General features: G+C 43.0%; 2 protein-coding genes across 5 annotated transcripts in view; both read right to left on the reverse strand.

Annotated features, from left to right (window-relative positions):
- Positions 1–568: 568 nt before the first annotated feature.
- LOC125460065 (protein SSXT-like) lies at positions 569–36,598 on the reverse strand. The gene is made up of 9 exons (XM_048547156.2): positions 36,386–36,598; positions 32,738–32,814; positions 20,537–20,621; positions 17,689–17,806; positions 16,625–16,837; positions 11,747–11,848; positions 10,210–10,326; positions 7,657–7,784; positions 569–2,677 (listed from the first exon to the last, which is right to left on the reverse strand). Exons 1-9 carry the CDS (start codon positions 36,452–36,454, stop codon positions 2,651–2,653), a joined length of 936 nt encoding a protein of 311 aa, XP_048403113.1. The 5' UTR covers positions 36,455–36,598; the 3' UTR covers positions 569–2,650.
- Positions 36,599–52,608: 16,010 nt separating this feature from the next.
- The window catches only part of LOC125459805 (protein LSM14 homolog A-like), a 71,459-nt gene continuing 51,978 nt past the window's right edge, over positions 52,609–72,089 (reverse strand). For 2 of the 4 annotated variants that reach the window (XM_048546682.2, XM_048546679.2), the window contains 6 exons: positions 70,796–70,963; positions 65,661–65,741; positions 61,955–62,125; positions 56,301–56,478; positions 55,439–55,670; positions 52,609–54,011 (listed from right to left, as the gene is read on the reverse strand). In XM_048546682.2, the coding sequence (XP_048402639.1) occupies positions 53,988–54,011; positions 55,439–55,670; positions 56,301–56,478; positions 61,955–62,125; positions 65,661–65,741; positions 70,796–70,963 (854 nt within the window). In that variant the 3' untranslated portion in view covers positions 52,609–53,987. Of the gene's footprint in view, positions 54,012–55,438; positions 55,686–56,300; positions 56,479–61,954; positions 62,126–65,660; positions 65,742–70,795; positions 70,964–72,089 lie in introns of all 4 variants that reach the window. The other 2 variants (XM_048546681.2, XM_048546678.2) reach the window with 1 other exon arrangement.

Genomic DNA, 72,089 nt, shown 5'->3' on the forward strand with positions numbered 1-72,089 from the left:
ACCATATCATACAAGGAAAGGAGCAGGCCATTCAGTCATTCGAACCTGCTCCACCATTCAATAGGATCACAGCTGATCTGACATTCCTCACACTCACTCTCCTGCCCTATCCCCACAACCCTTGATTCCTTGACTGATCAAGAAACTAAGTTTTAAATATACACAAGGACTCTTTGTGGCAAGGAGCTCCAAAGAACCTCAATCCTCAGAAGAAATTCTTCCTCATCCTAATCCTAAATGGGTGTTCCTTAATTCTGAGACTATACACCCTCATCCTAGACCTCCAATTCTGCCAACTTATTTACTTCTGGTTTAAATGACTCCACCATGGTGATTGCGCCTTCAATGTGAAGCAAACTAAGCTCTAGCATTCCCTCCTTAAACATCTCCTGTTTTGAGACACTTCTAACTACTTATCACAGTGACTGAAACCAGTCAACTCTCCTTATTCAGCTCAATGCTGGTTTTCATCTCAGTGCAAACCTGATGCGCCTTTAACATTTTATTACACTGAAAGCACTCTACAAATGTGCAAGCTGTTGGTGCAAGTAGGATTTTCACATCCATGTACAAAAAAAAACTTTTAATTGTCAGGAAGTTGAACAGACGATTAACTAGTCACCCCTTCTGATTCCAAAAGGTTCCTACACATGTAAATTCAACTTCCAAAATGTTACCCAAATCCTGTCATATTGAAAGCCCCTCAAATACCCAAAAGGAATCCCTTTCCAAAATTAAAACTGGTGTGTTCAGGAAAAAGCAGCTAACTATTAGACTGCTAAGATGCTGGTCCCACTTACCAAAGCAACACGTTGCATCAGAGCCAACTCAACTCGTCCAATCACTGCTTTCCTAATCAGAAAGTGTCAATGGAACGATAGTTGATATGTCCTCACCCAGAAACCCCTCTGGGTGTTTACTATCCCAATGTCTTGGACACTGAGGTAAAAAGGATAGTGATGTGCCTAACTTGTTTATTAATATCTGTTGAGATGTTGTACATCCCAATCACACCTGTCTCCTTCTCTGTAATTCCCACCTCAGCACATTTACTGACACAGTGCCTGGAGAAGCTGGGGTTGCTCTACTTCAGGCAATAAGGTAAAGGGAGGATTTCACACAGGTGTTCAAAATTCAAAAGGGGAGAAGAATTTTTCTGAAAGAACACTGCAAGTTGTCGTAATCTGGAATGTGCCTCCTCAAAGGCTAGCCGAAGTAGATTCAAAAGAAAACTTCTTAAAGGGAATTGGATAATATTGGAAGGATGTTAACTGAATTTAATTTTGTTTTCTTTATTCATTCACGGGATATGGGCATCACTGGCCAGACAAGCATTTATTGCGCATCGGGCAGTTAAGAGTCAACCACACTGCTAACAGTCTGGAGTCACACTTTGGCCAGACCAGGCAAGGATGGCAGATATCCTTCCCTACAGCACATCAGTGAACCAGATGGGTTTTGCCCCGATAACTGGAAAAAGTTTCATGCTTATCATTGTACTCTTATTTCTAGATTATTGTTGAACACAAATTCTACCATCTGCTGTGGTAGGATTTGAACCCTGGTCCTAAGAACAACACTTGGATCTCTAGATTAATAGTCTACCAGCTACCGCAGTAGGATATAAACCTATGCTCCTGCGCTAGTCCACGATCACTCCACCGCCACCAACTGAGTAGTCCAGAAGCCGAGGTTAATACTCTGGGGATAGGGGTTTGAATCTAATTAATTAAAAGTCTACAAGTAAAAACAAGTCTAATGGTGACCCAGTAACCACTGTCACTGTTATAAAAACCTATCTAGTTCATTAATGTTCTTTACGGTAGGAAATCTGCCGTTCTTACCTGGTTTGGCCAATGTGACTCCAGAACCACAGCATTTCAGTGCCCTCTGAAATTGCTCAGCAAGCCCTTGCAATAAGAGATGGACAACAAATGCTTGCTTAACCTGTGACACCCACATCCTACAAAAGAATAATGAAAAATAAAACTGAAGGGGCAAATTTTGGGGGCAATAGGGAAAGGGCAGTACAGTGGGACTAAATGGCTTAATTCAATAATAAAGCCTGCATGGGCATAATGGGCAGAACCAGATGCTTCCATTCTGAAGGGTTGCTGATCCTCTGAGTGACAACAATTTGACAAATGGAACCAGCAGCTACAGCAGCATAGCAATGTCCAGTCACAAAGAGCAGCCACACAGGGCAAGTCACGGTTGGTGTCGGCAACAGTACTAAAAGATAAATCCAATCAAATACAAAGTGGAACTTCCCACCTAATCCTTAGGATGTACAGCAAGGAGGATGGGGATGGGGCTGGGGGTCGGTAATATACGGAATTAAATTCGACTAAAGGTCAGGGTCTTCAGGAGAGATTAGTAAAGGTTTGAGGGCAGTTCATAAGCTCCCAAACCATAACAGATTTGTACTGGTGCATGAAAGTTAGTGTTAATTGTTTGGCCTGGGTTTACTGTACCTTCCTGTGGATCACAGGTGATAGCATGTAGAAATATTTTCAAAACAATTCAGCAAAATCACAATATGAAATCTGTTTGCAAAAATAAGAAAGAAGTTAAACTTGTGAGTGCAGAATACAAGTGTCCACAATATGAAGCAGTCCATTGGCAGTTTCAATGTTCACATCTTGGACTGTTACTGAAAGCCCCCGTACTGAGCTCCCTGTAAAAGAACAAAAGAGACATGTTAAGCTTAAAAACAATTCAGTGGGGTTTAGCGTGGTGAATAACTAAGCTTCTGTTAGAATATTCCTCTCACTGGATAAACTTGCTACAGAAACCTTGACCAAATGGCCAAACTTGATGCTCAAGTCTAGACAGTGTGGGTCAATGTGTCATTCAAACACAAACAGCATTGCATCAAGCCTATTCTTTACACAAGTATACATGTGGATAGGGACATACTTACAATATCACTCCCCATATCTCAGTGTTGCCAGTGAAGTGGCCCGTTTGTTACTTATATGCCTCAGTTTGCTGGGATGGTTAGTATTACCTCAGTTTCTGTTTTTCAGTGGTTTGTACACAGGATCTAATTCAACATGTTTGTTGATGGAGTTCCAGTTAGAATACCAGGCCTCCAGGAATTCCCTAGCATGTCACTGTTTGGCTTGTGCGATTATGGATGTGTTGTCCCAGTCGAATTTGCGTCCCTCACTGTCTGTGAGTACTGAGGCCGATGAGAATTGGTTGTATCTCTTGGTGGCTAGTTTGTGTTCATGTATCCTCATTGTCAGTTTTCTTCCAGTTTGGCCTGTGTAATGTTTCTGATTAGATTCCCTACGGTGTGGAAACAGGCCCTTCGTCCCAACAAGTCCACACTGCCCCTTGAAGCATCCCACCCAGACCCATCCCCCTATAACCCACACACCCCTGAACACTACGGGCAATTTTGCATGGCCGATCCATCTAGCCTGCACATCTTTGGACTGTGGGAGGAAACCGGAGCACCTGGAGGAAACCCACGCAGACACAGGGAGAATGTGCAAACTCCACACAGGCAGTCACCCGAGGCTGGGATCGAACCCGGGTCCCTGGCACTGTGAGGCTGCAGTGCTGACCACTGAGACCTTGCATGGTATTTTGTTTATCACACCAGTTCAGTTGCTTTTGGGTATGGGATCCATTAAGTTTGTCAGTGGCTGTTGGTTTGTGGGCTACTCTGATACCTAGGGGCACGCACCCCCCCCCCCCTCCACCTTTATTTAATTCAGAGTCCCCTTCCCCTCCCCCATTTCTGAAGAAGGTTCCCAACCCAAAATGCCAGCTTTCCTGCCTGACCTGGTGTTCCTCCAGCTCCACACTGCGTTATCTCAGACTCCAGCATTGACATTTTTTACTATATCCATAATAGCACAAGCCAAACAGAGACATACAAGGGAATTCCTGGAGGCCTGGTATTCTAACTGGAACTCCACCAACAAACACGTTGAATTAGGCCCTGTGCACAAACCACTGAGAAACAGAACCCGAGGTAATACTAACCACCCCAGCAAACCAAGGCATATAAATAACAAGCAGGACGGAACATTGACACTTCACCAGAGGCGCACTGATGATGTTACCTAGCAGGTGATGAAATGTTTGCAACCAAATCCACCGCTTGGCGAGCACGTCTATAACCTTATTCACAACCTGAGCTACAAATCTTCTCGAAAACTCTGAAGGACAATACTGGCAGGTCAATGTTCCAGGTTTTCGATGAAAAAGGAATAGAAAAGGGAGGCAAGAGAAGGATCAGACCGGCTTTTTTGATTAAGGAAAACTTGGCAGGATATTTCTGAGGGATCACCCAGTGAAGCTATATGGGTAGAAGTGAGATACAAGAAAGGGATGATCACCTTGATGAAATTGAATTGTAGGCCCCCCAAAGGTCAGAGGGATATTGAGGAGCAATTATGCAGAAAACTCTTGGACATATGTAAGAATAATAGGATTGGAATAGCAGGGGATTTTAATTTTCTCAACTTTGACAGGACTGCCATCGTATTAAGGGCTTGGATGGTGAGTAATTTGTTAAATGTGTTCAAGATCATTTTTAAAAAATCAATATGTAAATGTACCCACTGGAGAAGGTGCAAAACATGACCTTCTCATGGGAAATAAGGCAGTGCAGGTGACACAAGTATTGATAGGAGAACACTTCAGAATCAGTAATCATAATTAATTTTAAAATAGCTATGATAAAAACAAAGGCCTTCCATAAAAGTAAAAGTTCTTAATTGGAGTAAGGCAAATCTTAATGGTACGTAACAAGAACTTCCAGAAGTTGATTAGAGTGCTTGCAGGTATGGGACAACTGACAAGTGGGAGGCTTTCAAAAGTGTGATAACAAGAGATCAGAAGCATTATGTTCCTGTTACAGTGAAAGGAAAGGTGGGTAAAAGTCAGCAACAATTAATGAATAAAGAAGTTGAGGTTCTGGTCAAGAATAAGGAAGACTTGTATACTAGATATAGACAATTGGGACCAAATGACTGCAGATACTAAAGTGACTTTTAAAGGGTGTCTTGACAAATACAAATAGGACAGGAATAGAGAGATACAGTCCCCAGAAGGGTAGGGGGTTTTAGTTGTGAAGGGCAGCATGTCAGTGCAGGCTTGCAGGACTGAAGGGCCTGTACCTGTACTGTAATTTTCTTTGTTCTTTGCCTTGAACAGTGTAAATGGTGTAGGGTTATTCTTAAGGGGGAAGTCAAGAGGACAATAAAGGTGATGAGACAGATGTGGCAGATAGGGTTAAGGATTATCCAAACAGATTCTACAAGTATATTAAGAGCAAAAGAGCAACTAGAGAGAGAATAGGGCCTCTTAAAGATCAATGTGGTCATCTATGCATTGAACCTTAGGAGATGGGAGATACATGAAATGACTGTTTAGCAACAGTTTTTTCTATGGAGAAAGAAATGGAGACTAGAGAATTCGGAGAAATAAACAGTCATATTTTTAAAACAGTTCATGTTACAGAAGAGGAGGTGCTAGAGGTCTTCGCAAACAAAGTTGGATATATCGCTGGGACTTGATCAAGTGTATCCCAGGACGTTGTAGGAAGTTTGGGAAGGAATTGAGGAGGCCCTAGCAGAGATATTTGCATCACCTATGACTAGGAGAGGTGCCAGGAGACTCAAGGATGGCTAATGCTGTGCCTTTACTTAAGGAAGACTGTAAGGTGAAGTCTGGAAACTATAGTCCGGAGTCTGGCATCAGTGGTGACTAATTTGTTGGAGGTGATTCTGAAAAAAAGGATTGGCATGCATTTGCAGAAGTAAGGACTCATAAGGGATAGTCAGCATAGCTTTTTGCAAGGGAAATCATGTCTCACCAACCTGATTGACTTTTTTGAGAAAGTAACGATTGATCAGGGCAGAGCTGTCAACATTGTTTACATGGACTTCAGTAAAGCCTTTCACAAGGCACCATGTGGTATACTAGTTAGTAAAATTAGATTACATGGGATTAGGACGAAATTGCCAAATGGATCCTAAATTGACTTAATAGTAAGATCCTAAATTGGCTTAATAGTCAACAGCGGTGTTCCACAAGGAACAGTATGGGTCCACTTTTGTTTGTCATTTATATAAACAATTTGGATGAGAATTTCAGGAGGCATGGTAAGTAAATCTGCAGGTGACACCAGAATTAGTGGTATAGTGGACAGCGAAGATGATTGTCCAAGATCACAAAGAGATCTTGATCAATTGGGTCCATGAGCTGAGGAGTGGCAGATGCCTCTGATGAAGGGTCTAGGCCCGAAACGTCAGCTTTTGTGCTCCTGAGATGCTGCTTGGCCTGCTGTGTTCATCCAGCCTCACATTTTATTATCTTGGAATTCTCCAGCATCTGCAGTTCCCATTATCTCTGAGTGGCAGATGCAGTTTAATTTGGATAAATGAGAGGTACTGCATTTCATTAAACAAACAAGGGCAGCACTTATACTATTAACAGTAGGGCCCAGAGAGACCTAGATGTTCAGGTACACAATTCATTGAATTTCATATCAGAGGGAGACAGTGTGGCTAAAACGACATGTAGCACACTTGTCTTCATTGTTCAGGTCTTTGAGTCTTGAAGTTGGGATGTTATGTTGAGGTTGTACAGGAGTTTGGCATACTGTGTCCTGCTTTAGGAAGGACATTATTAAATTGGAGATAGTTCAGAAGAGATTTACCAGGACGATGCTGGGAATGGAAGGTTCATGCGACACAGCATGGTGGGCTGAACGGTCTGTTCCTGTGTTATACCGTTCTATGTTCTATCTACTGTGAACAGCCACTGGAATCTACAAAGCATACAGCAGCACTAGAGACTGCAGAGGTTACACATACCAGGAAAAGATAGTCAGGGGTTCATTCCTCAAGAGAAAGGTAAGATTGAGGGGGAGACTTTGTTAAAAATTATTATACACATTTATTGTCCATCCCTAATTATCCTGGAGATGGCAGTGATGAGCCACCTTCCTGAACTAGTGCAATCCATGTGGTGTGGATACACCCCAAGTGCCATTTGGATGGGATTCTCTGAGCAGATTACAAAGACACTTGATAAGCTAGATAGAACAGATCTTTCCACTTGTGATAATAAATATAAATATATAAAGAAATATAAGATTGTCATTAATTCAAAGTTGACTCATTGTATGCTAGCAAGACAATGTGGGTCATTCACTTCTGGGATGATGATCATAGAATTCATATTATCCCTACATTGTAGAAAGCGGCCATCTGGTCAACCGAGTCTGCACTGACCTTCGAACAGCATCGAACCCTGACCGAGCCCCTTACCTGATCCATGTATTTATCATGGCGAACCCACCTAGCGTACTCATCCCTGGACACTTTGGGCAATTTAGCATATCCAATCCACCTAACCCACATGTCTTTGGTCTGTGGAAGGAAACCGGAGCACTTGGAGAAAACCCATACAGACGCGAGAAGGTGCAAACTCCACACAGTCACCTAAGGCTGGAATCAAACCTGGGTCACTGGCGCTGTTGGGTAGCAGTGCTAACCAGTGAGCCACCATGCCACCTACAGTAGGAGTCACAAGAGCAGGCAATAGGGTTTTGGTAAATGTACATTATCTCTTACTTCCAAATATAGCTGACAGAATTAGGATGAACTGCAGAATAGTTTCTTGCCATACCTGATTATACTGGAATGCTTGTTGCTGCGCTGGGTTGGGAGCAGGTTGCTGAGGTCTATAGGCAACGTACTGTTGCCCTGGATCCTGCTGGAAGTTTCTGAACTGTCCTTGAGAATTTTGTGCAGAATCTATTAATAAAAAGATAATTAATTGACAAAAAGATCCTGCTTAAGGACTGGGAAGGGACTGGGGATATAAAACTGCACAATTTTGCTGATGTTAATTCTGTTGTTGTTCAGACTGACTCAGTCTCTATCAATTCACACCATACTGGTACACTTCAACAAGCCACCAACAGCACTTCATAACAGTACATGTTTCAAATGAGACAATAAACTCCTTTCTCAGATGACTACTACATGAGGTCCCACAATCAAAGGACAGCAGGGAGTTCTCTGTGACATCTGCTTAACATTTATTCCTCAACCAACATCACAAACAGGAGCTCTCTCAACCGGCAGTTCAACTATCTCTGAGTGAGTTAAAACCCCACTGTGAAGCCTGAAGAAGGGTCTGACCTGAAGCATTAACTTTCCTGCTTCTCTGATGCTGCCTGGTCTGCTGTTTTCCAACAGCTCCACACTGTGATCTCTGGCTCCCAATCATTTTCACATTGCATTTTCTGCAAATTTTTGAGTGGAGATTAGCTGACACAATAAATGTATTACAAAACTGGCGCACTCAAAACATACACCATGGTCTGTCAAGTGTTTTAGGATGCCCGGAGATAGTGAAAGGCACTACAAAAATGAAAGCTTGTCTTCCCCACGAAGGAGGGGTGCAACAGCAAAACTGCAAGGCGTTCAGCAAGTGAATTACCAGAGCCAGTCCAGCCAATTGTCAAATGTTACAGTCCAGATGAAGGTTATTCAAACAATTAACTGAAACAAAAAATAACAGGAATTTTCTTGAAGAAAGTCAGAAGAGATCACTGAAGAGAAGGATATAACCCAGTAGGGCAGGTGAAGCGGAAGAACTGAGGATCGAGACAGGACGGAGGGGGCAAGAGTAGTAAAACAGTTGGAAGAGGTTCGGAAAGCTGAACCAAGTAGCAAGAAAATATGACGAGGCCACCAGGGAGTGAGATATGACAGGGATGGCAAATAAATTTAAAGGGAAATCTGGAGTCTTTCCACAGGCAAAGATTTAGCAGCAAAAACAGAAATTTTTAAAAGGGGTGTTCAATCCTCCGCCTGTGAATCACTGGATGTAAACATCATTAAACTGACTTGGTGAGGCTATAAAAACATATTCAAAGAAGCATACAGGTAGCAAGTTTCAGTGAGAAAATTAAAACAAAGTGCTTTGTTCCCTGTGATGCCTAAAATTCTGAATGCAGTTTTAGACTGGTGTACATGCAGGAAAATTGCTGCACTCTCGTTTCGGGGTAGACCAGAAGAGAACCAAGACAGGCCATAAACTGCGCCAGATCAACAACAAAAAGAAGTTCACAGATAATGTCTAAATGGATTATAACGCCAAGAGGAGGAGGTTCAGAGACTAGAACTGCATAGGTAAACAGTCTCTAACCTTGTTAACTCAGATTCTCCAGCATCTGCAATTGCTACTATCTCTGAAACAATTTTAACCCCACTTAAAGAGACTTCGCAGAATGCCTTCCCTGAAGAAGGAAAAACCTCCGTGGATCTCTCTCCTTTATCCATCTTCTATCCGCCTCCCCCTCTCTCCTTATTTATTTCAGAACCCCCTTCCCCTCCCCATTTCTGAAGAAGAGTCTAGGCCCAAAACGTCAGCTTTCCTGTTCCTCTGACGGTGCTTTGCCTCCTGTGTTCATCCAGCTCTACACCTTGTTACCTCAGATTCTCCAGCATCTGCAGTTCCTACGTCTCTCTATAGACATACTGCTGTGCCACAGGAGGGCTCCATGGGTCAAACAGTAACAGTTCCTGAGTTAAGTGGGAGCACAAAGCTCATTAGGTGTGCTGGATTTTATTCTTTGCCATTGCAAATTGCAAATACTTGTGGGCCCTTATGTTAGAGTGGTAGTGTCCCTACCTCTGGGCAAGGAGACCCAGGTTTAGTCCCACCTGCTCCAGAGGTGTGTCATCTCTGAACTAGTTGATTAAAAGTATCAACACCAAGATTTACTGAAAACTATTTTCTGTTCAATTACACTGCACTATTAAAAATCTCCAGTCCAAACTCTGGATGAATGATATGGGAAATGGAATTCAATTGATGAATTAAACAAGCTGCGCTCTTTAGCAACTGGTAGTGTCCCTTCCGCAGAAGGTCTGGGTTGAAGTCCCAGATGTATCATAGCAGGTTGATTTAAAAGATAGCATTGGGTTCTTCCTCAGTGAGGACTGGGGAAAAGGTTTAGAAGGGAAAGTTGGGAAGTTGCTTAAGCTAAGCTATGGATTACCAATAAGACCCTTGTAAATCTCCAAGTCTTTTGCCGCTTAATTCAATTTGGGATATCCATCTGTTAAACATCTTCCATTTTAATCACTGTCCCAGCACCCAAAGTATATCCTCTATATTATGGTAAGACACAAGGGTCTTTCTCCGATACAAACTTGCAGAACTCACTAAACTCCTGAGGCGTGCTGGTCAGCGGCTGCTGTGTGGGATATTGCTGGTAGAAGTTCTGCTGATGGGAAGTGGAGTTCTGTGGGAACTGCCCTTGCTGTGGTCCATACCAGGTACCTGTAACAAGACAATCAATCCTAATGTTAGCTCTCTGTTAACTCATCACATAAATTTATTTCAGTTTAACATGAGATTTAACTCCCATGGTCAGGGACACTGATTCTTACTGGAGTACAGGTCAAGGGTTGATGGCTACCCTCCTGGCCTCAGCCATTTTAGCATCCTGAGCACATGGTACGGTGTTAAATATTCCTCTGGTGTATGACACAGTGACCTGGAGTTCACCGCACCAGAACAGGTGGAGATTTGGATATGTCCTGTAAGAACTTCTCTCTCTGCGTCCATACCATCACCTGCAGAGCTTCTCACCCACAGCACCCCAACATCACCACCTTGATCACACTGATATTCAGCTTTTGGAGATGTCACCAGCACATACAGAGTCAATTTTTGCGGGAATAGCTCCAACGCTCCCTCAGTCCATTCTGCTATCACAAGGACAGGGGAACATTCCCTCCACCCAAACCCTGGTGAGGTGAAAGCCAACAGCATATTGTCCCTCTCAGCTGTCCTGCCCCTTGTCACTTCACCGGACAGTGTGGAAACTTGGGAATCTGACTAAGCCCTGTGCTTGACAACATAGCCTGCCGCTCCCTCACTCAGCCTACAGTTTCTTTAACCCACATCCTCACTCTTGTATTGAACTCTCCACTGTACCTGCCCTGATAGTGGTTGATGGGGACATCATAGGAAGAATTTTACTCTGCATCTAGCCCCATGTGGTACATGCCAAAGGAGTACTTGGTAGGGTCAGTGTAGAGAGAGCTTCACTTTCCATTTAAAACAAAAAGTGTAGAGGGAATTTTGCTCTAACTAGCACTGTGTTGTACGTGTTCTAAGAATGCCCAATATTGACATCAGAGACCTGAAACAGCAAGTGTTCCGCTCCCAAATGGACATTCTTCACCTCAATGAACACAATACAGCCAGAGAGAATCAGTTCAACTTTTGGGTGTCAGTTTCCCTGGTGATCCAGTGGCCCTGTCTGCTGGGGAATCAGCTTCTGCTGTATATATTACTCATTTTCCAGTGAAGGTGTAATATAAATTTATTATTAAAAGATGCTGCAATCTCTGACTTAGTCATTCCTTATGCAAAACAAGCCATGCTCTGTGCGAAGAAATTTGTCCAAACCCCTCACACAAATATCGATTTTAAATTAATAACCCCTCATTACATATTCCCCAGTTAGAGGAAATTGTCTTTCCTCAGTTACTCTGAAGAATATTTAGAGTTTTAAAAACCTCTAATAAATTTTCTCTTAACTCTTGGTGCTCCAGTGGAAACATTCCCAATACTGACTGCCCTCCTACAGTCCAAAACCATCTAAAACTCACAGCTGGCATGTTGAGCTAAGATTTTTCACTCCTTGCACTTCAGTCCCCAAACAAGCTTCTCTGAAACAGAAATTTAGTACCTTCTGAATAAAGTTGTAGGTTCATTCCCTCTGCTGGAGTCTGCGTCTGGTTAAACTGGTTGTTGAAATATTCCCCCTGAGATGCCTGTGGTTGTGTAGGAGCTGATTGGTAAGAGACAGACATACATCAGTGACAGGTTCATTCCTCACCATCGTGAGCAATAACACTGGAGAGTTCAGGACTATAATCGGAAAGCATTTGGCACACACACATGATGAAAATATCAAACTTTTTCCCTCAAAAAGGATGTTTGGGGTCAAGGCTTCAAGACCAAGATTGATAAAGACAGAGGTTGAGCAAGGAGAATAAGGGAGAGAGAGCAAATTGGGGTAAAATGGAATTATGATGCAAACCAGCCTCAATCTAGGAGAAAGGTAAGGCTTGAGGGACTGCCTGCTGCTTTCAAAGTTGTGAAGCAATTTGATGGCATGAGAAACTGCTTTCACTTTATGGCTGAATCCAGAATAAAGATGATCATTCTTATAAGAAAAACTCCAACAGATCAAATGCATCACACACAAAGCCGAGTAGAATGTAAAACTTTGCACTATTTGGAGTGGTTGAAGCAGACTGCATCACTGAACTTAAAGGGAGGCTGAATGTGTTTGATGAAGAAAGGGGTAGAGGGACAGATTGCAAGAGGCCAGTGGACTGGGCCACTTAACCCAAATGTCCAGTGGACACTGTGTAATAAACAGTCAATCCTGACTGAGGGTCATGTTAATAATGAGCACTTAGTGGAATGAAATACATCACTTGCCCGCATCCGCTCTTGGATGGAACGATCAGCTTGGTGAGATATTGAAAAATCTGTGCATCAGCAGTATAGGTCCATGATTTACAAATGTGTGGCTTATAAACACTCGACCTAACAAATGCGACCCCATTCATACTTTGCAGTTTTAAAGATCCAGCATATGGACAGTTTCAGTATGTATCAACAGCTGCTTTCCCTGGCCCTAAGTTGGCAACTCAATTTGTATGCAAGTCTGAACGCAATGGTCTCCATAACATAAAATGTTTGCAACCCAGGGACTGTCTGTACTCTAACAGTGTGGCTTAACTTACCCTCAACTTTATTTCCATAACTGCTATTTAAAAAGTTCAAATAAAGGTCATTATTTCCAGGTCTAACACACACCTGCAATACCACTCCCATTACTGCAGATAGTGGAGCGGAGCTGCTGCACAGCACGAGCAGGAATATCCTGAACTGCTAGCCTGATCAGGTAGCCATGACGTGAAGGTGCCAGTGACGGACAAGGTCACATGTCACCCAGTTATAGTCCAACAGGTTGAATTGAACACACGAGCTTTTGGATCGTTTTGGAAGAAGTATCAAGACACAGAATTTATAAGTAAAAGACTAAAGGATTATACAACTGATGAGAGTGTTCACGAGTTTTGAGAAGATTTGTAGCTCAGGTTGAGTTTCTGGATGTGAGATTGCTCGCTGAGCTGGAAGGTTCGTTTTCAGACATTTCGTCACCATTCTAGGTAACATCATCAGTGAGCCTCCGGTGAGCATCATCTACAAAATACCTTGCAAGAACTGTGACAAACACTACATTGGACAAACTGGCAGAAAGCTAGCCACCAGGATACATGAACATCAACTAGCCACAAAACGACATGATCCACTATCACTCGTATCCTTACATACAGATGAAGAAGGACACCACTTTGATTGGGACAACACATCCATCCTAGGACAAGCCAAACAGAGACACGCACGAGAATTCCTCAAAGCATGGCATTCCAACCGGAACTCCATCAACAAACACATTGATTTGGAGCCCATCTACTATCCCCTGAGAAAAAGAACAGGAAATGACATCACCAATGCAGGAAATGACATCACCAACCCAAGGAAGCCTAAACAGATAAATAGAAAGCGGGACATAACACCAGCGCTTCACCGGAGGCTCACTGATGATGTTACCTAGAATGGTGACAAAACTTCTGGAAACTAACCTTCCAGCTCAGCGAACAATCTCACATCCTGATGAGAGTGTATTTAATAATCCTAAATTGGCTGACAGGCAGCCTGATTCCCTCCTGTTAAATCCTTAAATCAGTTAGAAATGAGATGCAGGTTTCAATTGATTAATATCTAACTCTCCAAATTTCTTTCCTGTCAATGTCCTGAGATGACTAAAGATTTTATCAATGAATACAAGAGGTGACTTCTCAGGTCAGAGAACGCCTTTTGATGTGAGGCCTGTTTAAAAAGTGTCTGTGCTTTAATGTGGAGTCAGACTGGTTTTATTTCCAAAGCAGAAATTTAAAACTGCCTCACTGTGTCCACAAATTGTGTGCTTTTTGAATGCAATAGAGTGTATTGCGCACACGTGCACGCGCGAGAGAGAGAGAGACAGAGATGAATGGACACTGCACAACAATCGTCAGGCAGGCATGTTCCCTCCCAATGGAAGGGCATTAGGCTTCAGATCTTTGGGTAAACACCCTCCAAGGCAGACTTTGGAATACACAACAACACAGTCACTGAACAGAGGCCTCAACCGGGATCTTGGAGACAGGTCACGCTACAGGTGACCCCACAATACTACACACACACACACCCGTGGGGTGAATTTGTATTTGCATTTGCAGATAAACTCTACTTTGTTCAAAAAGCACACAATCTGTGGGCACAGTCAGACAGTGGGGCATTTTCTACATTTCTGCCTTGGAAATAAAACCAGTCTGACTCCACATTAAAGCACAGACAGTTTCTAAACAAGGCCTCACACCACAAGGCATTCTCTGACCTGAGACGTCACCTCTTGTATTCATTGATAAAACCTTTAGTCATCTCAGGACATTGACAGGAAAGAAATTTGGAGAGTTAGATATTAATCAATTGAAACCTGCATCTCATTTCTAGAGGATCTAACAGGAGGGAATCAGGCAACCTGTCGGCCAATTTAGGATTATTAAATACACTCGCATCAGTTGTATAATCCTTTGGTCTTTTACTTTTAAATTCGGAGTCTTGATACTTCCTCTAAAACGATCCAAAAGCTCGTGTGTTCAACTCAACCTGCTGGACTATAACTGGGTGTCATGATTTTTGACCTAAACTTGACCGTAGCTTTTAAACCCTGTTATTCCATCCCTACACTGAACAAATTTTTAAAACAGAAATTCCACACCTTGCCCCAACACTCACTGAGGCATATTTCCCAGACTATTGGAAAAGTCCTCATTTTTTATTGAGGGGGCGTGGAAGACAAAGGGGAGGAAGGAATAAGACAATACGAAATAGGGAGAGCAGTAGGCCCGTCAGCTCCTCGGGCCTTCTCGACCATTCAGTAGGATCATGGCTGATCCAACACTCTTTACATCCACGTTTCTGCCCTTTCTGATGCTCAGCTGTGTGAAGCCCTGTTCAGTTCCCTGCGCTGCACCTCAGAAAAGAATTACTGACCTTGCAGAGGGTGCAGTGCAGATTAACAAAACTACTGAGAATTATAAGATCTGATCAGATTGGCTTGTTGGCATTCTGTTGAATTTGGACCCTGACGTAAGTGAGGGCTTAAAATGTTCAAAGCTAAATGTAGAGAAACCATTTTCTTCGGTGGACAAATCCACAATAAGAGGGTGGAGATCTGCAAAACAACAATAAAACTGATTTCAATCCAGAACAGAAGTACAAAATCTGGAATTATGTCACTGAAAAGGGCTTCCCAAGGGTTCAAGATCAAGAAAGAGCTTTGTTGCTAAATGGTATCCAGGATAACTGGGGTTAAACTGCTCCTATCTCAGTCAAACACAGACTTGCTGCCCAAGCGCTCTGACAAACAGAGTAAACACCAATTGCAGTGCAGTGTTTCTGCACTTTCATTGACTGGAGCACAACCCTGCTACAGTAGCTGGAAAATATGAACTCCACATAACTTTAAAACTGAAAATAAAAATCTTTTCTGGATAAAAGTGTCTTTGAAGTTGTCGACTGTCATATAAACCCTACGAGTTCGCCAACACGCTTTAGGGAAGGCAATCCGCAGTCTTTACCTGGGCTGGGCTATAGGGGACTCCAGTCCAATACTGTCCCCAAGATACTCAATAGTAACATAATCTTCTCAAGTTCAATAATGCAAACACCAAGCTCAACACCATCCAGGACAAAACAGCCCACTTAATTGGCACCACATCCACAACCATGCAGACTCTCCCCACGCTAGTAATCAGTAGCAGCTGTGTACATTGTCTAATTCAAAGAAATTCAAAGATCCTTAAACAACATCTTCCAAACCTACGGCCAGTTCAATCTAGCAGGACAAGGGCAGCAGATACATGTGAACCCCACCACCTGCACATTCCCCTCAAAGCCACTCATCATCCTGGACTTGAAAATATATCGCTGTTCCTTCACTGTCACTGCGTCAAATTCCTGGAATTGACTCCCTAAGGGCACTGTGGATCTGCCTACAGCACACAGACTATAGCAGTTCAAGAAGGCAGCTCAGCACCACCTTCTCAAGAGGGTAACTAGGAACTGACAATCAATGTGGTGCCCAGCCAGTGATGTCCACACACCATGAATAAAATAAACAGGCAATAAATGCCAGCCCTACCAAGGACACCCATACCCAGAGAATGAATAAATAGATAAAATAAACTGCACCTCTACAATAAAAGCTAGATTGGACAGGGAAGGGACAATCCATGCAAGAACAGATGGCATGGAAAATGATGGTGGAGTTTGGGGTGCAGGTTGTAGAGAAGAGAGACAGATACAGAGATAGAGAGAGAGCAAGACAGTGAGAGAGAATGGATGCTGACAGTCTTACGTCACGTTAAGGGAGAAGGAACACTGAACAAGCTGCACCTTGCTGAGACAGACAGATTGTGAGACCTATGGTATACTATACCTGGGTTCTGCTGGCCCACAGGCTGCAAGTGAGTGCCCAGAGGCTGCCCAAGACTCATTCCCATCTGCTCCTGGGCCGGCAAATTCTGTGGTGGAGCCATCGATTGGTTGAAATTGCCCACGTTGCTGTGACTGCTGACAGGTAAGCCTATCGAGGGGTTTGATGTCACAGGCTGGCAATGAGGCTGCCCCTGGGGAAACGAGGCTCCGACACCTGTTATTGGAGAGACAGAACAGTTGAGAAGAGACAAACAAATAAGTGCTTTTCCATCACGGTGCAATGACTGCTGCTCCCCACGGGACTGGTGATTTCATCTGGCACCTCCCGAACTCTCAACTCATCAAGCACATCACAACATACAGCAGCAAGATTAAAATCTTCCATCCAGCTTTCGGTTTCAAGGCTCTGCGGCTGGAGGAAGTGCCGAAGGCAATGAATAAAGGGACAGACAGATACATGTACCTGGCACCACAATGAAAAGGAGACAGCTGAGCTACCCACCTCACCCCAACTTTAACCCACCAAGACAGATGGCTTGGTCAACAGTATTGGCGCAGGCATGATATGGCCCTGTTCCTGGATTAGCAAATCAGACACCAGGGTTGAGAGCTGAACACTTCGAGCGTTTGAAATAAGTTAGAAGAAAAATCTGGAAAGCTGGTCTCATCAAATGGTTTACAAGTTTCATTGGAGACAATATCTGCATTTCTCTAGTACCTGTCACAATCTCAGAATATCCCAAAGTGTTTTGCAGTCAATGAGATACTTTAGAAATTTAGTTACTGTTGTAACGAAAAATTTGTGGCTGCCGATTAGGGGAAAAAAAAATCTATACTTATCCAGCCTTGCCTGTACATGACTCCAGACTCAGACTAACACAGTAAATATCCAAAGAGCAGCCAGAGAATGGCAACCTTATTAGTATCGCAAGAACTAACAGGGACAGACATGAGCAGCACAGAATAAGGGTCCTTCACACCACACCCAACTCTCATCTATTACCAAAACTCACTATGTTCAAACAGTGATGCAATAATCAGAGAACGAAGCCACTTGTCCTTTACCTGCTATTTGATTAGTGTTTCCTGTTCCGGGCGGAGGGGTTCCATTCCCCAAGGAGTCTGCAGTTCTCCCGACAGGCTCCATTCCCCCTGGCCCCATTGCCATTGGCTGATTGAGTGCCTCAAGGAGAGAAAGCAATTGGATAGTTAAAAATACAAAACCAGAACAGTGGCTTCAATCACAGCATCCTAACAATTACCCAGAAAGGAAGTTAGGCAGGAGACATTGTTGTTCTGATGGTGGACTGCAGATTCTTCGAATTAGATGGGTCAAATGGCCTCCTGGTCCTACAGATTTCACTGTAACCACTGAACGTCACACCCAAACAGAATCAACATAAAAACTCACTGACAGAGAAAAGTCAGGCATTGGACATGAGAAATTGTGGACACTCCTTCAAAACATTTTGCCACATTTTTAAGAGATAATGGGAACTGCAGATGCTGGAGAATCCAAGATAACAAAGTGTGAAGCTGGATGGTCACAGGAGGCCAAGCAGCATTTCAGGAGCACAAAAGCTGACGTTTCGGGCCTAGACGCGCTCTCTCTCTCTCTCTGATAAAGAGTCTAGGCCCGAAACGTCAGCTTTTGTGCTCCTGAGATGCTGCTTGGCCTGCTGTGTTCATCCAGTTTCACACTTTGCCACATTTTTAAGTTGTTTTGAAGATAAAAATTCTATTCAAAAGTAGCAACATCCTCCACTCTGTAACAAGTGAGGGAGGAAGGAAAGCAAATCATCAGCAAGGTTCCCCTGCCACATAATGAACTCTCCAACTGATGTTCCCACAGTCATGAAAGTGACCGAGATCCAGTCAGCAGCCTCTGGAAGAATCCTAATAGACAAAACAACAGCACCAGCATAGCAACATTACAAGGAATTCTGGAGAAAGAAAGATACTTGTCTCTTGAACAGGTGATGGAATAACATGGTTTTGTGAATTCAGGTTCCCATCCAGATCAAAAAATTATTTTCTGACTGATTTGCTGCAAGTCACTAGCTAAATGACTAGTAGGAGAACTTTCTTTCTGCAGCAAACTGTTGTGATCTGGAACGCATTGACAGAAACTGCAATAAACAAGGAATTGACTAAATACCTTGGAGAGGAGGAATTTTCTGGTCCACAGGAATAGACTGGGGGCACGGGAATTAGCAAATAGCTCTGTCAAAGAGCAGACACAGCCATCAGCTCTGGGATTCTGCCTCCAACATCCTTTGCTGATACTTGCCTTGTTGATGTTCTGCCAGTAGATGCTGCTGGTGAACAACTGCACCTTTCCCCAACACCCTTTCACACCCAACAACAGTCGAGCAGCCTTTCACACTGCCTCAATGGCGTTGATATGTCATGTGTTGAACAAGCAACCATTCTCAGCAAAACTCCAGTTAACGCCATCAGGTTCAAACAGGGCATGGAATTCAGGTAAAGGGAAATCGCTGACACATTCCGAATACACACTGCGGATCATCAATACCAAGCCCGGATATATGCCTGATCTGACAGCATCAAGAAAAGAATAAGGAAAAGGTTTTACATTCAATCCAGGAAGACTGAACTTCTGAGTCTGTGCACAGCCAACCTGGTCACAAATCTCTACCCATACATTATTCCCCTTCCTCGGTCTAAGTGCTCTCTGCTCACCACTGAATCTGATCCACAGTTTCTATGCACTCCATTCTACCATGGACTGTACCCCATGCTGACTGTGGCTGCAATTAATGCAAATGGGGCTGCCCAATGTTATTTCCAGAGTACAATCACCAAGGCTGAGTAGCAGAGAGCAGAAGATGGGTAAATATTCCCAACTCATTGCTTTTTGGACTAAGTCAGTTTTAATGCAAAACACATAGGAGGAGGAACATAGAACAGTATAGCACAGTACAGGCCCTTCAGCCCACAATGTTGTGCCAAAGTTCTACCCTAATCCTAAGGTCTATCTTACCTTCACCCCTACCTTATACTAACATCCATATGCCTACATAGCCACTTAAATGCCCCTAATGAGGCTGACTCCACTACCCTCTCCGGCAATGCATTCCACACCCCAACCGCTCTCCGAGTAAAGAACCTACCTCTGACGACTCCCTTATATCTACCTCCACTCACTTTAAAACTATGCCCCCTCATAATAGCTACCTCCGCACTAGCATAAAGTCTCTGGCTGTCCATTCTATCTATACTTCTGATCATTTTGTACACCTCTATCAAGTCACCTCTCATCCTTCGTCGTTCTAAAGAGAAAAGCCCCAGGTCTCTCAACTTTTCCTGGTAAGACCTTCCCTCCGTTCCAGGCAACATCCTGGTAAATCTCCTCTGCACCGTTTCCAATAATTCCACATCTTTCTTGCAATGAGGTGACCAGAACTGGACAGTACTCCAGATGTGGCTGAACCAGGCTTTCGTACAGCTGGAGCATAACTTCACAGCTCTTGAACTCAATCCCTCTATTAATGAAAACTAACACAACATGCGCCTTCTTAACAACTCTATCCACCTGGGTGACAGCTTTCAGGGAAGCTTTCAAGATCCCTCTGCTCCTCCACACTGCCAAGAATCTTTCCATTAACCCTGTACTCTACTTTCAAGCTTGTCCTTCCAAAATGAATCCCCTCACACTTTTTAGGGTTAAATTCCATCTGTCACTTGTCAGCCCAGCTCGCACCCTATCAAGGAGTCAGATCAAGACCTCATGGTCAGGGAGCACGCAGTGATACATGGTACAGCACACAGTTCTGGCCAGGGAATAGGTGGGACAGCACACAGATTAGAGTAGGGATGCCGACACCCATTTCCCAGGACTGCAGTAAACATCACAATTCTCTCTGTTACTGAGATGTGCAGTGTCACTTACCATAGGTTGGGCACTGGGCACATTCTGGCTGGAGTCTGCTATCGTGGCCAGATAGATGAGATTTCTGTGCAAGATCTGCTGATATCTGAGTAACACACAACGAGAAAACATTATTGATTTGTTATCTCCCATGTTCCCCTCAAGGCACTAACTCATTTAAAGGTTCTGTCCTATAAGGATTGGCAAACCAAGTGTCACCTCCTCCCACCCACCTTCCTGCAAAAAATTCCTTCACCTCCGCTGCATCTGCTCCCAGGATGAGGCATTCCACTCCCGTACATCCCAGATGTCCGCGTCTTCAAGGGCCGCAACTTCATTCCCCCCACCCCGCAGTGGTCGAGAATGTCCTCAACTCTGTCTCCCACATTTCCCACAACACATCCCTCACACCCCAACACCGCAATAACTGCCAAAAGAGAATTGCCCTACTCCTCACATACCACCCCACCAACCTCCGGATACAACGCATCATCCTCAGACACTTGCGCCATCTACAATCCGACCCCACCACGAAAGACAATTTTCCACACTCCCCTCCAACCCCACCACACCTGGCACTTTCCCCTGCATCTGTTGGAAGTGCTACACTTGCCCCCATGCCACCTCCCTCGCCCACATCCCAGGGCCCAAGAAGACTTTCGACATCAAGCAGATGTTCACCTGCACATCTGCCAATGTGGTATACTGCATCCGCTGTACCCAGGGTGGCCTCCTCTACACTGGGGAAACCAAGCGGAGGCTTGGGGATCGCTTTGCAGAACACCTGCGCCCGGATCGCAGTAAACAACTGCACCTCCCAGTCGCGAACCATTTTAACACCCCCTCCCATTCCTTGGACGACAGGTCCATCCTGGGCCTCCTGCAGTGCCGTAATGATGCCACCCGTAGGTTGCAGGAACAGCACCTCATATTCCGCTTGGGAACCTTGCAGCCCAATGGTATCAATGTGGATTTCACCAGCTTCAAAATCTCCCCTCCCCCCACCGCATCCCAAAACCAGCCCAGCTCGTCTCCGCCTCCGTAACCTGTTCTTGCTCTCACCTATCCTCTCCTTCCAGCTCAAACCGCACCTCCACTTCCTACTTACTAACCTCATCCCGCCCCCTTGACCTGTCCGTCCTCCCCGGACTGACCTATCCCCTCCTTACCTCCCCACCTATACTCTCCTCTCCACCTAACTTGTCCTCTATCCATCTTCAGTCCACCTCCCCCTCTCTCCTTATTTATTTTAGAATCCTCTCTTCATCCCCCTTTTCTGATGAAGGGTCTAGGACCGAAACATCAGCTTTTATGCTCCTAAGATGCTGCTTGGCCTGCTGTGTTCATCCAGCTCCACACTTTGTTACCTTGGATTCTCCAGCGTCTGCAGTTCCCATTATCTCTGAAGCCAAGCGTCTATGCCTTCGACAATCTACTTAGCAGGGATAGGGTCACTACTTCTCAGCTACCGTCAACTTGCCTTCATATCCCAGGATAGGTTAAAGCTACTAATGCTCCAGGAATTCATGATTAATCCCCCAGGCATTACTGACAGTAAAATCCTGGGAGACAAACACTGGGATGTTAAAGAAATGTTCATTCCATTCACTATTATTATTTGCCTTGGGGACTGGCATTTTGGTGAAGACACACTTCACAAAACTGCACTCATCATGTTAAGATTCAAAAGGAACAACAATCTGTATTCACTGAATTTATGAATTTAACAATGTGTGTGACTGAATTCAGTATTAACACCATCCAATCTTCCCAAATACGTGATGTTGCCATGGGATTCCATTTAGCATTCAAACAAGTTTGGCAGTTTCAGAAATGCATTCTCAATAGAATCACCCTCAATCTCCTACCCCTTGCATATTTTAAATGTGCAGAAGATACATTTGACATATTGCAATTAATCTGATGTGTTCTAATGTTACTCATTTTGGATTTTGAATTTAAACTAGTGTCACCAGTGTGCATCTGAAGGGGTTTAATGATAAACTTGGAAGCACTATTTTTAAAAAACAACATTAAAACAGGAGTAGGCCATTAACCCCAAGAACCTGTTCCACCATTCATAGAACAGAACATCACAGCACAGTACAGGCCCTTCGGCCCTCGATGTTGTGCCGACCTGTCATACCAATCTCAAGCCCATCTAACCTACACTATTCCATGTACGTCCATATGCTTGTCCAATGACGACTTAAATGTACCTAAAGTTGGCTAATCTACTACCGTTGCAGGCAAAGCATTCCATTCCCTTACTACTCTCTAAGTAAAGAAACTACCTCTGACATCTGTCCTATATCTTTCACCCCTCAATTTAAAGCTATGCCACCCCCCCATGCTCGCCGTCACCATCCTAGGAAAAAGGCTCTCCCTATCCACCCTATCTAACCCTCTGATTATTTTATATGTTTCAATTAAGTCATCTCTCAACCTTCTTCTCTCTAATGAAAACAGCCTCAAGTCCCTCAGCCTTTCCTCGTAAGACCTTCCCTCCATACCAAGCAACATCCTAGTAAATCTCCTCTGTACCCTTTCCAAAACTTCCACATCCTTCTTATAATGCGGTGACCAGAACTGTACGCAATACTCCAAGTGCGGCTGCACCAGAGTTTTGTACAGCTTCACCATAACCTCTTGGTTCCAGAACTCGATCACTCTATTAATAAAAGCTAAAACACTGTATGCTTTCTTAACAGCCCTGTCAACCTGGGTGGCAACTTTCAAGGATCTGTGTACATGGACACCGAGATCTCTCTGCTCATCTACACTACCAAGATTCTTACCATTAGCCCAGTACTTTGCCTTCCGGTTACTCCTACCAAAGTGCATCACCTCACACTTGTCTGCATTAAACTCCATTTGCCACCTCTCAGCCCAGCTCTGCAGCTTATCTATGTCTCTCTGCAACCTACAGCATCCTTCGTCACAATCCACAACGCCACCGACTTTAGTGTCGTCTGCAAATTTACTAACCCATCCTTCTACGCCCTCATCCAGGTCATTTATAAAAATGACAAACAGCAGTGGACCCAACACCGACCCTTGCGGTACACGACTTGTAACTGGTCTCCAGGGTGAACATTTCCCATCAACTACCACCCTCTGTCTTCTTTCAGCAAGCCAATTTCCGATCCAAACTGCTATATCTCCCACATTTCCATTCCTCCGCATTTTGTACAATAGCCTACTGTGGGGAATCTTATCGAACGCCTTGCTGAAATCCATATACACCACATCAACCGGTTTACTCTCATCCACCTGTTTGGTCACCTTCTCAAAGAACTCAATAAGTTTTGAGAGGCACGACCTTCCCTTCACAAAACCGTGCTGACTATCCCTAATCAATTTATTCTTTTCTAGATGAATATAAATCCTATCCCTTATAGTCTTTTCCAACACTTTACCAACAACTGAGGTAAGGCTCACTGGTCTATAATTACCAGGGTTGTCTCTACTCCCCTTCTTGAACAGGGGAACCACATTTGCTATCCTCAAGTCATCTGGCACTATTCCTGTAGACAATGACGAGTTAAAGATCAATGCCAAAGGCTCGGCAATCTCCTCCCTGGCTTCCCAGAGGATCCTAGGATAAATCCCATCCAGCCCAGGGGACTTATCTACCTTCACCCTCTGTAGGATTTCTAATATCTAGTCTAGTCGCCTGTATCCCAGCATTCTCCTCAACAACATTATTGTTTTCTGGAATGAATACTGTTGAAAAATATTCATTTAGCGCTTCCCCTATCTCATCTGACTCCACACACAATCTACCACTACTATCCTTGATTGGGTCTAATCTTACTTTCGTCATTCTTTTATTCCTTAAATGCCTATAGAAAGCCTTAGGGTTTACCCTGATCCTATCTGCCAACTTTTCATGTCTCCTCCTGGCTCTTCTGAGCTCTCTCTTTAGGTCTTTCCTGGCTACCTTGTAGCCGTCAAGCGCCCTAACTGAGCCTTCACATCTCATCCTAACATAAGCCTTCTTCTTCCTCTTGACTAGAGATTCTACCTCCTTCGTAAACCACGGTTCCTGTGCTCTACAGCTTCCTCCCTGCCTGACAGGTACATACTTATGTAGGACACACAGGGGCTTTTCCTTGAATAAGCTCCACATTTCTAACGTGCCCATCCCCTGCAATTTCCTTCCCCATCCTATGGTCCCTAAATCTTGCCTAATCTCATCGTAATTGCCTTTCCCCCAGCTATAACTCTTGCCCAGTGGTATACATCTATCCCTTTCCATCACTAAAGTAAACATAACAGAATTGTGATCGCTATCACCAAAGTGCTCACCTACTTCCAAATCCAACACCTGGCCGGGCTCATTACCCAGTACCAAATCGAATGTGGCTTCACCACTTGTTGGCCTATCTACATACTGTGTCAGGAAGCCCTCTTGCACACACTGGACAAAAACTGACCCATCTATAGTACTCGAACTATCGTGTTCCCAGTCAATATTTGGAAATTCATCATTCAATGAGATCATGGCTGATCGGAGACTTAGCTCCACACACCTGCCTTTGGCACACACCCTTTAAAACTCCTGCAGCCATGGTGATTTATTTTAAAATCAAGACTTTCTGGAGAGGAATGGGTTTTATTTACCTTGGGAGAATTTATCCACGAAACAAAGTAAACAGTGTACTATGGAGAGAGATAATGAGAACTGCAGATGCTGGAGAATCCGAGATAACAAAGCGTGGAGCTGGATGAACACAGCAGGCCAAGCAGCCTCTCAGGAGCACAAAAGCTGACGTTTCAGGCCTAGACCCTTCATCAGGAAAGGGGAGGAGGGAGCGAGGGGGAGACAGATCGAAGATGGATAGAGGAGAAGATAGGTGGAGAGGAGACAGGCAAGTTAAAGGGGCGGGGATGGAGCCAGTAGAGGTGAGTGTAGGTGGGGAGGTAGGGAGGGGATAGGTCAGTCCGGGGAGGATGGACAGGTCAAGGGGGCGGGATGAGATTAGCAGGTAGGAAATGGAGATGCGGCTTGAGGTGGGAGGAGGGGGATAGGAGAGAGGAAGAACAGGTTAGGGAGGCGGGGAGTGAGCTGGGCTGGTTTTGGCATGCAGTGGGGGGAGGGGAGATTTTGAAGCTTGCAAAATCCACATGGGAACCCTGCAGCCCAGTGGTACCAAAGTGGAATATGAGTTGCTGTTCCCATAAACTTCGGGAGGGGGGCCAGGATGGACATGTCGTCTAAGAAATGGGAGGGGGAATTGAAATGGTTCGTGACCGGGAGGTGCAGTTGTTCATTGTGAACCGAGCATAGGTATTCTGCAAAGCGATCCCCAAGCCTCTGCTTGGTTTCCCCAGTGTAGAGGGAGCCACAATGGGTACAGCGGATGCATTTTACCACATTGGCACATGTGCAGGTGAACATCTGCTTGATGTGGAAAGTCTTCTTGGGGCTTGGGTTGGGGGTGAGGGAGGTGGTGTGGGGGCAGGTGTAGCACTTCCTGCGGTTGCAGGGGCAAGTGCCGGGTATGGTGGGGTTGGAGGGGAGTGTGGAGCGGACAAGGGAGTCACGGAGAGAGTGGTCCCACTGGAAAGCAGGCAAGGGTGGGGAGGAAAAAACGTTTTTGGTGGTGGGGTTGGATTGCAGATGACGGAAGTGTCGGAGGATGATGCGTTGGATCTGGAGGTTGGTGGGGTGGTCTGTGAGGATGAGGGGAATTCTCTTTTGGCAGTTATTGCGGGGACAAGGTGAGGGGGATGAGTGGCGGGAAACACGGTTGAGGACGTTCTCGACAACTGCGGGGGGAGGGGGTTGTGGTCCTTGAGGAACGAGGACATCTGGGATGCACGGGAGTAGAAAGCCTCATCCTGGAAGCAGATGCGGCAGAGGCGAAGAAATTGGGAATAGGGGATGGCATTTTTGCAAGGTGTGTGGGAGGTGTCTTCTAGGTAGCTGTGGGAGTCGGTGGGCTTGAAATGGATATCGGTTTCTAGGTCGTTGCCCGAGATGGAGACAGAGGGGTCCAGGAAGGTGAGGGATGTGTTGGAGATGGTCCAGGTGAACTTGAGGTTGGGGTGGAAGGTGTTGGTCAAGTGGATGAACTGTTCGAGCTCCTCTTCGGAGCACAAGGTGGCACCGTTACAGTCATCAACGTAACGGAGGAAGAGGTGGGGTTTAGGGCCAGTGTAGGTGTCGAAGACGGATTGTTCCACGTAACCTACAAAGAGGCAGGCACAGCTTGGGCCCACGTGGGTACCCATGGCCACCCCCTTTGTCTGTAGCAAGTAGGAGAAATCGAAAGAGAAGTTGTTGAGGGTGAGGATGAGTTCAACTAAGTGGATGAGGGTATCGGTGGAGGGGGACAGGTCGGTCCTGCGGGACAGGAAGGAGGAGGGCTTGTCGGCTATCCGCATAGGGAATGCGGTATATAGGGACTGGACTAAACAGTGTACTATGTAAAGATTTCAGGTACAAGTTTTGCAGATTGCTTTTTGGGCTTGGGGGAAAACACGTCGTTTCAATTATCTCTGAAAATAAGCTTTTGGGTTTCAGTTAGGCAATTCTGACTGGTCCTTAGCTGAAGCTGAATGCATTGCTCCCAAGAAAAGGATAAAGCATTTTTGAAATATTAACAAAATAAAGGATATCTCAGCACAATGAGTTTTGCTTAGAAATTTCTGACCTGAAAATTCTTTGGTAATAACCCTGAACAGGTTGTGCACAGCTGAGAAAGTCTAATCTCAGTTATATGACAAATCAAGTAAGAGGCTATGAGATTCTCATGACCAGGAACTGACACCATAGTTCAATCAAATCCTATGTGGGATAGAGAATGGTATTCGAGTATTGGAATGGGATGCCATTGGGATTAACGGGATTGTGCTATTACTGTGGTTTTCATAATATTTAAATCTCCTACCTTGTGGGCCTATGTTTCATTGAGAGACACCCTCATTTAAAAAAATACAAGGAAACAAAATATGATCTACTAAGCTAGATTTCAGCCTGGGATCTGACTTGTCCAGTAATAACATCAACTGGGATTGTAATATTTGAACTTGCAGTCACTGAAACGGAGATGAGGTGAGCTCAACTTGGGAATAACTGCTCAAAATGGGAATAACCACTCAACAATATTACTCAATTTTCAAATGTTTGTCCTGCTGTTTAAATCTCTTCAAAGCTTTGCTTTCTTGAATCCTGTAATCCTCAAGGTCTATCTTCCAATTCTGGTATCTAGTGCATCCATGATTTTAATTAGTTAAACATTGGTAGCTTTGCCGTCAATTCCTTAAGCTCTAAGCTCTGGCATTCTATTGCAAAACCTCTCTGTCTCACTCTCCTCCTTCAGGACCTCCCTTGGAACCAAACAAGTTTCCCTAATACCTCCTAGGTTCAACCTAAAATATTGTTTGATGGTACACCTATGAAGTCCCCCTAAGGAGTGTAGCTATGTTACTAAGGCAGAATAACAAATTGGTTTTGGACAGTATCATATTCTCAATCAAATAATGACAAACGGTGCCTTTGCGGTCTGGGACTAGACCATGGCCTCAGGGCTTGGATCCGAGGTCAACTGCAAACAGCAGCAAACATGTCATGGAAGCAGGCTGGGGGCAGGGCAGGAAGACAGGCTCAGTGATCACTCTCTCACCTCCACTTTTAGCATGACGCCGACAAAATATTAGTGACCATGGGTGAGGCAGATAGGAGGGAAACACAACACTTTGAAACCCAGGTTCCAACCGCACAGAGACAAAAGCTTTTGGAGGAAATTTATTTCATAAACTCACCAGACAAGAATGAAGAGTGAAACTTGCTGTGCAGCAAACACAGGCAATGATATCACTTGTGTGTGCTGGCATCGTGTTACTGTCAAGTCCAGACACATCCAGAACAAAGCTTGTATTGCCCATGAGACATCAACTTTTTCTGATAAAGGGTCTAGGCCCAAAACGTCTGCCGTGTTCATCCAGCTCTACACCTTGTTATCGCTAGCATCACAAAGCAAGTTCCTCAACGATCACTCCCCAGGCCAGGCACAGCGTGGATTAGATACAGAGTAAAGCTGTATGTTCGTGCAAACCCATAACTACCAATGACATTAACAAAGAGCAGTCAAGTTGACACTATTGGGATCCCCTCTGGACAATAGTATTAGACAGAAAAAGAAGCCACTGCTGTAAATACTCTGTTCCATTCTGACCTGTATTCACAGTCCACATTAAACTGACTCTGCCTGAGCACAGACAGCAGCTGCACGAAGGTAAAGGAAATACAATACATCAAATCCGCAGTGACAGAAGATAGAAGGCGTAGGATCAAAAGTAGGCCATTCAGTCCACGGAGTCTGCTCCACCATTTGATGAGATCAGGGCTGATCTGATTATCCTCAACACCCCTTTTCCACCTTCCTGCCTTTTCCCCATTATTCCTACCTTTGGCCAGAGTGGTCTAGGGAAGGTGGTGGTAAGATAGTAATGTCACTGGACTGGTAATCCGAAACTTCAGTCTAAAATTTAGGAACATCGTCCTGAATCTCACCATGGCAGATGGTGAGATTTGATTTCAGTAACAATCTGGAATCAAAATGCCATGCTAAATTGCCCAGAGTGTCTAAGGTTGTTCAGGCGAGGTAGGTCAGCCATGGGCAATGCAGGGTTACAGGGCGGGTCTGATGCGATGTTCTTTGGAGGTTTGCTGTGGATTCAATGTGCCAAATGGCCTGCTTCCACACTGTAGGGATTGCATAAAAAGCTAACGTGGGACAGAGCTGGAATTCTGTCAAGGAACCCATCTTCTGCCCCAATCGCCAATGCATTTCCACACAAGGCACAACTCAGGATTGAGGGGGAATATGACCCCTTTGCCTGAATGGGTGCAGGTCCAACAACACAAGAAGCTTGGCACCATCTGGGGCATCTGACACTAAGTATCCTACATGACTGACACCCAATCGACCACCTTCAACTCACTGCCTCCACCACAGTGTAATGCCATCGACAAGATGCACTGCAGTAACTCACCAAGGGTCCATTAAAAATACCCTCCAAACCCATGACCTCTACCACTGAATGGGCAAACTGCAGCAAGTGTAGGGAACACTGTCACCCGAAAGCTTCCCTTAAGTACCCATCATCCTGGCCTGGAACTATATTACCATTCCTTCACAGCTGTTGGACCAAATGTCCTGGAGTTAGCTCCCTAGCAGCACTAACGGTAAGCCTGCCCAAGATTCAGAGAGACAGCTCACCACCATCTTCTCCAGGACAATTAGGGATAGGTAAGAAGAACTGTTCTGGATGCTCATTGCCTGGGCGAATTTTTAAATGAATACTGAGAAACAGAGTTAAGTGTCTGAAAGAGGTGTGTTTGCCTTGCTGACTGTGGATTGGAAAATAAGGAACAAAGTGAACCAAAGAGAGCAACTGGAGATTGGCAGGTGAAGTAGGGCAGGCTTTCAAATGGAAAGAAATGGGAAGTACAAGGTCAGGAGGAATACAACTGAAGACGGAAATGTTTCTCATTGAAAGAGTACATTCTACCACAACAAGAGAAGCTGGAAATTAATGGGGACTTACAGGGACAGTGGGAGGTGAGGGACAGTAAAGATGACAAGAGTAGTGTCTGAGTGGTTCCAAGGGTTATACTTTCTGCTCCAAGTTAGAAGGTCACTCATCCAAGCCCTACTCTAGAGACCTGAATCCATAATTTTGGCCAATACTCTAGAGCAGCACTGGTGTCTAATATTGTCAGACAAGCTGTCGAGCTGTTGAGTGGAGACCTGGCTGTCCCCGCAGATACACATTAAAAAAAGTTCCACTGTCAGTATTTCAAAGAGCTGCTATGGGATTCTGCTGAGTGTCCTGAGCAATATTTATTTCTCAACCAACATTGCTAAAACAGAATATCTGTAATTATCACATTGCTATTTGAGGGAATTTGCTGAGTACAAATCAGCTGGTGCATTTCCAACATTATAACAGAGGCTATTTTAGGAGCACTTTACTGGTCGCAAAGCATGGCACTTTGTAACTGCTGTCTTAAAGCCAGTGTTCACTTAGTGTTGCAAGTGTGGGTGGACAATTAATATAAATTGATGAATTAGAGGTACTTCCATTCTGGAACCCAGAAATTTGCCTCGGGAAAGCAACCAACACAACCAAAGGCCCTTCCTATCCCAGTTATACTCCTTTCCAACCATCCAAATTCAGGCAGAATTTGAATACACATACAAACAGATTCAAGAACAGCTTCTTCCCAACGTTTTTAAGACTTGAATAGACCTCTTAAATGTTAATTCTGATCTCTCTCTCGCTCTGCATCTTCTCTGTGGCTCTAACACTATATTCTGCACTCTGTTCTGCAACCCTGACGTACTATGTCTGGTACAATACAATCTGCCCATATAGAATCCAAAACAATACTTTTCACTGCATCTCAGTATATGTGACAACAATAAATCTGGGCTAACCTTCTAACTAATTCTCCCAGTAATGCCCCTCCACCCATCTCTAATAAACTGCCATTGTGCGGCCTTTTGATTGCCAGTTTAGTGAAACCTGTTGGATCTCTTGTATTCAGATAAGCCACATTAATTATATGTCAATCCTCAAGGAAGGAACATGGATCAGCTTGGTTTAAAGGGCATTCTAATTTTGAGTCACAGAGGTATAAGTGCAATTTGACCTTCAGTGTTTGCTGAATGATCAGTGGATCTGAGGCAAAGACTTGTAAAATATCCAAATGTATCTACATTTTGAAGAAATCGTGATTTGGGCTTGAATTCCACTAATGAAAGATCAGAATCCATCTTTTGGAGTCAAAGCTTTGAGGACGTAGAAGAGATTTATTAGAAGAATGGTGCCAGTGACGAGAAACATTAACTGTATGGAGGATTTGCAGCAAGTAGGATTGCTCTTCTCACAATAATGAAGGTTAAGTGGAGATTTAAGAAGAGATATTCATACTCAAACTGTATTGATAGCTTGACTTTAGTGATCTGACTGTTAGTAATCCGAGATTTAAGGTAAATGGCAGAAAAAAGGATGTTAGTTTTTGTTTGAAAAGCACAAGGTTTTGATCTAGAATTCACTAAAGGATGGAAAAGCAGATGTAATTGTAACTTTCAAGGTGTAAAGACATATTTCTTTATGTGTCTATATTTTGATTGTGGACTGAAATTAGAAAAAGACAAGGGAAGGAGTTGCTGTACTTTTAAAAAGCAAGTTACTGAACCTCGCTGCAAATTGTACTTACACCACTGCTCTGTTCAAGCAACAGTGGGGGAGCACTATTTGTAGCTGGGCCAACACTGGAAGCGATATGTATACATTGAGGTTCTGTCCACAACATATTGTTGATTGGATTTTGGAGTTGTGACCAGCTGTGGATGACAAAACCCATCAACCTGATAACAATAAACTGATTGGAGCATCAGCAGCTGAACAGCTTGTGGGTGGGTACAATACTTCAGACTGTTGCAAGGCCAGATGGTGTGGCTTTCTCCCCAGCTAAATGCCTAATGACAGTTTATTGTGCCTCAATAATGGCTGTAAGCCATGGCCTTCAGCCACTAAGATACTTTGCAGTTAATCAATCATCTGTGCCTCCTTGCAAAGTGAGAAAAACCTGATGAAGACCGAAGATCAGAATATCCTGGCAAATGATCATCTCAGAGAACCCTGTGCAATGGCATCACTGAACTGCTTCCCCAGTTCTTTATTAGCCTTCCACCCATAACACCACTTTTGTTTTTAAAATCTGTGTGTGCATGGCAGGGTTTTAGAAGGGTGTTCAGAGTTTCAGCAGTTCATAGTTATTTACCTGTGGTTAAAATTGCGTGCCAAGAGCCACACCTCAATAGAAATCATCTGAAGTTGGTAACTTCATAATCCAAAAAAGTAAATAATGAAATTTAAAACAGGGTATGAAAGTTTCCTTCATAGACCCTGACCAAGGGATGTCCCACAATTAAACAAAACTAAACATCACAAACTATCGGAGAACCCACAGCAATTTTAATATTCCATCCCCAAAACATTTCCTCCACTTGCACATTACTATTTGAACAATCCGTCTTACTACTTCTTTACAACAACTTATGCTTTCTACTTATTGCAAATAAATATTTCAGTGACTTATCTCGTTAAATTTTCACCTGGCCCAATAAGCTTTCTTTCAAAAGAAAACTCAATTTCTTCTCTCTTCCTTGCTATTAAATCAGAAAATAAATGACTTACTGAGTGCACTCCGCAGCCTTTCCATTGTTCTGATACTCCACAATGCACTGAATTAACTGGTTGTTTTCATCAAGTAACTGAAACCAGACAACAGGACCAGTTAGTGATATATTCAAAGTTTAAAGGCTACGTCTTTTTGTTTTTCTGCATCTTTAATTGGAGACTGAAATGAGAAAAAAGTGTTAAAACCATGGATGGCTGGTGAACTGTTCCATGCTGGCTACTCAGTGCAAGCATAGTTTACACAGCTGCTTGTCCAAGTGTGGTTGCAGATTAACCGAAGGCTGTGTACAAACAGAGCTTTGGCTGGTACAGGTACCCAATTGGTTTGTGGAATAGTGATCAGTCTTCAATGATAACGGCCTTCTGTTTGCCAACAACTGTGTGACTGGTTTTCTGAGAGCTGAACAGTTTGGGACTGTGAACAAGATACAGAGAAGGTATCAGATTGGTACCTGCTCAAGAAGTCTCTTTGTTCCCTGCACATATAACCACTTTAAGCCTTAAGAAAATCAGTTTAGACATTTTCAGTCAGAGCAGGTAGGACTTGAAAACAGGCCTTCTGGCCTGGAGGTACAGGTACTACCATTGTGCCTACCAAAACCACTTTCTTCCCTACAGCAGTTACTGTCAGCTGTGACTTCTAACTGATAAGTCAGAGACTTCTCCAAAGTAAACCACACCTTGTGCCTTTTACAAACCAGAGGAAGCATCTGAAGGTTAACCAAGGACCAGCACAAAAATCATAAAATAATCTCCAGAACTATTGAACTGCCTTCTCAGTCTCTCTCTCCATCCATGACACGTGTGTGTGTGTGTGTGTGTGTGTGTGTGTGTGTGTAAGGGTGGCTGGTGGAGATGTGATATGGGGACATGAGTTTTAATTAGGAGACCCTGATATTTCACAATTGTTTACCTATGGCTAAAGCCTAATAACAGAACAATTTTTCTTAAGCACAGAAACACAGTTCACACTTTGTCAAGCTGGATCTAAAGAAGGTAACTTGGGGAATTTGGCACATTTTAAAAAAAATCTTTAACTTCTATGAGACTCCAGGAATAGCAAGTCTCGATTTCCAGCACAACTCCACTGAGGGGTAACAAAAGTTATCCAATTCTGATAAGGCAAAGAGCACAAATGGTGCAATCTCAATCCACTGCTAACAACTAATCAGGTCAGCTTCAACCAGAAATTCTCCAGACTGGGTGAGCCACTGTCAGACATGAAGAACAATAAAACATATTATAAGAATCCTCTGCATCCCTGAGCTAAGGAAGAGACAAATCAGGCATCCCTTTCCATGCTGCAGTACAGGAAGCTGTGAGTTAAGATCTATCACACAATTGGATCAGCTCCTTTTAATTAGTATTGCTTTTATGAATGTAAAACCTTACAATGAATTTCTTTTCAGTTGTAGCCACTATTCCTTTGGAAGGAAACATGGCAGCCATTTTGGACACAGTAAGACCCCACAAACTGAGATGGGAATGATCAGATCATGTGGGTTTTGGCAAAACTCCAGAGGAATGATTTTGTTTAAACAGTCTTAATTGGCCCTGAATCACCTGTTGCTATGTTGCAGTAGAAACTAGAATTGAACCCCTGTGCTTCTAACTAGTGGCTGAGAGATCTTTTACATTCAAAAACCCTTGAAAAGGAAACAGGTCAAACAGTCAGTTTGAATAAGTGTATAGGGTCAACAGGCCTCTTTCTGTGCTACACATTTTGAGTACAACTAATTTGTCTGTGTGTGCAGTAACTGTTCTTACTTGTAAGATCTCAGATAAGACCCTCTTCCCCCATTCTGCTGTATTTTTACAGAGCCCCTGGTTGGCTTAAGATTCTCAGTGAAATACAAAATTCTTGTGGGAGCAGGGGTAGGGATGGAGAGTCTGACAGGTCAGCTGTTGAGAGGCAAAGGAGCCAACGCAAATCATACATGAACAAGGTTGTAGATTTGCTCGCCGAGCCAGTGGGTTTGATTGCAAACATTCGTCACCCTGCTAGGTAACATCGTCAGCTAGCGTCCAGTGAAGCATTGGTGTTTTGTCCTGCTTGTTAGTTATATGCTTGAGTTTGTGTGCTGTTTGGTACCACTTCTGGATCTGTTTTTCAGTGGTTTGTACACAAGGTCTATTTCAATGTTAACACAGTGTGGAGCTGGAGGAACACAGCAGTCCATGCAGCAGAGGAGTAGGAAAGTTGACATTTCGGGTCAGGACCCTTCTTCTACGGTAGGGTGTTTAGTGATTACCTCCACAACAGAAAGACACAACATGACCAGACACACTAGTTACCCTACCATACATCAGGGACATATCAGATGACCACAAAACTACTCAGATCCCACAAACCAACAAACACCCTGTGACAGCTACTGAAGAACATAAAGGATCCCATACCCAAAACCAGTGTAATATACAAAATACCATGTAAGGACTGTGAGAAACATTTCATAGGCCAAATTGAAAGAAAACTGACAATACAGATACATGAACACCAACTAGCCACCAAGAGACATGACCAATTCTCACTGGTCTCAGTACATATGGGCAGAGAGGGTCACAAATTCCACTAGGACAACACATCCATAATAGCTCAAGCCAAACAGAGACATGCTAGGGAATTCCAAGAGGCCTGATATTCTAACTGGAAGTCCATCAACAAACACATTGAATTAGACCCTGCATACAATCCACAGAAACACAGAACTGGAAGTAGTACCAACCACCCCCAACAAATTTGAGAGTTATAAATAACAATTGGGAAAGATCACTGACAGCTCATTGGAGGCGCACTGACAATGTTATCTAACAGGGAGGCGAAGCGTTTGTATCCAAACCCAACGCCTGGCCAGCATGCCTACAACCTGAGTTACAAAAGCTTTATAGACACGAATGCATTCAATAACAAAACAGGCTCAAGGGACTGTCTGGTTTCACCTTAAGATCAGGCGGGAATATATAGCACAGCAGCTTAATATGAATAAATGTCTTGTTATGCCAATTCACAGGACAGGTAAGGGAAAAACCACAGCTTTGGCTGAGAGAGAGAGAGACCGGAACAGATTTATTAAAATAGTATAGAGCACCAAGCCAAGTGGAATAGGTCGGATTGTACACGCTGCAAAGTTTCAATTTGTTTGGAAAGCAGTTTAAATTTTTCAACCAGACTTGGCAAGCTTGTACAGTCCAGTGACAATTAAGGGACAACGGGAGAAACAGGTAACTCAGAGTCATACGGCGGAGAAACGGGCCCTTCAGCCCATCTGGTCCATGCTGACCGACTCTCAAACCGAGCAGTTGCCGAGAGGGCGGGCGGATGAACCGACTTAAATGTTTTGATTCGCCGTCGGTGGAGCGGGACACGGAGTCATTCCGGCCCGAAAGCGCAGCCGTTAACAACGTTACACTGAAGAGAAAACCAGATCAATAACATTAAAACCAACAGGGGGCTCGGCCCGGCTTCCCAACCCCGGGCTTCACAGACCCAGCCTCGCATCGACACAACAGTCGGCGCCGAGGCTTCACGGCCCGGGGGCAGGAGGCGCTCCGTCCGGGCCCCGGCGCACCCACCCCTCACCGCCCCGGGTTCTCTCTCACACACACCCCCCTCCGAGCCCAAGGCCCGTCCCCCCCCGGGCCCACCTTCTGGATGGTCGCCTGGTTAATCTCGCATTTCCCCCGCAGTCTCTGCGGCACGAAGACCACCGACATCCCGCAGGCGGCGGGCCCAGCCCCCGGGGCCTCTCCCTCTGTGCTTCTGTCTCCAGTCCCTCCCTCACACACTTCCCCCTCCCCTCACTCCGTGCTTCTGTCTCCACTCTCTCCTTGCTTCCCTCCTTCCCTCTCTCCCACACACACACAGTCTCACTCCGTGCCGCCTCCCTCCTCCCGCGCTGCTCTCTAGCGCCTCCCCGCGAGGTTACGGAATCCCTACAGAACGGGAGCAGGCCATTCGGCCCATCGAGACCACTTCAAACTCCGAAAAGCCTCCCACCCAGACCCAGTCCCTGTAAACCGACAAAAAAAAATGCCAGGGTTCCCGGCCGGTCAGGCAGCATCAAACATTTCGAGTCTTCATCGGAGCCCCATCGCTGCCTGACCTACTGTGATCTCCAGCTGTTTTCGTTTCCATTACAGATTCCAGCATTTGCTGTAATTTGCTCCTCACCTTTAGCCCCTCTTTTCCCCGGGCTCACGCATCTAGCGTACACATTCGTGGGCGCCAAGGGCAATTTAGAATGGCCAATCCACCTAACTTGCACATTTGGACTGTAGGGGAGAAACCGGAGCGATCCACACAGACATGGAGAGAAGGTGCAAACTCCACGCAGAGCCTTACCAGAGGCTGGGATGAAACCAGGGTCCCAGGTGCTGCGAAGCAGCGATGCTCACCACTGTGCCACCCCAGCACAAAGTGGAGGTGGTGATGTGAGTGTGTTTCCCCACGGTTGGGGGTATCTTCCAGGTCATGCTGCAGAAAGTGGTAGGATGTCTCCCAGGCTGAGTGGTGATGGAGGGAGCTCAGGCTGATCACAGGAGGCCACCAATCCCAACATTCCAACAATAAATGCCTCATTGTGCCTGAGCTTTTCCCTCTTGCAGGAACATTTCTCAGACAGCCAACTCACTTGGCAAAAAAAATCAAGAATCAGTTTCAGCCACAGTTTATTGGGCAGAAATATTTCTTTCACAGCCAGTTGCTGTATCAAGAAAAATAAAGGCTTAAGATTCAACTACTGCAGAAACAAAAATATTGGAAGGAGTATGAGGCAGTTTCAGTTCACCATGAAGGAGAACGATCAGGTTAGGGCAAGGGCTAGAGGTCACAATTACTGTGCAACAGAGCAGTAGGAGTGCAAGTTCAAGATTCCACAATAAACAGCGGCAGGTGCAGACCATCTGGTCTGCTGTGTCTGGGAACCGCACAAAAACATGCATCACATGTACCAGAAAGACCACCAACTCAGTAAAGTATGCTCTTTGGTCTGCCAAAATGTGCTGGTCTTACAGTCCAAGGAGTGTTGCTGAACAAAGAGATCTTGGGATGCAGGTTTATTGTTTCTTGAAAGTGGAGTTGCAGGTAGACAGGGTAGTGAAGAAAGTGTTTGGCCCACTTACCTTTAATAGTCACAGAGTAAAGGAGCTGAGATGTCATGTTGCAGCTGTCCAGGACATTGGTCAGACCACTCTTAGAATAGTGCACACAATTCTGGTCTCCCCGCTATAGGAAAGATGTTGTGAAACTTGTAAGGGGTCAGAAAAGATTTGTAAGAATGAAGACAAGGTTGGAGGGTTTGAGCTAGAGGGAGAGGCTGAACGTGCTGGAGCTATTTTCTCCGGAGTGTCGGATGCTGAGGGGTGACCTTATAGAAGTTTATAAAATCACAGGGGGAATAGATAAGGTGGGTAGACAAGATCCTTTCCCCCAGGGTACAGGAGTCTAAAACTAGAGGGCATAGGTTTAAGATGAGAGGTGAAAGATTTAAAACGGACCTGAGGGGCAACTTTTTCCACACAGTGGGCAGTGTGTGTATGAAATAAACTGCCAGAGGAAGTGGTGGTGGCTGGTACAGTTCAATATTTAAAAGCTATCTGAATGAGTAAATGAACAGAAAGTGTTTAGGGGATATGGGACTAGATGTCTGGTCAGCATAGATGAGTTAGACCAAAGGGTCTGTTTCTGTGTTGTTCAACTCTATGAATGGTCCTCCACTAAGCAGACAGTTGCAGACTGAAATGTTAAGATCTGGAGGACTGTGCACAGATCTTGAAATTATTTAAAGAGATGGACAGATTGTGGATATATCAGTGAGTTGACTGCTATGCTGACTGAAACTAAAGAAGAGTGGAGGTCTGGGGCAGAACAGCCATGATCTTATTGAATGGAAGGGTAGGCTTGAGGGGCTGAATGGCTAGACATGCTCCAGTTTGTGTATTCATGACTACATTACACTCCATCTACCATTTTATTGTCCTTTCAATCCATCTACATCACTTCGCAGTTTTTGGAATGTGACCATTACCCATGACATTCAATGACATTAGCAGTAGGGAGATCGAAGAACTCATTGGCCAGCCGATTGTTGAAAAGTGCAAACGTATCAGGGTTGTTGTTATGGGTGACTTCAACTTTCCCAATATAGATTGGAACCTCCTTAGTGCAGATGGTTTGGATGGAGCCATTTTTGTCAGGTGTGTTCAGGAGGGTTTCCTTACTCAGTATGTGGACAGGCCGAGGAGGCGGGAGGCCATTTTGGATTTGTTGCTTGGCATGAGTCAGGACAGGTGTCAGATCTCGTGGTGGGAGAACACTTTGGCGACAGTGACCACAGCAGCCTCACATTTACCACAGCCATGGAAAGGAAAAGGAGCAGTTACCAGGGAAAGATATTTAACTGGGGTAAAGGAAACTATGATGCTATCAGACAGGAGTTGGGAAGTACAGATTGGAGCAATTGTTCCACAGAAAGGGCACAGCAGACATGTGGAGGCTGTTCAAGGAGCAGTTGTTGCAAGTGATGTATAAATTTGTTCCTCTGAGACAGGTAAGAGGGGGTAAGATTAAGGAGCCTTGGATGACAGGTACAGAGGTGCTTCTCGTCAAAAAGAAAAAGGCAGCTTATGTAAGGTGGAGGAAGCAAGGGTCTAGCACAGCTTTAGACGATTACAGGTTTGCTCGGAAGGAGCTCAAAAGTGGACTGAGGGGGGCCAGGAGGCGGCACGAAAAAGGCTTGGCAGGAAGGATTAAGGAGAACCCAAAGGCATTTTACTCATACGTGAGGAATAAGAGAATGATCAGGGAGAAGGTAGGGCCGATCAGGGATAGCGTAGGGAACTTGTGCGTGGAGTCTGAACAGATAGGGGAAGCCCTAAATGAGTTTTTGTCTTCGGTTTTCACTAAGGAAAGGGACCTTGTTGTGAAGAGAACTTTGAGGAGCAGGAAACCGGCTTGAACAGATCAAGGTTGAGAAAGTTGATGTGCTGGAAATTTTGGCAAACATTAAGATTGATAAGTCCCCAGGGCCAGACCAGATTTATCCTAGGTTGCTCCGGGAAGCGAGAAAGGAGGTTGCTAAGCCGCTGGCAAAGATCTTTGCTTCCTCACTCTCCACGGGAGTCGTACCGGAAGATTGGAGGGAGGCAAATGTTGTTCCTCTTTTCAAGAAAGGGAATAGGGAAATCCCTGGAAATTACAGACCAGTCAGTCTTACATCTGTAGTCAGCAACGTTTTGGAAAGAATTCTGAGGGATAGGATCTATGACTATTTGGAAAAGCATAGCGTGATTAAAAGGAGTCAGCATGGCTTTGAGGGGGGGCAGGTCATGCCTTACAAATCTTACTGAGTTCTTTGAGGAAGTCACAAGACAAGTTGACGAGGGTCGAGCAGTGGATGTGGTGTACGTGGACTTCAGCAAGGCATTTGATAAGGTTTCCCACAGCAGGTCATTCATAAAGGCAGGAGGTATGGGATGCAGGGTGATTTGGCTGTCTGGATTCAGAATTGGTCAGCTGACAGGACGCAGAGAGCGGTTGTAGATGGTAAGTATTCTGCCTGGAGGTCAGTGCTGAATGGTGTCCCGCAGGGCTCTGTTCTTGGGCCTCTGCTCTTTGTAGTTTTTATAAATGACTTGGATGAGGAGATTGAGGGGTGGGTTAGTACGTTTGTTGATGACACAAAGGTTGGAGGTACCGTTGCAGGCTTCAGCGAGACATTGACAGAATGCAGAACTGGGCTGAGAAACGGCAGATGGAGTTCAACCTGGATAAATGCGAAGTGATGCATTTTGGAAGGTCGAACTTAAATGCTAAATATAGGATTAAAGGCAGGATTCTCGGCAGTGTGGAGGAACAACGGGATCTTGGTGTTCAAGTGCATAGCACCCTCAAAGTTGCCACCCAGGTGGATAAGGTTGTTAAGAAAGCATATGGTGTTTTGGCTTTCATTAACAAGGGGATCGAGTTTAGGAGCCGTGAGGTTATGCTGCAGCTCTACAAAACCGTGGTGAGACCACACTTGGAATATTGTGTCCAGTTCTGGTCACCCTATTATAGGAAAGATGTGGAGGCTTTGGAGAGGGTGCAAAGGAGGTTTACCAGGATGCTGCCTGTACTGGAGGACTTGTCTTACAAGGAGAGGGTGACTGAGCTCGGACTTTTCTCTCTGGAGAGAAGGAGGAAGAGAGGTGACCTGATCGAGGTGTACAAGGTAATGAGAGGCATGGATAGAGTCGATAGCCAGAGACTTTTCCCCAGGGCAGGATTGACTGCCACGAGGGGTCATAGTTTTAAGGTGTTAGGAGGAAGGTATAGAGGAGACGTCAGAGGGAGGTTCTTCACCCAGAGAGTTGTGAGCGCATGGAATACTTTGCCAGTGGTAGTCGTGGAAGCGGAGTCATTAGTGACATTTAAGCGACTGCTGGACATGCACATGGACAGCAGTGAATTGAAGGGAATGTAGGTTAGGTTATTTTATTTTTGGATTAGGAACATTCCACGGCACAACATCGTGGGCCAAAGGGCCTGTACTGTGCTGTACTTTTCTATAAATCACCCATACCAGATGGACTGCAGAGTTCTGAGGGAGATAGGTAAGGAGATTTTGGAGGCATTGGTGGCGGTCTTTGAGGAATCACTGGAGTCAGGGAGGGTCCCAGAGAATTGGAATATGACTAGCGTAACACCCTGGTTTAAGAAGGGAGGGAGATAAAAGACAGAAAATTTTAGGCTAGTTAACTTGACCGTGGTCATTGATAAGATTTTAGAGTCCATATTAAGGATGAAATTGTAGAGTACTTGGAAGTGCCGGGTAAGATAGGGCTGAGTCAGTATGGCTTCATCAAGGGGAGGTCATGCCTGACAAATCTGTTTGAATTCTTTTCTAAATTGCTTGTTATCTCCTCAAAGAACCAGTGGACAAAATCTATTTGGATTTCCAGAAGGCCTTTGATACGATACTGCACAGGAAGCTGCTAAATAAAATAACAACCCATTGTGTTGGGGGGGGGGGGGGGGGGGTGAGGCACTGGCACAGATAGAGGATTGGCTGACTAGCAAAATGCAGGGAAGAGGGCTAAAGGGGTCTTTTTTAGGATGGTAGCCAGTGATGAGTGGAGTTTCACAGGTGTCAGTATTAGGACAACTATTCACTACACATCATTACACATTAATTTAATTTTGTTAATGATCTTTCAACTTATTAAGGACTGTAGAATTGAACTTTGTCTTTATTTTTTCAGTCTTTATTTTCTAAGTTTTTGTTCTTTTTTCTGTGTTTTAAGATGGTGCCAGAGTGGTGACACTATACAATACCATATTTTGTAACAACACGTGACAATAAATCAATCAGGGTGAAGGAACTGATGACATTATTAGTTTGAAGGCGGCACAAAGATAGTGCTTTTTTTCCCCTTTATGTATTCCTGGGATGAGGGCATTACTGGCTAGGCAGCATTTATTGCCCCTCCCTAATTGCCCAGAGGGCAGTTAAGAGTTAATCACATTGCTGGGGGTCTGGAGTCACATGTCAGCCAGACCAGGTAAGGATGGTAGTTTCCTTCACTAAAGAACATTAGTGAACCAGATGGGGTTTTCCAACAAGCAACAATGGATTCATGGTCATCATTAGACTCTTAATTACAGACATTTATTGAAATCAAATTCCACCATTTGCCCTGGTGGGATTTGAACCCAGGTTCCCAGAACATTATCTGGGTTTGTGGATTAACAGTCCAGCGATAATACCAGTAGGCCATCAACCTTCCCACCCAGCTAATGAGGCAGGAAGGCTGCAGAAGGACGTTGGCAGACTAGGAGAGTGGATATAGAAGTGGTAGATGGAACACAATGTGGGAAAATTTGAATCCATTTATTTTGGTGGGAAGAAGAGGCAGACTATTTTCTACATGGCGAAAGACTCCGGAAAACTGTCAGACAAACGGACTTCGGAATCAGAGTTCCTGGACTCTCTTAAGGATAACATAGGTTCAGTTGGCAGTTAGGAAGGCAAATACAACGTTAGCATTCATTTTGAGATGGCTAGAATACATGGAGGTACTCTGAAACTGTTCAAAACTCTTAGTCAAACTGCATCTGGGTTATTGTGAGCAATTTTGAGCCCTGTACCTAAGGAAAGAAGTGCTGGCATTAGAGGGGGTCCAGGAGGTTTATAAGAATTATCCCAAAGATAAAGGCTTATTATCGGAGCAGCTGAGGACTCTGGGTTTGTGTTCAATGGAACTTAAAAAGATGACAGAGGATCTAATTGAAACTAATAGAATACTGAGAGGCATTGATCAAGTGAAAGTGTAGATGATGTTTCCATTAGTAGGAGAGACTAGGTCATGAATGTATAGCCTCAAAGGGAATGGACACCCCTTTAGAACGGAGATAAGGAAGAATTTCTTCAGCCAGAGGGTGATGAAACTGAGGAAATTATTGCCACATAGGACAGTGGAGACTAGGTCAGAGGTTGGTAGGTTCTTGATTAGTGATCAAATGTTACAGGAAGGCAGTTCCCATTATGTTCGGTTAGACAAAGGATCTGTTTCCATGCTGTATGGCCCTATGGCAAAGCAAGAAACAAATTGCTGGATAGAACACTGAGCAAGTGGGAAGGTACCAGGTTGCAGATTTTACGGGAATTACAAGTCTTTTGAAATGGCAGAAAGGTTTTGGGAATTCTTATGACCTTTTGAACTGCTCATGCAGCCCCAGCATTCAAGTCAAATGCAAGATGCTCTACAGGGGTAATATCAGTCAAGATTCAAACAGCAATACAAGATATCAAGACAAAAGACATGGTCAAATAGTGATCAGAGATAATGGGAACTGCAGATGCTGGAGAATCCAAGATAACAAAGTGTGAAGCTGGATGAACACAGCAGGCCAAGCAGCATCTCAGGAGCACAAAAGCTGACGTTTCTGGCCTAGACCCGTCATCAGAGAGGATGAAGGAGGGTCTAGGCCTGAAACGTCAGCTTTTGTGCTCCTGAGATGCTGCTTGGCCTGCTGTGTTCATCCAGCTCCACACTTTGTTAACATGGTCAAATAGGTAGGTTTTACAGCAAACATCAGAGGAAGAAAGATTTTGCAATAACTCCAGTGATGAGGATCAAGACATCTAAAGACACAGCTACTAATGATGAAGACTGACAAGATGTACACAAAACAAAAAAAAACCATAACTGGAAGCACAGGAAGCTAAAACGGTATCTTTTTAACCTATTTCAAGCCTAAAGGGGCAATGATGGAATTTTCATAGCAGGATGTGATTGCTAACGTTCATATCGTGTTGGATATTGTCAGTAATGCAGTTAGGAGGGGGCTAAACAAATGACAGGGGAATGGGAATGTTTACAGGGAGACACTAACAAGGGCAAAGAGAACTGATAGAATTGGACACAAGAGATAGGCAGAGAATTTAGACATAGTGCAGAATAATGTGAATGGGACTAAAAGTGTTAAGATGATATGATTTAAGGCCTTGAGTCATAATGTTTGGAGTATTCGCAAAAAAATGGTGCAATGAGTCACAAAAATAGATACAAACGGATAGCTGTAGGGCAATCAGGAATGGGAGGTGAAAATCCAGGGGTATTCGGTTTTTGGGAAGGACCGAGGAAAAAGCAAGAGGGTAACATTGCTGGTTAAAGAGGTCGTTGACACAATAGTAACAAAGGATATTAGCTCTGGTGAAGGGGAACCTGTATGGATACAGCTTAAAAACATCAAGGGATAGAAAACTGAAGTGGGGGTTGTATAAAGATACCCAAACTGGAGTGGTAATGTTGGGGAAGGCATTAAACATGAGTCTAAAGTTGCAAACAAGAAAATATACACCTCTAATTATGGACAACTTTAATCTGCACATACATTGGACAAATTAGTAACAGTAGCATATAGATGCAATTTCCAATGGGTACACCAGCTATTTAGAAAGTAAATGATTAGAGAAAGAACATAAATGTATTACCTCCAGTTGCAGACAACACAAAGCTGGATAGGATGATGATCTCCAAGCAGGTTACAGAGGTGCTTCAGTGTGATTTTAACTGGAGTGAGTACACAGATGAAGTTGGTTGTGGATAAACGAAAGGTTATCCACTTTGGACAGGAAGGCAGATTATCTGAATCATGATAGATTGGGAAAGGAGAATGTGCTTTGAGGCCCTAGTGTCCCTGTACACCAGTTGCTGAAAGCAACTATTCAGGTGCAACAGCAGTGAAGGCAAACAGTATGTAGGTATTCATCGCAAGAGGATTAGAGTACACAGCAGGGATGTTTTGTTACAATTGTATAGAGCCTTGGTGGAAACCACACCTGTGGTATTGTATAATTTTGGTCTCCTAATGAGAAAGGATATTCTGGTTATTGAGTACAACAAAGGTTTACCACACTAAATCCTGGGATGACTGTCCTCATGTATGACGTGGAAGCATCAGTGCTGAACCTGGTGGACAGTCACAAGTCACATGGTTATAGTTCATTTCTGAAGAGGAGTCTAGGCCCGAAACGTCAGCCTTCCTGCTCCTCTGATGTTGCATGGCCTGCTGTGTTCATCCAGCTCCACACCTTGTTTTCTGATAAGCCAAGAGGTTTATTTGAAATGAAGCTTTCAGAGCACAGCCCCTTTGTCAGGTGAAATCCCGACAAAGGGACTACACTCCAAATGCTTGCGATTTCAAATTAGCCTGCTGGACTATAATCAGGACTCACATACGCAGAGACACTGGTTCGGTTAAGACTATGTTGACTGGTGTTTAGACGAATCAGGGTGGGGATGGGAGGATTTGTGGTCGAATTTCCAACCTATAAATTTCCATAGGATTACAATATAGTAAATGCAGGAAGGGAGGAAGGCAACAGGCTAATGGTATTATCACTGGGCTGCTGATCCAGAGATCCAGGCACCCAGATTCAAATCCTGCCACAGAAAATGGGTGGAATTTGCATTCAATAAGACTCTGGAATTAAGTGTCTAATGATGACCATAGTCCATTGTCGATTGTCAGAGCGAAAGAAAGTTCAAAAAAATCTGGTTCCCCAACGTCCTTTTGGGAAGGAAACTGCTATCTTTACCTTGTCTGGTCTACATGTGATTCCAGATTGACTCTCAGTTGCCCTCAAGGCAGTAAATGTTGACATAGCCAGAGTCACCCTCATACTGTGAATGAATGGGAAAAAACATGATGCTCCTGATAACTGCAAAGTCCAGAACCAGTGGTCATAATTTAAGGAATGGGTAGGTCATTTAGGACTGTAATGAAGGTAAATCTCTTCACCCAGAGGTGAGCCCATGGAATTCTCTGCCACAGAAAGCAGTTGCGGCCAAAACGTTGAATGTTTTCTAACAGTAGTTCTTAGGGGTAAACAGAGAAAGCAAGTACCGAATTGAATAGTCAGCCATGACTATATTGAATGGTCAAATCAGGCTCAAGTGGGCCAGATGACCACGTCCTGGTCCTATTTTTTATTTACATTTAAAATAAACATTGTCAAATTGTGAATCAAATGTTGGTCATTGAGAATAGGACTGCACTTGAAATCTCAACATTTGGGATTTCTTCCAACTACCCCTGAATGCTAGTTATGATGGGAAACCTCAACCTTTTCAATAGTTACTTGGATGAGCACTTAATGTCATAGATTTCAAGGCTATGGGGCAAATGTTGGCAAGTGAGACTGTTATGGATTTAACTTTTTCTTGATGCAGACTTGGTGGTCCAAAAGGCCTCTTCTGTGCTGTATGGTTCCATGTTCATTCCAAGTCAATACTGAGTCCTTACTGAACAGTCACTAAAACTACTCGTTCTCAAGAGCACAGAACTTTCTTGGCTCATTCCAAATTTTTGTGAATTTTATAACTCGAAGTTGCTGAAGGTGTTTTAAGGTTAGGTTGAGTTTCTGGTTGCTCCTCTCATTTGTAATTTGTAGAACCTTACAGAGAACGAATAAGAGATGTTGTATTCACTTACACACAGCAATTTAAGAATTGTGAAGATGTATAACATATATGCTTGTTTGTTTTCATGTCTAGAATAGGAAACAACTCCTTCATTAGGAAAATAACATCAGGTTCCAATTTGGAGACTGACATTATTAGCTGAACAAATAAAATCATTAACAAAATAACTTGACGACCCAAAAAAGGGAAGGCTCAATAACTCAGCCCAAAAAATTGCTCCAGACAAACAAATTTAAGGGAATCAGGAGAAGAACTGAGAGAAGTGGGGGTGGAAGGCGGCATTTTCTGCAAGTTATGATCTGGAATGAGCTTCCCAACAAGGAAGTGATGGAAGCAGATTCCATCGTAACTTTCAAAAGGGGTCTGGATAAATACTTGGAAAAGAAATTCTTGCAAGAGCACGGGGAAAGAACATGGAATTATGTAGCACAGAAAAGAGACTATGATGAGATCGAGAACTAAGTATGGAAATGATTACATTTCCTAAAGTATTCACATTCTAATATGGTATTCTGGATGAGGAATTCTGCCAGAAAATCCAGAGTCAACTTGTTGCTCAGTTTCTTTTTATTAATAAGATGTCTGAAATACATACATAGATACACAGGTACAATTTATCAAGAAAGGTCATGAGGATTTATTAACGCTTTTAGGTCAAAATTCATTCACTAATTTCCATTTCTATAAAAGAACAAAAATCCAAGCATCTGGAATTATTTCTATCAGGACCTGGGCCTAGCCAGGGGTGGTGCTTGGAGGTCGTGGGGCAGTTGCAGGGCAAATGAGATGGGACAGAAAAGTTACTCATGTTTCATAAGCAAGTGCATACACAAGAACATGCAACCTTGCTACCAAAACAACACTGTAACCTCTGTTGCAGCAGAATAATACATGAAATTAAATACTGCTACTTGATCATGTCTTAGATTTGAACTTGTACATAATTTTAAAAAATGGTTTGGTACCTCTCTATAACCACTGCATGAAATTTACAAACACCTCCAAATCTATCCAAATTTGTTTTTCCCTGCCTCGTCAAAAGAAGTTCAGTATCTAGTTTCCATGTCTTCAACAAACTCTTCCTCCCAACAGCACTGCGAGCTCAACACGGCATTACATGTTACATTTTGGTTCAACAATTCACTATCTTTCCAAAACAGTTCTTTTGTAGCCAAAAGTCCCTTGTGACACCATGAAATCCATCAGGTTACTAGATTATGAAATTGGAACTTCCACTGCCATTAAAAATAAGCGCTACTAAAAACTGATGGCCAAATAAATGAGAAACTTTCTTTTGTCACTTTCCTCCCAAAAGATGTTGGTCCAGTTACACAAAACTAATGCAGGCCAGAGAGGAAGCTCAAGGCATTGGTATGGGGGAAATTATAAAATCCAGCCATGGGTATAGTCTTTTTTTATTACTAGTGCTTAAATGTCTCAGCATCCAACTGCACTTCAAAAAAAAATTGAGCAGATGTCTATGATACAGTATTTTTAAAAAATCAAGTAGGTTTTTTAAAATAATCCAATTCCAACTTGACTTGCCACTTGAACTTGAAGTCCATTTACTTGACGCTAACTTCAGCCCACAAACGTGCACCAACGTGAGGCTTTAATGCATTCAGATTCTTACATACATTGTGGGTCATTTTTCTATCGAGATCAGTAAGGCTTGTGGGTACCATTCCGGGGAGGGGGAACGTGGAGAGAATGCACCATAAAAATTAGACAATGTATAATAACTACTTCCACATTTTTCATTTCATGTATTTAATGCTATGACAAGGAAACACTTCAAAGCATGGGATTTTTAGACTGATCTGGTGCTCCTTCATTGCAACTCAAAATTAAAACCTGTAAAGTTCACACATTTCAGTGGAGATCCTGCACCCAAACAGTCCTTGATAGTTCACCGTTAATTCAAAACATGCAAACTCCACATGCACTTTTCCCTAAAGTTAGAACAGTAAAAGTAATTTTTAACAATCTATATTAAAGTAAACTCAGTGATCATCCTTCTGCATTAACAATCTCCGCCATTAATACTGGCTCTGTTCTGCACCACACCAAAGGAAATTACCAATCTCCCCACCAACTCCTCCAAATGTCCAGGAATCATGCGCCACAGGACATTTCATTCATCAGTTTATCCCTGGTGAGCAGTCTTCAATCCTGTTTGCCAGTTTTTAAAACTTTACTTCATTTAGGATTAGTTTGCTTTTACTGTGAATATGTACTTCTAGTACTCAAGGTGGTTTGGGGAATGCTTTGAGATACTCATTTGCCTTGTTTTGCCTTGAACCATGAGTGTTGATACAAGATATCCCAATGGAATTCAATTGCCAATGACAACGAAATATATTACCTAACAATACTGACAGATATTTGCCCTCAACAACAAATTTATACTGAGCTGCACAGTGTAGTTTAAAACAGATTTTAGCTTAGCTTCCAATTCAAACATGAAAATCTACATTGCTAATCCTACAGATTCTAGCCAATGAATGTACAAGTAAAACCTCTTGCACTATAAAAGCCTTAAGAAGTTATCCTGAAAATTTTATTTGGACAGGAGATGAAGTACCTCAAAATATTACATCAGGAAAAAGAAACAGGGTCATGTACTTGCAGCTGAATCCAACAGCAATTGTGAACATTAAAAAGCTTCTTAGCAGTTCTAAAAATAAAGAAATATCCAAAATTTCATATCCAAATTCTGAGTTTTTTTTAAAAAATTACTTTCTCTTGCCTTATTGTCTGTTGTAGACACCATCCAACAATAAATTAAACTAATTATGAGATTTACAAAGTCTTAAAATGGCAAAAAATTGAAACCCAGTTTTCATGAACGAATCATCACAGAATTCAGAGCCTCAAAAGAGGAACAGAACGTGATCACTCTTTGAGCATTTGGTTGAAAGCTTCCAGTTCTTAAAAACCTCACAACAAAAATCACAAAAAATGCCAGTACTTTTACGTGAGCACATTTTACAACCTAATTGGAAAGCACAATGAACCAAATATTTCCTGAAATAATGCCAAATCTGATCCCAGATTAAAATTTGTTGCAGACCCACTTTTTTGTTTGGAGCCAAGAAGCAGAACTACGAATAGTTACAAACCTAAGGAAATCAAAATTCAAAATGCTAGAAGCAAAGAGCATCACTATGATTCTATCACCACCATAAATAAGATTTTAAAAATCATGTTCAGAGGTAATGAGAGCTTTGGAAGCAGCAGGGAAGTGGGATCGAGCAAAAGAAAATAGAAAACCCAAGTCAAAAACTCCAAAAATAAGTCAATGATCAAGTTCCAATATAAATACAACAGGGGTCCCACCCAGAGTTTGTTTTAACCCAATGAAATGAAAACTTATTTTAATATTGAATCCTTCTATGTCATTGTTAAGCATTATTAAAGTTTTGATCTACCAAGCAATTATTGAGAGTTCATTCCAAAGAGTCAGGTCAAATGCCATCTAAATGTGCTCTCTACATGATCCTAGTCCTACGCTGGTCACTTATATATCAGTGTGCTCGTTATCTATTTTCACACCAGGCATTTCAATTGAGACTGCCACTGGGGCAGTGGGAACATGACCTCCAGGAACTAGGAGGGATCACCTAAACTTATATGTTCAAATGCACTGTTACCAAACAGCAGTCTATTATCCTAGTCACAGGCTTCAGGTTTGGTATAGTACCCAGACCTTGAAAAATTGAAAAGAAAAAAGTTGCAACTCACTGCATCATCCAATTCTCCCAAAATGTGTTAACAATGGATTGGTGTTAGTGGTTCCCAACATATGGAAGTCAGCAAATGCTGCATACACTGGTTTCATTTGCTTTGATTTATTATTGTCACATATAGCTAGATACGTATTTGGCTTGTACACATTTGGTAGGAAAAGAAACGTGTAATAAAAATTGGTCCTTTATTTTTGGCAAGGCTCACAAATCTGAAGGGCAAATAGGGGCAATATGGAGCCAAGTATTCCATTCTTTTCTCACTGAAACATCGGACAACCCAATTCCCAACCTCACTTCATGAATCAAAACAAATATCTCCAACTTGAACACAACATTTGCAGGAGATCTCCCAGAAGAACTGTTGAAACATGATCAATTTTCCAAGACTGGCTCACTCTCTTATCTATCATGCGCAGCTCATTGGTTTAATCACACATGTAGATGCTGCAGTGTGAAAGTTTCAACTCCTCACTTGAAAGGCATAAGCATATGTGAAACCCAGTTGGATGGATTAATCAGGAATTCTCGCCCACCTCACACCCAAGTGCCATCGTCTGTGATTCAATCCAGTGAGAACAACTCAACAGTGTGACTTGAGACAAGGCACATCACATTAAAACCAGATGTATTCTTATTGCCGTTGCCTACTGACAGCCTTTCGCTGCAGAAGTACTTCATACATTTCCTACCCTAATTCATGAGGGACACAGACAAGGTGAATGACAAGGGTCTTTTCCCGAGAGTAGGGGAGTTTAAACTAGGTGGCATATTTTTAAAGTGAGAGGAGAAAGACTTAAAGAAAAGGAAATGAGGCAACCTTTTCTTTTTACACAAACATTAGTTCATGTGCGAATAAACTGCCAGGGAAAGTGGTGGATACAGGCACAGTTATAACATACAAAAGATATTTGGATAAGTTCATGAATAGGAAAGGTTTGGAGGGGTATGGGCTAAGTGCAGGCAGGTGGGACTAGTTTAGTTTGGAAACATGGTCTGTGTGGCCTGGTTGAAACAAAGGGTATGTTTCAATGCTGTAAGACTCTGTGATTCTATGACTCAGCCCCAAAGCTGCTCTATTCTTCATTTAATTCTGTCTGCAAAGAGATTCAGTCACTTGAAACATAACACTAAGCAGCTGAATTTTCTGGACAACCTTTTATTTCTCATTATTGATGAAAAATCTCAAGTTAAGTCAGTGGGGGAAACAGAAAAATATACTATGCTGTAATTCTCTGGTTCAAGTAAACAGCAGCACATCTGGTTAACATTCAAAGTTAAGCAGGAGGAAAAAGTGCTGAAATGTTAAACCTGCATAACACATATAGCATTTAGCATAATTTAGAATAGAGCAAGGGGCAACTCACATAACCAATATACAGATATTGCCACAACTATCATGCATAATCGCCAATCTGCTGCCTCTGCCTGGATTTGCCCAGCATTTTACCAGCAATTGCTGGTCAAAGTTGTTGGCATCAACTCAAATCCCAAAACTGTTTTTGGAACTAATCCCTTGAAAGAAAATGGCTTGACAGAATAGGAAAGGTAAACTCAAAGAGCTGGTGCTGAATGCAACTGGCAGGGTTTTCTTTTTGCAAGTGTTGTTCTGATGGCATGCCAATGACACTTGATCAAGGTTGCATCTCACCAAGTCTAAAATGGTAACAGTGTATTCTTAGATGGGTTATATTTTGGTCGACTTCTTTCTGATGGGAGTTCTGTAACCTATAAAGAAAAGGCTATTCCCTCACATCCTAGACTCCAGTGCATTTCTTCCAACCCACTCTCTGCAAACTACAACCCTTTCAAACACCATTCCAAAGCATTATACTGACAGAGAGAGAGAGAGACAGACAGAGAGAGAGACAGACAGAGAGAGAGACAGACAGAGAGAGAGACAGACAGAGAGAGAGACAGACAGAGAGAGAGACAGACAGAGAGAGAGACAGACAGAGAGACACAGAGACAGAGAGACACAGAGACACAGAGACACAGAGACACAGAGACACAGAGACACAGAGACACAGAGACACAGAGACACAGAGACACAGAGACACAGAGACACAGAGACACAGAGACACAGAGACACAGAGACAGAGAGACAGAGAGACACAGAGAGACAGAGAGACAGAGAGACAGAGAGACAGAGACACAGACAGAGACAGAGACACAGACAGAGACAGAGAGACAGAGACACAGACAGAGACAGAGAGACAGAGAGAGAGACAGAGAGAGAGAGAGAGAGAGAGAGAGAGAGACAGAGAGAGAGAGAGAGAGAGGGAGACAGAGAGAGAGAGGGAGACAGAGAGAGAGAGGGAGACAGAGAGAGAGAGGGAGACAGAGAGAGAGAGGCAGCGCGAGATTACCTGGGGTTCAAGCCAAGTATCCAAATGTGCCATTCCCCTCCCCCACCCCTTCCAAAGTCTGTAATTTCAAATAAATAGATCAGATCCACAGCTAGTACCAGGAGTGTAATTCAAGTCAAGCAATTTGAATATCATGAAAACCAAGAGCAAAGACCTAAGTGATTGAATTACATCCTCAAACTCACTGACACTACTTAGTTTTTAATAATATTTAGTGTATAGTTACTCTATTATTATGTGATAAGCATAGCAAGGAACCAGACGGAAAATGAAAAATGACAGTGACGGAAAACTAATCTCATATGATCAAGCACCTTTTTATGGGTAAGACCTTATGAGGGTACTAACTATACACTATATATTACACGTCAATAGTGAAGTTCAAAATCAGTTTCACATGGCTATATAAATTGAAAAATTCTTCCTCTTTGGATCCCTTTTTGCTTTGTATCTCTGAGCTAAATTTACTCAATTTAAAAAAAAGCTACAAATTTAACTTTTTTGTTCGAAATGAAAAATTTGTTTCATAAAACAAAGAACAAAGAACAGTTGACAGACACCAGAAAGTTTTTTTTAAACTCAGGAGAGTCATCTCCGGGGTCTTGCGTCATGAAAGATGTTCTGATTTTACTTTTTCTCCATAAAAAATGTCCAGCGCGCATTAAGTATTATGTTTTGTCCTACGCAGATTAAAGCTAAATTTTATCATTCCATGGAAAAAATAAATTTGAGTAGCTTTCAATGTAGTTTCCTGTAAAGTATCAGTCAGACTGCAATCACAGTAGATGGCCAGCTGCATACAGTATTTCTTGCAACTGACAGCATTTTTATCAAACATTTTCAGTAATAAGAAATCACTCTCGTTATCAATGCAAAAATACTGGAAAGCTCCAACATACTAGTCGTATCTATACATTTAGAAATTTCCTTCTGCTATTTCAAAGACGAATATTTAATGCTCAACATTGTAAAGACGAACCTTCTGCACAATAAGATATTGCATGTTCTCCCTTTTGATGTCAAGCACGTAAATACCAGTGCTGGTGACAGATGTACAGCAAATTAATTTCTTCACTTTTGCTGTCAAAAATAAGTTTGAAACTAAACAAATTCTCTGGACTGTGTAGATCTAAAGTCCTTTTTCAGGGAAATCCAGTTTGCATACTATGCAGCAACTTTATTATCCTTCTGTGAAGAGAAAAGGTGAAATGCATCTTTAAGTTGGGGCTGATGATAAATTTTAAGCTTACTTAACCACCTGCAACATTTTAGGCTTTATTACAGCGAGACAGAGAGCGTGCGAGCGCCAGCATTTCTCATTTTAGTTTCAAATTGCCAGTCACAGAGTCATATAGCACGGAAACAGACCTCTCAGTTTAACAAGTCCACGCTGAACAATAATCCCAAACTACACTAGTCCCATCTGCTTGCTCCTGCCCCATTTCACTCCAAAAAAACATTTGCCCCTTATGTCTTTAAAATCTCTCTCCTCTCACCTTAAAAATATGCCCCAGTCTTGAAATATCCCATCCTAGGGAAAATACATTGCCAGTGACCCAATCTATAACTCATTTTATAAATTTCTATAAGGGTGCCTCTAAACCTCTTACACCCCAGTGAAAAAAGTCTCAGCTTATCCAGCCTAATTCAAACCTTCCATATCCATCAACATTCTGGTAAATCTCTTCTGAGCCCTCTTCAGCTTAATGATATCTTTCCTGTAACTGGGTTACCAAAACAGGTCAGTATTCCAGAAGAAGCTTCACTAATGACCTGTACAACCTCTATATGACTTCCCATCTTCACTGAGTGCTTGTTGACAGGTGGGTGGTGCTGGCAATGCGAGCATTTGTTACCCATTCCTAAGTGATCTTGATCTGAGTGGCTTGTTGGACCATTTTATAATAACAAGTGGACTATTTAGCTCCTTACACCTTTCAATACAATCATGGCCGATCTCATCTTGGCCTCAACTCCACTTTGCTGTCCATTCTCCATAATTCTTCAACTTTTTCCTGATTCAATATTTTTCTACCTCCTCCTTAAATTTACTCAATGTCCCAGCATCCAGCACATTCTGGGGTAGGGAATTCCAAAGATTCATGTACCAATGAGAGCAGTAATTTCACCTTATCTCTGCTTTAAAACTGCTATCCCTTATCCAAAACTAGGACTTTCTCATAAGAAGACATTCTCTCTAGATCTACACTGTCAATCCCCTTTAGCATCTAACTATAATCTTGATAGGTCCATGCTAGATACCATGGTTCCTATGAGCTTCCTTCCAACTTATCACTGTATCCTCCCATTCCATTCTTCTGAATCTAATGATCTACCTCACTTTTAAATGGACCTATGCTAGTCTCCTCAACCTCCTGGTTCCATCTGCCTGGTAAAGAAGGTTGGCTCTGAATTCCTTTTTGGTTTTATTATCTCTGTCCCTTCGTTTTGGATTCCTCCACATATTGTAAAAACCATTAGAAAATAAGAGTCACAAATTCAACTCAGTGAGCAAGAAACTTTGACGCCACCTCCTATTTGCAAAGATCCAACTTATTCCGAACTGCAGTTATTACACATTTTTTAAAAAATGCAATTACAAACGTTCAAGTTACCCTGTATTCAAAGTCTGAGAACTCTCTGCCTCCTCCACGCCCTCCTCTGAAACCTCCACGATAACCACCACGGGGAGGACCATAATTCCCTCTTCCTCCACGGCCCCGCCCTCCCCGATATCCATAACCTCCTCGTCCTCTGAAGCCTCCCCGGCCACGCATTGGGCGCAGTGGTATTCCAAATGTTTCTGCATTTATCCGCCTCTCCTCAGCCCATGTCGGTCTCCGATCTCTGGAAGAGAAATAGCTAAGGAGAGAGTTATGGTGCAGGCACACCAAATGTAAATCAACAGTGCACATTAGTGACAGAAGAACGCCATTCAGTCCAAGTCTGTTGAGCCTCTTAATTAGATCATGTTTGTACCTCAGTTTATTTTTACACATATGGAACTACATTCCTTGATTGTATTGTCTTTTGTTCAAATGAAAACTATGGTTTAAAAAAAATTCATTCCCATGGTATGGGCGTCACTGCAAAGGCTTGCCCTTATTACCAACTATGGTCTTAGTTGAAAATTTGATGGTGAGCTGTCTTCTCAAACTATTTTTCCTCTGAAGGCTTCTCATTTCCAAAGATTCACAGCCTGGATGATAAATTAATCCAGGCACCATCTGTACTATGCTGCAGTCCAGCAAATAGATAATTCTAACAGAAGGACATTACAAAACTCAGCACTGCAACAGCAGAGTGTAAATCCCTCCTACATCAGGACAATCTTCTTTCCCCAGTATCCTCCACAGTAACATCACCCACGTCAAGTTTGCAACTTTCACACTTACAGGAGAGGAAATTGCAACTGTGAAATCTGAATGCTAAGTTGCCACAGGTGTAAAGCTGCCATTTTTGGCAGGTAATAAATACCTGGTTTCATTATCACAGGAAATGTTGTCAAAAAAAGATTTGGTTTTGTCGTAATAACATTTCGGTCCTAAAGTTTCATCTTCATCAGCATTTCCTTCACTGTTTTGCGTTTCAATCCCTGAGTCACCTTTATCTTCACCATTTAGAGCCTTCTCTGTTTTGTCAGGTTGTTTATCATCTGACAAGAAACAAGAGGACGTCAAAGTTCATTGAGCAATTAACACCACAACAGCAAAGTAAATCATTAAATTATAAAAAATTAAACCACTGATTCACAAATCAAGCAACTATTAAATGTTTCTACATCTTTCACAACCTAACAAGTATCCCAAAGTTCTGGATGTGAGTTTGCTCGCTGAGCTGGAAGGTTAGTTTTCAGATGTTTCGTCACGGTGACGAAACGTCTGAAAATTAACCTTGCAGCTCAGCGAGCAAACTCACATCCAGAACCTCAACCTGAGCTACAAAATCTTCTCAAAACTTGATATCCCAAAGTGTTAAAGCCAATGAGGTGTTTTTCCAATATTACCACTGTTCTAATGCAAGAACAGGACAGCTAATTCACAGACAGCAAGGTTCCACTAAAGGCAATGACTCTGGGGACGTAGGTTCAAACTTCATTACAGCTAGTGAAATTTAAACACAATTAAATAAAGCTAGTCTCAATAACAGTAACCCTGAAATTATCACCGATTGTGCTAAAAACATGTCTGGTTGACTAAAGTTTTTCAGGGAAGGAAATCTGTTCACTTTCCCAACATGGTATTATGACTCCAGATTCAGAGTAATGTGGCTGTCTCTTTCTGACCTCTGAAATGGCCTGGCAAGCCACTTAGACCAGGGCAAATTAGGGATGGGCAACAAATGCTGACTTTGCCACATCCCATTAAACAAAGAAGTATTAATAGCTAGTTACACAACCTTCAAAATCTCTCCTCCCCCATCACATCCCAAAACCAGCCCAGCTCGTCCCCGCCTCCATAACCCGTTCCTCCTCTTACATATCCCCACCTCCCACCTCAAACCCCACCCCGATCTCCTACCTACTCACCTCATCCCACCCCCTTGACCCGTCTGTCCTCCCTGGACTGACCTATCTCCGCCCTAACTCCCCACCTACACTCACCTTTACTGGCTCCACCCCCTCCTCTTTGACCTGTCTGCCTCCCCTCCACCTTCTATCCACCTCCCCCTCTCTCCCTATTTATTTCAGAACCTCCTTCCCCTCCCCCATTTCTGAACAAGGGTCTAGGCCCAAAACGTCAGCTTTCCTGCTACTCTGACGCTGCTTGGCCTGCTGTGTTCATCCAGCTCTCCACCTTGTTATCTCAATAGCTAGTTAACTGCTTTATTAATGCTGGTTGACAGATTAAGTATCAATCCTTTGCTCTTCCTTCAAAAACAGTTCCACAGTACCTATTCTATCCAATTGAGAGAATAAACAGGATCGAGCTTTAACATTTCAACCGCAAAGAGTTGAGTGAAGGAAACTGATGAGCTTTCCCACGTGCAATAAGCACATGTGCATCTGTGCTACTCCAACATCTGTAAACAACAGTTAAAACACACACAGATTAAGTTTTGAAATTACGTTTGCTGGACTAAACCCATGGCTAATTGAAAAACAGAGTGGGAGAAGTGGTTAGAGTGCAGAGTCAATACAGTGCAGTTGTGGAGGACTGATGAAGGGTCCTGGCCTGAAATGACTACTTTCCTGCTCCTCTGATGATGCTTCACCTGCTGTGTTCCTCTACATCCACAGTGTGTTGTTTCTGACTCCAGCACGTAATGTTCTTGCTAGCTCTTGGTTAGCGTGTAGAATTCTCTGCCATAAAATTACAGAATTGTTGCGGCATAAAGGGAGGCCTTACAGTCCATCGCGCCTGCACTGGTTTTATTACCTAGTCCCAACCTCCTGCCTTTCCCATATCCCTGTACACCATCCAATGTCCCCCTTGAATGCCTTATTTTGATATGCATCCACATTTCCAGGAAGCGATACCAATATTAATTACTACTTGTATGAAAAAGCTTCTTCTCGCATCACCCTTGCTTCTTTTGCACATCATTTTAAAGTCAATGGCCTCTCATTTTGGTTTCTTTTACAAGGGGGAACATCTCCTTATCTACTTTATCCAGCAGGTTCATGGTTTTGAAAACTTATTTCCAATCTCCTCTCAACCTCTTTGTCTGCGAGAAGAGCAGTCCCAACTTTTTCAATCTATCCTCATAACTAAAGTCACTCACTCCTGAAACCACTCTTGTAAATCACTAAAAGAAATATACAGTTTGCATAGAAGGAATATTAAAGTGAAACAGGAGCAAGAAGGGTTAGGCTGATTTATTCAAGCAGAAGGGAACAATGGTACTGACCTGATATAACAAGTGATTTGTGCTGGAACGTTCCAAGTAGTTTGTGGTTATCTAGATATCAGCAATTACACAGATTCTAAAGTTCATATACCAAGATTGGAGAAACTCAATCACCAAGTCACGCAACATTTGGAAAATCCCTTGCATCAAATTACTTAACTAATCCCAAAAAACAACTGGCCTAGTCCTGATCAGTCTACAGCAGGACATTCAATGCTGTCAGCCAGGGCTTAGTAGGTTGAGCGTCAGTGTCAAAAGGTTATTGATTCCACTCAACAGACTTGTGCACACATCTCGGTTGACACTGATGCAGTAATGAGGAATGCTGCACAATTACAGCTGCCAGCTTTAGGATGAAACATTAAATCAAGATCATATCTGAGGTTTTAGGTAGACACCAAGTTGGAGCAGAGGTGTTCTCCATGACATCCATGTTAACATCCTTTTTCTCAACATACATCACCGACAGATAACCTGGTCATTTCCCAGAACCTAAACTTTTGCTCCTTGTCCTTTCTAGCGGTCTGTAACATCTGATACTACTGATTCCACATCACCCAGAAATTCATTTGCAACGACTTCTCCTCCTGCTCTCTCACTGTTAGTTCTGGTACTTACCAAGGATAGATCTTTGGCACCCTTCTGCTTTGCATCTACATTCTGTGCTCCTCAGCAGCATCATTTAAAGGCCAAGTGGTAGGTTTCTCACATAAACTGATGCTACTCAGCTTGACCTCAACCCCATTTGCTCAATTATCAGACTGCTAACCTGACATATGATATTGCTCAAGCTGAAATTCCTCCAAATAAGAAAAGCAAAGATGGATGCTTGTGTTTGCAGTTCATGTTCCAAACTTCATTCCCCAATTACTGACATTATCCTTCTCTCTGGCAGCAGTCCAAGATCATGTCAATCTGTTGGCAACAATGATATCATATTTGAAGGGAGAGATGAGCTCTTGAAGTCATACATGCATCATGAAGGCTAACTGTTTCTGCCTCCAAGATTTTACTCGCTGGTGATCCCCACAGTGGTCTCTCAGGACTCGGCTAAAATTTGCAGACACTTCAAAGCTGATAGCAAGGTCAGCTGGGCGGAGAATGCAAAGGTATTGCAGTGTGATTTAAACAGTCTGAGTGAGTAACAAATACATGGCAGAAGCAGTATAATATGGATAAATGTGAGATTGTCCACTCTGGTAGCAAAAATAGGAAGGCAACTTATTTGAATGGCTGTAAATTAAGATAGGGAAATGATAAACAAGACCTGGGAGTCCTCGTGCACCAGCCGCTAAAAGCGTGCGCGCAGGTGCAGCAGGCAGTAAAGATGACAAACGGTACGTCGACTGTCATAGTGAAAGGAACGAGGATGTCTTGCTGCAATTATACAGAGCATTGGTGAGACTACACCTGGAATAATGTGCACAGTTCTTGTTTCCTCATCAGAGGAAGGATATTCTTGCTAAAGAGAGTGCAGCAAAGGTTTACCATATTGATTCCTGGGAAGGCAGGACAGATATATGAGGAGAGTTGGAGTCAGTTAGGATTGATATTCACTGGAGTTTAGAGGAATGAGAGGGATCTCAAAGCAGCCTATAAAATTCCAACACAGGATGAGACAGATTTGATGGAAGGATGATGTTCCCGAGGTTGGGGAAATCCAAATCCAGGGATCAACTGTTTAAAGATAAGGGGTAAACCTTTTGGACTAAGATGGGGAGAAATTTCTTCAATCAGTGGGGGCCCCACGGAATTCACTGCTACAGAAAATGGTTGAGGCCAAAACATTCTGCTTTCAAGGAGGGAGATATAGCTTGTGATTCAAGAGGTATGTGAGGAGGGGGAGCGGGAGCGGACTATGGTACTGAACTTGGCCATCAGGCACAATCTTAATGAATTGTGGAGCGGGGTTGAAGGATTCAATGACCTACTCTTGCTCTTCTCCGTAAACTCAACTATTCAAACACATTCCTGACTGAACTCCCACATCTAACTGTTCACAAATATGAGATCATCTAAAGCTCAACTGCTTGTGTCTTAACGCGCACAAAGTTCCACTGTCCTATCAACCTGTGCTTGCAGACCTACATAAACTTAGTGAAGCAATGCCTTAATTTTCAAATGTGTGAATTCCTCCACAGCCTCTGTCCTCCCCGTCTCTAATCGTCTGCACAACCCAATCCTCATATCTGTGCTCTGAGCTGTATTGCATCACCACTGGTGTTTGGATTTACAGTTGTTTGGTGTCCAAGCTCTGGAACACCTACCCTATGTGGACTGCAGTGCTTCAAGGCAGCAGCTCACCACCACCACCTCAATATCTCCAAACACCTTTCCCTACTCCCCTCCACTTCACTTTCCTCTTTCAAGAAGCTTCTTAAAACATACTAAATTGACTTAAGTTTTTCACAACATCAAGACATCCCAGAGTACCACACAGTCAAGTAAATTGCCTGTAGTCAATTGCAATAGAGAAAACAAACTTAAGCAGTAAATATATTTTACTGCACATGGGCCAAGGCAAGAAGAGAAAAAGTTTCTTTAATGTCTCATTAGGATATCAGAGCAGACTGGAATCAGCATCAAATTAACATTGCTTCTGAAGGACTGCGACAGAACTCTCTTTTCATGCTGCTCAGTGTTAATGCAGGAGTCCTGACATTGATTCAATGACAATGAACGAATAGCAACACAGTCCCAAGTCAGGATGGTGAGTGGCTCACAGGGGAACTTGTAGGCAAGGTTACTGCCATGTATCTGCTGCTCTCTCATTCCAGACAGTAGTGGTTGAGAGTTTCTGAAGATCTTTAGAGAATTTTTGCAGTGCATCTCAAAGATAGTACACACTGCTGTTAATAAGGTATTGAACAGCATAGAAGGAATTCATTGTTTGTAGATGTGGTGTCAATTAAGTGGCCTGCTTTGTCTTGGATGGTGCTGAGCTTCGAGTATTGTTGGAGATGCACTCATCTAGGCACGTGGGGAATATTCCATCACCATCCTGGCTTGTGCCTTGTAATTGGTTTTAATCCCATTTTCCAAAACCTGGCTCATAGCGTTCTATGCTTAGCCATCGTAGCCTTTGAATACATTAGCCATTTTGTCTGGTTTTCCCACGCAGCCAGTATGTGGGAGTCAGAGTGCTAAAGATGAGTCAAAGTCAAAGGGCACCAATGACAATGTATATAAACAGCAAAAATACCAAGAGCCTCAGCTGTGAACAATGCTATATGGAAACTGTAGCCTCAGTGAACACAAGGTTCAAAAGAAGAAAACATTACCTTTCAGTTTCAGCTTATTCTGGAACTCCCTATCAATCTCCTCTTTGTTAAACTGTGCATTTGCACTCTCAAAGTCGAAGTCTTTTTCGAACTTCATTGGGCCGTCTCTTCTTACGGTGAATCTTCCCCTTCCTCGGCTCCCACCACGCCCTCGCCTGACAGCCTGACCCCCTGATAACAAGTAGAAGAAATGTTAGTGCATCAGGAAGCCGGTTCAGAAATCCTCTGGACCCGATGAGATCTATCGTAGGTTGCTATGGGGAGCAAGGGAGGAGACTGTCGGCCCTGGTGGTTATATTTAACACTTTGCTGCCCCAGTTACCAGATGACTGGAGAATAGCTAATGTGGTTCCCTTGTTCAAAATGGCAGCAGGGATAGACCAGGTAATTACAAACCAGTTAATCTGACACTAGTGGTACGAAAATTATTGGAAAAAATTCTGCAGGACAGTATTAATCAATACTTGGAAAGACAGAGATTGATCAAAGATAGTCAGCCGGGATCTGTTGGATGGAGATCCTGTCTGAGGATCCGGTTTGAAAAAGTGACTAAATATATTGAGGGTAATGCAACAGATGTGTTTTAAATGGACTTCAGTGAGGCCTTTGACAGGGTCCCACATGAAAGACTGCGCCAAAGATAGAAGCTTATGTAATCCATGGTAAGTCAGCAAAAACATTCCAAAACTGGCTTACAAAGGGTGATGAGTGAGGGGACCCTTGCTGTTATGTTATGCACATGAAAGACATAAATGTGAGGAATATTTTAAACTGTATGTTGCAGATGACATATTAACAACAACACTGATTTCTAAGGCCACAGCTTGACATTGATCAGCTGATAAAATGGGCGCAGCAATGGGAGATGGAATTTTGGGAGGTTTATTAAGGGGAAGAAGGACATACATAATGCATGCTAGTCCCAGGGAGCACTGAAGAACAAACACAGACATGTACCGTCAAATTCAAGAAACATCTGGAAGAATATTTAAAATGCTGAGTCACAGTAGGCTATGGACCAAGTGCCAGTCAATGGGAATATGGGGTTTGACATTTGTTGGTTAGCACAGACATGGTGGGCTGAACAGCCTGTTTCTATGCCATATGACTTTTTGACTCTAACTGCTAAGTGCAGAAACAAAGTGCCTACAGTTGAGTCTTTAAAGATTATTACAATAAAGACATGGTTTCTTAAGATACTTCCAGCAGCCCATTATTCAGTTAAAGTGTTCCATCCACAGGTGTCCATTTGTAACAGCGTAAATAACCCAAGTCAATATGTTCCTGTGGAAGAATGCGATCCAAGAAGGCAATTTTACTCATCTACTATTTCATACAATCCCTATGTAGGTAGCTCAAAATCACATTACCAAACAAAGATTAAACTATAGTCTTGAACGTCATCCCAAAGCTCACTTTGCCCACAAAACAGGCAAGTTGGAAAATCTGTCAAATCAGGATTGTGTGCACAAAGTTGGCAGGCTCTAACAGGCTTTCAAACAAACTTTCAAAATCTAAGTAATAAGAATTCTTCGCTGAGCAACTGCAGAGGTGCACTTGTAGTAAAATGACAAAAACAGAAGTTGCTGGAAAAGCTCAGCAGGTCTGGCAGCATCTGTGAAGTGAAATCAGAGTTAACGTTTCAGGTCCAGTGGCCCTTCCTCGGTACTAAGGTTGAAGTTTTACCCCACCACAAAGGTCTTTTTAAAAAGTTTGTTAAAGGAAAGGTTAACAGGAACATTGGAATTATTGGCTCAGCCAGCAGTTATTGCCTAACCCTATATGTCTGAACAGGCAAATTAAAAATACCTGAAACTTGGTGTTGAAACATGAAACCACTCAAGGACTTACAAACCAATTCCCACTCAGTGATATGAACAAAGGAAATATACATTACAGTGATCTCAAATCAAAGACAAAACACGCTTGCAATAGCCCCAGCAAGAGGTAGCCACTTGTTAGCGGAGCAGGTCAGAATGGGAATTAGCACAACACTCAACAAAAATCATACACCAGCATCAAATTCCTAAGTAATCAATTCTCATCAAATACCCAGAAAAGGAGATACTTGAAATTAAAATACTTAAAAGTTGTTTACATTTTGAAGAGTCTCATATTTGTGAAATGTCTCGATTAAGTTCAGCACATAATGGCCAGCTGTCCCCAAAATTATTTTTTATTTTTGAACTTGTGAAAATTAAATGGGAAGAACATCAAACTCTAATGCTTAAGAGTTAAAATTAAAGCCACTTGTTTCCTGCACAAATGTTAAATTTGGACAAGTCACCAAAAGCTACAAGGCCAGCAACAGATCTAAAACATCCTGCAATTCTAAAAACTTATTCAAACTGGAAGCCTTTTTTGTAAGTAATCTCATTCACTTGCCATGATTCTCCAACTCCAAACAGTCATTGCTTGTTTTGGCTTTTTGAAATACATCTTGTTCTTGGCACCTCGTTGTACCTTGTTTAAACCTGTTAACTAGTTCCACATTATTAGTTGAAAACCGTAACTTCCAGCCAGCTTTTTCCATCAATGAAAATTACATTTATGCAACCTTTTTGTACAAATGATGTTTGAAAAAACATAATGAAATCACCCTCGTGATCACTTGGAATTCAAAACAAAGTTTCATTGATGAAACAACTCATCATTGGAGACACTGACTGTGATGGAAGGTAATCAGATCACGGAGACAAAAGGAAAACAGTTCCTTTTGGACACCACTAGGTGGGGAAGATTGGAGCCAGCCAAACTGGGAGAGGGATTGTTGGCATCGATATGCTGAGTAATCAGCAATATTTTAGACACAGTGATCAGAAATGGCTTATCATACAAGGGGTGGATACTTGCAAAGTATGCTTCCAACTAGAATAGCTGTACCAAGACATGTTAAAAAAACTCCCAATTCTCAACACACCTTTTATAAACTTCTTCTAAGTCCATTTTTCATCAAATTTTACGTCAACATCTCACCTGAACTCATCTTTCTTGGAGAACTTTAAGCTTTCCTCATAGCCATACCTGTAATCCAACACTTTTTGAATAAAGGAGTTACTGAAATATGAAATACCATCAGATTTAAATCTCAATGGGACACATTAAAACTTTCATAGATGACATACACCAAAGTATTGATTGTCTGATTGTGACTCTGTCAAATACCTGACCTGGAATCCCAGTTTATACTGAGAGCATGCAATTGCTGACACCATCTGATGGTAAACTTGGACCGTGTATACTCTCCTCTGATTTGTCTTAGATGAGCATGCACAATATAACCTTCATTAAAACTCTATTTTATGTAAGTTTGTTTTCTTCTCACCAATTTTTTTTTTCATTTCTTTATTCATTTGGAACATTTAAGTTTTTACCACTTACTTCAAATTATTTCAAATTATGTTGCTACCATACATACTCCTGGAAGTCAGCAAATGCAGCCTTATGCTAAGCACAACATTGTATCGACACAAGATCTCATAATACAAGTACGTTAACACCCCAAAAGTCAGGGGCAAACAGGTCCATCTCCCCAGAGACCACATCCAGGAAGTTAGGAGCAGGTACAAGTGTATTCCCATTTACTGCCCAGCCCTGTTTGTCTCTCCATTTGCATCTGGACCAACATTCTCACTCAGATGTACCCAACAATGAATTAGGTCACAGATCAAAGAAACGATTATTGGATGGTAACAAAGTCACATACCTGATGGCCTCCTGTTTGGTTCCCGATTTTCACTCTTAAAGTGATCATTTTCTGGCCGTAGGCCTTTTTGAGATTCAAAAACTAAAACAAGACAAAACTGCAGTGAATAATGCTGCCTCTTCAGGTTCAGGTGAGATGCTGACCTAAAATTTGATGAAAATGTTATTTTCCAAGTCTTTCATAAGGCTTACATTTCAGTACCTAAGCAATTATGTAATTATACCTCAAAATCTAACACAAGGTGGTAAACAGCAATAAAATTGCTGGTACAAAGACTCTCAAAACTGCTGAGGAGAACATAGAAAATAAGCTTTAGGTGCGTTTCAATCAAGACAGAAAATAGTCAGGGCTAGTATGGCCACCAATGAAAAGCAGTTTGGAATGATATGTCTGCAGAATCAGTTTGGGTTGAGGTCAGGAACAAGAGAGGAGCAGTCACTTTGTTGGGGACTTTTTTTAAAAAAACAGACCCCCTATTAGTTGCAGAGAAGTGGAGGAGTGGATTGGGAAGCAGATACTGGAGAAGTCACAGTTGTAGTCATGGGGTGACTTCAACTTTCCAAACACTGATCGGAAACTTTTTAGTTGTTTTAGATCGAGTGGATTTTGTCCAGTGCATTCAGGAAGGATTCCTGACACAGTATGTAGATAGACCAACACGAGGAGAGGCCACTTGGGATGTGGTGCTTGGCATGAATCAGGTCAAGTGTTAGACCTGTTGGAAGTCAGCATTTTGGCGGTAGCGATCATAACTCTGTTACTTTTATAACAGCCATGAAAAAGGATAGGTACATACAGCAGGGTAAGGTTTATAATTGGGGGAAGGGTAATTATAATAATTTTGTTAGGCAAGAACTGGGTATTAGAAAATGGGAACACACACTGTCAGGAAAGAACACGATAGAAATGTGGAGATTGTTTAAGGAATGCATACTGCGTGCACTCAATAATTTTGACCCTAGCAGGCAGGGAAGATGCAGTCAAGCGAGGGAGCCTTGGTTCTCAAGAGAGGTCAAACGACTGTTTAAGAGGAAGGAGGATGCTGACATAAGGTTTGGGAAACAAGGATCAGAAAAGGCTCCAGAGAGACACAAGTTAGCCAGGAAGGAGCTGAAGAAAGGGCTCAGGAGAGCTATAAGGGGGCATAAGGAAACCTTGACAGGTAAAATCAAGGAAAACTCCAAGGCTTTTTACATGTACAGGAGGAATAAGAGAATGACCAGAGAAAGGGTAGGGCCGATCAAGAGCTGTAAAGGGAATTTGTCCACAGAGCCTAAAGAGATGAGAGGTCTGTAATGAATACTTTTCTTCGGTATCGACAACTGAGGGGAACCAAGTTGCAGGGGAGGAGCGTGAAACAGGCTATTAGACTAGAGGAGTTCGATGTTAGTAAGGAAGACATACTAGGAATTTTGAGGAACTGGAAGATAGATAAGTCCCCGGGGCCTGATGGGATTTAACCAAGGTTTCTATGGGAAGCGAGGGAAGAGACTGCAGGGCTTTTGGCCATGATCTTTTCGTCCTCACTGTCCACAGGTATAGTGCTGGAAGATTGGAGAGTGGCAAACGTCATTTCCTTGTTCAAAAAAAGGGAATAGGGATCACCCCGGAAATTATAGGCCCACAACCCGAGCTACAGATCTACTATAAAACCTTAGAGACCAATGGGTGGAACATGCTCAAATTGGCAAGAAAATGGGAACAAGTGGGGAACTGCAAACGAAAGAACACCAAAATGCCATACACACAGACCAGGTACTGAGCTTCAATTGTAACCATTCCAGCACACACAAATGAAGCTGTGTGTGAACACTATTTTAAAAAGGCAACAACACACTGCAGCAACACGGAACTAAGTGAAGAGGAGGAAGAATACCTCTTCCAAGTGTTCAAGGATAATGGATATCCAAAGAACTGGGTCAGGAGTTGCCTACACGAACAGCATCAGAAAGATTCTGCACTCCCCGACACACATATCACACTAACCCTACATCAGGGACGTATTGGCACTCACCACAAGACTCCTACGACCGCTGCATTAGAGAGGCACACAAGCCCACATCAACCCTACGACAATTGCTCACCGGAACTAAAGACACACTCCCCGCCATGGACAGGGCCAACTTCATCTATAAAATCTCCTGCAGAGACTGCAAGAAACAGTACATCGGACAAACAGGAGGGAAACTAACAAGGAGAGTACATGAACACCAAATGGCTAAAAAAGAGACACCACCAATACTCACTCATCTCAATCCACATGGACAAGGAGAACCACAACTTTGACTGGGACAACACCAAGATCCTGCAACAGGCTAGGCAGAGACAAGCAGAAGAATTCCTGGAAGCATGCTATTAATAAACACACTGAACTTGACCCCATATACATTCCACTACGGAGGAAACCCGGAAGTGAGGCAATCCATCGCAATGGACCCCAGAGTTTAAAAACCAGGCGGGAAAACACACCAACGTTTCAGAGGCTGCACTGAGGATGTCACCAAGCATGGTAACGAAACGTCTGCCAAACAACAAATCAGCTTGGCAAGCCAGCCAACCTCAACACCCACAACCCAAGCTACAGATCAACTCCAAAACCTTAGAGGCCAGTTAGTCTTACATCAGTAGTGGGCAAATTATTAAAGGGCTCAGAGACAGGATTTATGATCAGAGATAGGCGCATTATGATTCGTGATAGTCAGCATGGATTTGAGGGGTAGATCATGTCTCACAAAACTTACTGAATTGGTGACCAAACATGTGGATGAAGGTAGAGCAGTGGATGTGGTATACATGGATCTAAGTAAGGTGTTCGATAAGGTTCCCCATGGTAGGCTCATGCCGAAAGTAAGGAGACATGGGACGGGGGAAATGTGGCAGATGGGATTCAGAATTGGCTGACCCTTAGAAGACAAAGGGTGGTAGTGGACGGAAAATATTCAACATGGTGCTCAGTTACAAATAGTGTACCACAAGGATCTGTTCCGGGTCCTCTTCTCTTTGTGATTTTTGTAAATGATTTAGATGAAGGAGTGGAAGGGTAGATTAGTAAGTTCGTAGACAATATGAAACTGGGTCGAGTTGTAGATAGTACGGAGGGCTGTTCTAGGTTACAAAAGGGCATTGATAGGATGCAGGGCTGGGCTGAGAAGTGGCAGGTGGAGTTTAACCCTAAAAGTTGTGAGGTGATTCATTTTGGAAGGACAAACTTGAAAGCAGAAAACAGGGTCAACGGAAAGATTCTTGGCAGGGTGGAGGAGCAGAGGGATTTTCGGGTTCATGTGCACATTTTCCTGAAAGCTGCCACCCAGGTGGATAGAGTTAAGAAGGCATATGGTATATTGGCTTTCAGGGATTGAGTTCAAGGGCCGTGAAGTTATGCTCCAGCTATACAAAACCCTGGTTCGGCCACATCTGGAGTATTGTGTCTAGTTCTGGTTGCCTCATTATAGGAAAGATGTGGAAGCATTGGAAAAAGGTGCAGAGGAAATTTATCAGGATGTTGCCTGGAATGGAGGGAAGGTCTTACAAGGAAAGGTTGAGAGCACTAGGGCCTTTCTCTATAGAATGAAGGAGAAGTGACTTGATAAAGGTGTACAAAATGATCAGAGGTATAGATAGAGTGGACAGCCAGAGACTTGTTCCTTGGGTGGTGGTAGCTTTTACAAAGGGACATAGTTTTAAAGTAAGTGGAGGTAGATATCGCAGAGACGTCAGGGGTAGGTTCTTTACTCAGAGTGGTCAGGGCGTGGAATGCATTGCCAGAACGGGTAGTGGAATTGGCCTCATTAGGGACATTTAAGTGGATATTAGATAGGTATATGGATGATAGTAGAAGGTAGGGTTGGATGTTAGATAGATCTTAGGTTTAAGGTAAAAGTTTGGCACAACATTGTTGGCCAAAGGGCCTGTACTGTGCTGTACAGTTCTATGTTCTAAGATCAAACTAATTCATACCTTCTGCACGCAAAGCTGTAAGTTCTCTCATTTAATTATTAGACAGAAATCAAAAGAAAGTCAATGTACTGATCTCTCAAAATACAAACTTCAATCCTGATAAGTTCTCAACACTGGATAACAAATGAAGATTCAACAGGTTCATATTTATATATCAAAGATCCAAAGCAATTTAAGATGGTTTCTCTGATTCTCTACAGGGCGTTATGCAATCCTTGTGTCATATGCTATTGTCACAAACACAAAAAGTGTTATGTTTACATCCGTAGAAGCCAAAACAACCCTTCACAATTGTACTTATACTTGTTCAACAGTCAGTAACTTAAAGCTGCTGTCTTCAAATTGGACCACGATTCTTCTCATATCTTTGAATGCTTCTTAAAATTGTCTAATCTAAAAATGTGTCTTAGCCTGTAGGAAAGAGGATAAAATTCAGGATATAAATGTAAATTACACAACTGACTGGGAACTACGACTTAGCACAGTTTACTGCTGAGGATTTATCACGAGCCAAAAATAAAAGGACACAGGGGAGGTGGCAATACAGTTGTATTGTCACTGGATTTATTATCCAGTGATCCATGCTAATGGTCTGGAGACAAGTGCTTGACTCTCGCCATAACAGATGAAAAAAATCTGAATCAATGATATCTGAACTTTAAAACTAGCCACTACATAAAACATGCAACCATCGTCAATGATCATAAAAACTCCTGGTTTCACCAATGTCCTTCAAGGTTAGTCTTACCTGGCCTGGTCTACATGTAGCTCCACATACATAACAACGTTTGTCTTTTGACTGCCATCTGAAATGGCCCCAGCAAGCCAGTCAGTTCAAGTGGCAACTAGAGATGGGCAATAAATGTTGGCTCAGCCAGTGACACCCACATCCCATGAGCAAATTGAAACAAAAAGAAACCAATGCACTTGTTAATTGCACACTTCTGCCAACAAGTGCATGACTATTCATTTAGAGCAGAACAGAATCATTTCACAGCAGATAAACCTTCACATGATCTCTACTGCGGATAGTACTGTTATACAGCAGCAGTGTACCAAATTTTTGCACATTTCAAATGGATAAAGTGGAGGAGCATAAACACAGGCAATAACTAAGCATTTACCAGTTTGTTTGGTTTAGACTACAACTATCTATTGGACATGAACTCAAATCTTACTTTTTCTTGCATCATGGGAATCTGTTGGTTTGTGATGGTGAACTGACGGCAGAGGTCTGGCTAACACAGGACTCCTCCTGCCCACGGGGGCCTGAGAAGTATTTGTCTGCACTGCTTGTTCCATTGTTGGACTTTTCCTCATTGAATCCAGTTTTGGGCTTGATCGGCCTGTAAAAGAATGCAGCAAAAGCTACATTAGAGACAGCCAGACACACAAGTGGTACACTGCAAACATTTGTAGCTAAGACAGTTGATAGCTAACAGGCTGAGTCTGCAAGGTTTCAGAATGACAATTTCCAAATCTATAAATATAAGTTTCATTCATCTTAAAGGCTTCACTGCTTGAACACGGATCTGAGAAGTTAACATCAGTTTCTCAAACTGCAGCCAATGTCCATGAGGAGCGAGTCAGAAATATATGAACTGTCTGAAACAGGTTCTCACTCCTCAGTCTAAGAACTTCCATTCCTCCTTTCTGTCTGCATACAATATATTCATCATACAGTACTACTTTCATCATGGTTAACAGAAGGGAACAATTCAAAAACTGTGACCAGAAATGTTTCGGGGTCTGGAGGTTACAGTTTTAGAAAGGTGGTTGTGGACTACACAGTAGTGATACAGGAGTGGTATGATGAACTCTGTCAAAAACTGCAGGTGAGTAGAGGAGAGAGAGAAGAGATTGTTTATTAGGATCAGTGTCACCTAAGACGCCATTTGTGGCTTTCATGAGCACTGTTTCAATGCCGCAGTAGCTCAGAAGCCAGACATGAAGAAAAACATGGGAGTCCAGATACTGGAAAGCTTGAGCAAAGTGTGGCTTGGGCTAGGAGAGTGGATTGTAAAATGGGATGTATCAAAAGTGGATATTTTTGAAGGCAGTAGACTTGAAAAGTGGAGGATACAAAGAAGAATTAGGTTTTGCTGAATTCCAAAGGCCAACCTAATTAAGAATAAAGAACTGCATTTTTCATTTCAAAAGTACCGGGTAACGAGCAGGAAGCCAGGAACACTGCCTCAGATCAAACATTAATCATTGCAGGAAATTTCCATTTCTGAAGCATCTCATGCAACAAAACTAAACATCTCCCTGGCTCCCTTATCGCAATCTTAAATTCTGGCTCTTTCATGAGATCACACCTCTGCACCTAGTCAACAGTGCAAAAACATGATCATAACACTCTGTATAAGTCCTGTTTCAGATGGGATCATTATGCACAGTGTCAGACTTCACACTATACTATGATTTGTTCTAACTGCTCAAGTCCCATTGTTCAGTCGATCTTATGAACTA

This window comes from Stegostoma tigrinum, chromosome 16 (assembly GCF_030684315.1).
Source record: "Stegostoma tigrinum isolate sSteTig4 chromosome 16, sSteTig4.hap1, whole genome shotgun sequence".
Taxonomy (NCBI): domain Eukaryota; kingdom Metazoa; phylum Chordata; class Chondrichthyes; order Orectolobiformes; family Stegostomatidae; genus Stegostoma; species Stegostoma tigrinum.

What these genes read in the sequence shown, in the direction of transcription:
- LOC125460065 (XM_048547156.2), bottom strand. Translation starts at nt 36,454, where the DNA reads ATGTCGGTGGTCTTCGTGCCGCAGAGACTGCGGGGGAAATGCGAGATT. An exon ending in AAGGCTGCGGAGTGCACTCA is followed by an intron (nt 20,622 to 32,737) that starts GTAAGTCATTTA and finishes TGTGTTACTCAG; the next exon opens with ATATCAGCAGATCTTGCACA. An exon ending in CCTACAACTTTATTCAGAAG is followed by an intron (nt 10,327 to 11,746) that starts GTACTAAATTTC and finishes GTCTTGTTACAG; the next exon opens with GTACCTGGTATGGACCACAG.